At 37.0% G+C, this 59469-nt stretch overlaps 1 protein-coding gene across 1 annotated transcript; it reads right to left on the reverse strand.

Moving 5' to 3' along the window:
- Positions 1–24926: 24926 nt before the first annotated feature.
- Positions 24927–59209, reverse strand: RAB18 (RAB18, member RAS oncogene family). Its single transcript, XM_028120908.2, has 7 exons — positions 59040–59209; positions 52887–52942; positions 36329–36390; positions 31520–31592; positions 29978–30096; positions 29839–29905; positions 24927–26228 (listed from the first exon to the last, which is right to left on the reverse strand). Exons 1-7 carry the CDS (start codon positions 59186–59188, stop codon positions 26053–26055), a joined length of 702 nt encoding a protein of 233 aa, XP_027976709.1. The 5' UTR covers positions 59189–59209; the 3' UTR covers positions 24927–26052.
- Positions 59210–59469: the final 260 nt, after the last annotated feature.

A 59469-nucleotide genomic window follows, 5' to 3' on the forward strand; every position in this document is an offset into this window, starting at 1 on the left:
AATATTTGTAAAAATTGTCCTAAATTGCAAAAGACTCGTACAAATCAAGGGGAAAAATCCTTTATCTGAAGAAAGATGGACCAAAAAAAGCAATTCAAGAAGCTGACATTCAAGTCAAATAAGCATATAAATAAATGTTCAATCTCAGTAATAACAAAAATGCAAATTAATCAGGTGCTTCTTGCCATTGTGATAAAAACTAAAAAGATGATAATACCATGTGTTGGTGAGGATGTAAATAAACAGATTCTCACATACAGGAAGGTAAATTTCTATAGACTCTTTGGGGGGCAATCCAGAAGTATCTATGAACACAGAATGTGCCCACCATATTTCTTTCCCAATATATACTCATGGCCCATCATTTGAACCTAGTAAACAGAGAATTTATTTCTTTTCAAACACACATGGAACATTTACAAAATCAACCATGGATTAGGCCACAGAGGAAAATATAAAAAAAAAATGGCAAAATGAAGAAAACATTAAGTCCATGGTTTGACCTCAGTGCAATAATATCAAAAATTAATAGCAAAGTAAAGCCCCCCTTCTCTCCCACCAAAATTTTATCCCAAGTTAAACTAAACATTCTTAGGGGCACCTGGGTGGCTCAGTCACTTAAGCATCCAACACTTGATTTTGGCTCTGGTCATGATCTCAGGGTCATGGGCTCCATGGATCTCAGGATCGTCAGGCTCTGCGCCCAGTGCAGAATCTGCTTGAGATTCTCTCTCCCTCTGCCCCACCCCTGCTTGCACTCTCTCTCTTCCTCTAAAATAAATAAGTCTTTAAACTAAACATTCTTGGGGTGCCTGAGTGGTTCAGTCAGTTAAGCATCTGCCTTTGGCTCAAGTCATGATGCCAGGGTCCTGGGATCAAGCCCCACATCAGGCTCCTTGCTCAGCAGGGAGCCTGCTTCTCCCTCTCCCTCTGCCCCCCCACTTGTGCTTGCTCTCTCTCTCTCTGTCTCAAATAAATAAAATCTTAAAAAAAAATAAACATTCTTAGAATAAAAAGTTTTAAGTCTGAAAGGATAAGAAAATGTGAAATTACAAATTATTTGAAAATGAATGACACATATCAAAAACTATGGAATACAGAAATAGAACTAGTAAAAAAATATAATCTTAAATGCAAGAAACAATGAAAGATATTGACAAACCATTCAAACGAAAAGTTAAAAAAAAAACGTAAAGGGTTCTGTTCTAGCACGTAAGGAGCTTGGAGGTTACCACTCTGTCCTAACAAGTACAAAGCTAAACAAATGGAAAAATCAACAACTCTTCTTAGATATGGCAGAGAGGTAAGGTCACAGGGCAAACCACTGCCCCCAAAATTGGAAAGACAAGTAAATAGAATTGCAATGTACTGATCCAAAGACGCAAATAGATTGAAAGTAAACAGATAGAAAGGCAAGGGTGGTTATACTATTATTAGAAGATATAGACTTTAAAATGTTACAAAATACAGGGCGCCTGGGTGGCTCCGTTGGTTAAGCGACTGCCTTCGGCTCAGGTCATGATCCTGGAGTCCCGGGATCAAGTCCCACATCTGGCTCCCTGCTCAGCAGGGAGTCTGCTTCTCCCTCTGACCCTCCCCCCTCTCATGCTCTCTCTCTCAAATAAATAAATACATAAAATCTTTAAAAAAATTGTTACAAAATACAAAGGACATTGTATGTTAATAAAAGTTTCAATATAGTAAGAAGATATAATATTAAACATCTTGCATCTTAATAACAGACCATCAAAGTATATGAGGCAAAAACTGACAGAATTGGTGAGAGAAATACGCAGTTTTACAATAATAGTTGGAGACTTCAATACCACATTCTCAATAATGCATAGAACAACCAGACAGATCAGTAAGCAAACAGAAAACTTAAACAACACAATGAACCGACTAGATCTAACACACATATACAGAACAACAACAGAATACACATTGTTTTCAAGTACACATGGGACATTTTCTAGGACAGACCATAGGTTAGCCACCAGTCAAGTCTCAATAGATTTAAAAAGATAGATATCATACAACATATCTTCACCAATCACATGGGATAAAGTTAGAAATCAATAACAGAAGTAAAATTAGAAAATTCACAAATTTGTGGCAATTAAACAATGAACTCTTAAACAACTAATGAATCCAAGAAAATTAGAAAATCCTTAGAGACAAATGTAAATGAAAACACAACATACCAAAATGTATGTGACACAGTGAAAGAGTGCTAAGGGGGAATATATAGGTTATAAATGTTAACATTAAAACATACAAGAAAGATCTCAAATCAATAAACTAATTTTATAGTTTAAGGAACTAGATAAAGAAGAAAAAACTAAACACAGAGCTAGCAGAAGGAAATAAATATTGGACCAGAGATAAACAAAATAGAGAATAGAAAAACACTAGAGGAAGTCAACGTAACAAAAAGTCAGTTCTTTGAAAAAAATAAAAATTGACAAATCTTTGGCTAGATGGGCTAAGAAAAAAAGAGGGAAGACTCAAATTACTAAAATCAGAAATGAAAGTGAGGCCATCACTACTAATTCTACAGAGAGTACTATGAACGACTGTACAACAATAAAATGGATAACCTAAATAGACAAATTCCTAGAAACATAAAACTTACCAAGTCTACCTTATGAGACATAGGAAATCTGAATAGACCTAGTACTAGTAAAAAGATTGACTCAGAAATCAAAAATCTTCTGCCAAGGAAAAGCCCTGGCTTCACTGGTGAATTCTACTAATATTTAAAGAACAAATAACATCAATACTTCTCAAACTTCTCCAAAAAAGTGAAAACACTTCCAAGCTCATTCTGTAAAGCCAGCAATACTCTGATACCAAAGTCAGACAAAGACACTGTAAGAAAACTACAGACCCACATCTCTTATAAACACTGATGTGCCTATCCCCCTAAAACACTAGCAAACCAAATTCAGCAGTACAGTAAGAGGATTATACACCATAACCAAGTGGTATTTATTCTTGGGTGTAAGAATGTTCAGAATACAAAAATCAATCAATATAATACACCCCATCAACAAAATGAAAGACAAAACGACCATCTCAATTGATGCAGCAAAAGCTTTTGACAAAATTCAATACCCTTTCATGATAAGACACACACACACACACACACACACACACACACACACACACTCAACAAACGAGGAATGGAAGGAAACTATCTCAACATGATAAAAGCCATCTGTGCAAAATCCATAGTGAATATCATACTCACTGTTGAAAGGCTGAAAGCTTTTCCTCTAAGATCAAGAACAAGGCAAGGATGCCCATTTTTACCACTTCTATTTTACATAGTATTGTAAGTTCTAGTCAGACCAATCAGGCAAAAGTAAATAAGTAAGTAAGTAAATAAATAAATAAATAAATAAATAGTATTCAAATTGAAAGAAAAGTATTTCTGTTCACAGATGATATGATCTTCTATGTAGAAGATCCTAAAGATTTTACACACAAAACAAACTATTAAAACTAATAAATGAATTCAGTAAATAGCTGAATAGATATATAGAGTTAACACAAAAATAAGTTGCATTCTATATTAGCAATGAAAAATCTGAAAAGGAAATTACAAAAACTATTCCATTTTCAAACATCAAGAAAAATAAAATTCTTAGGAATTAACCAAGAAAATGAAAGACTTGTACAATCAAAACTATAAAACATTGTTGAAAGAAATTAAAGACATAAATAATGGAAATATATTCCATGTTCACAGATTATAAAACCTAATATTATTAAGATGTCAATACCACCCAAAGCAATCTACAGATTCAATGCAATCCCCATTAAAAGACCAAAGTCATTTTTTGTAGAAACAGAGAAACTTATCCTAAAATTCCTATAACAACTCAAGGGACCTCACATAGGCAAAACAATCATTTAAAAGAACAGAGCTATAGGACTCACACTTCCTGATTTCAAAGCTTACTACAAAGTTACAGTAATCAAAGCAGCCTGGTATCAGCATAAAAACAGACATATAGACAAATGAAATAGAATAGAGAGCCCCAAAATAAACCCTTGCATATATGATCAAATTATTTTTGACACAGCTGCCAAGAACATTCAATGGGGAAAAGACAGTCTTTTTTTTTTAAGATTTTATTTATTTATTTATTTATTTATTTATTTATTTATTTATTTGAGAGAGAGAGAGAGAGAGAGAAAGACTGTGCGCACAAACCGGGGGAGGAGCAGAGGGGGGAGAAGGGGGAGGGAGACTCTCAAGCAGACTCCAACTCACAATCCTGAGATCATGGGACCTGAGCCAAAACCAAGAGTCAGATGCTTAACTGAGCCATCCAGGTGCCCCAAGACAGTCTTTTTAATAAATGATGCTGGGAAAACTGTATATCCACATGCAAAAGAATAGTTAGACCCTTATCTAAGATCATATACAAAAATTAACTCAAAATGGATCAAAGACCTAAATGAAGACCTAATACTATAAAACTCTGAGGGAGGGGCGCCTGGGTGGCTCAGTCGTTGAGCGTCTGCCTTCGGCTCAGGTCATGATCCCAGGGTCCTGGGATCAAGCCCCACATCAAACTCCCTGCTCAGCAGGAAGCCTGCTTCTCCCTCTCCCCCTCCCCCTGCTTGTGTTCCCTCTCTCGTTGTGTCTCTCTCTGTCAAATAAATAAAAATCTTAAAAAAAAAAAAAACACTCTGAGGCAAAAAAATATAGGGCAAAACCTTCACAACACTGGATCTGGCAATGATTTCTTGAATATGACACCAAAGGCATGGGCAACAAAAGAAAATATATAAATTGAACTTCAGGAAAAATTTAAAAATTTATGCATCAAAAGACATTACCAATAGACTAAAAAGACAACTGGCAGAATGAGAGGAAATATTTGCAAGTCAAATATCTGGTAAGGAATTAATATCCAGAATATATTCTGGAACTCCTAAAACCCAACAATATAAAAACAAACAACTTTATTCAACAATGGGCAAAAGACTTGAATAGACATTTCTCCAAAGAAGATATACAAATAACCAACAAACATATGAAAATATGCTCAACATCACTAATCATTAGGGAATGCAAATCAAAACTAAAATGAGATGCCACTTCATACCCATTAAGATGACTACTATCCAAAAAACAGGAAATAAGTGTTGACAATGATATGGAGACATTGAAACCCTTGTGCATGGATAATGGAGAACAGCCACAGTAGAAAACAATATGGTGGTCCCTCAAAAATTAAAAATAGAATTACCATATTTTCTAGCAATTCCAGCTCTCGGTATATACCCAAAAGAATTGAAAGTAGGGTCTTTAAGAGATATTTGTATACTCATGTTAATAGCAACATTATTTACAATAACCTAAAACTTGGAAGCAACCCATGTGTTCATTGGCAAATAAGTGAATAAGTATAATGTGGTATATCCACATGATTGAATATTATTCAGACTTAACAAGGAAGGAAATTCTGCAATGTGGCAAATAAGTGAATAAGTATAATGTGGTATATCCACATGATTGAATATTATTCAGACTTAACAAGGAAGGAAATTCTGCAATGTGCTCCAACATGAATGAACCTTGAGGACATTATGCTAAGTAAAATAAGCCAGTCAAAAAAAGACAAATACTGTATGATTCAACTTATGTTAATTACTTAAAATAGTCAAAATCATGGAGACAGAAATTAGAATGGTGGTTGCAGGAATGGGGAGTTATTGTTTAATGTATTATAAGATGAAAAGTGTTATGGGGATAAATCGTGGTGATAATTTCACAACATTATGAATGTACTTAATACCACTAAACTCTATGTTTAAAAATGCTTACGATAGTAAATTTTATGTTATGTATGATTTACCACAATGAAATTGAAAAAAAATTTTTAAAAGATGCTCAATTTCCTTTATAATTAATCAAATAAAAATTGAAATAACAAAAACAAAAAAGTAGAGATCAAAACCACTGTAGTAGAAATAAATAATGCCTTTGATGTGCTCATTAGTAGACTAGACAGTAAGACTAGATTCTGAGAAAAGAATCACTGACCTTGAGGATATGTCAATAGAAACTTCCAAAACACAAAAACAGAGAGAAAAAAGAATGAAAAAAACTGGAACAGAATATTCAAGAACTGTGGGACAAATAAGCATAACATTTACATAGTGGAAATACTGTAGGAGAAGAGAAAGAAAAAGGTACAGAAGAAATATCTGAAACAATAATGACAGAAATTTTTCCCAAATTAAAGTCAGACACCACCACAGATCCAAGAAACTCAGGAACACCAGACAGAATAAATGCAAAAACAAAACAAAACAACAATAACAACAAAAGCTAACGATACGTAAGCATATCATTTTCAACCTGCAGAAAATAAAAAATACAAAATCTTGAAAGAAATCAGAGGAAAAAACCTTACCTATAAAGGAGCAAAGATAAGAATTATATCAACTTCTCACAAACCACGCAAGCAAGAAGATAATAGAGTGAAATGTTTAGAAAGTGTTGAAAGAAAAAAACACCACACAGAATTGTGTACCCTGCAAAATTATCCTTTAAAAGTGATGGGAAAATAGAAACTTTTTCAAACAAAAATCAAGAGACTCTGTTGCCAGTAGACCTGCCTTGCCAGAAATGTTAAAAGCCGTTCTTTAGAAAGAAAGAAAATATTATGGGTTAAAAACAGATCTACAGGAATGCCTGGCTGGCTCAGTCAGTAGAGCATGCCACTCTTGATCTTGGGGTCATGAGTTCAAGCCCCACGTTGAGCATAGAGCTGAAATAAGATTAACTAACTAAGATCTACATCAAGAAAGGAAGAGCATCAGGGAATGAGTAAGTGCAGGTAAAATAAGAGCTTTTATTTTTTTATTCTTATTTGTTCTAATAGAAACGTTTGTTCAAAATAATAATAGCAACAATCTATTTGATTATGTATGCGTCTGTATATACTTGTGTTTAAGTGAAATGGATGACAGCAATGACACAGGGATAAGAGCAAAGAATTAGGAATATTTTGTTTTTATAAAATACTTGTACTACTCATAAGTGGTACAGCATTATTCGAAGGTGGACTTGGATTAGTTGTAAGTGTATATTACAAACTCTAGGGCAAACACTAAAACAATTTTTTTAAAAAAAGCATAATTGGGGCACCTGGCTCAGTCAGTAGAACATGTGACTCTTGATCTCAGGGTTGTGAGTTTGAGCCCAGCATTGGGCATGGAGCTCACCTAAAAACAATAACAACATCAAAACGAGCATACTTATCATGAGGAGCACTAAGTAATGTATAGAATTGCTGAATCTCTATATTGTACACCTGAAACTAACATAACACTGTATGTTAATTAGAATGGAATTTAAAATAAAATAATCTTTTTTTTTTAAGATATTATTTATTTGACAGAGAGAGAGACAGCCAGAGAGGGAACACAAGCAGGGGAAGTGGGAGAGGGAGAAGCAGGCTTCCCGTCGAGCAGGGAGCCTGATGTGGGGCTCGATCTCAGGATCCTGGGATCATGACCTGAGCCGAAGGCAGACGCTTAATGACTGAGCCACCCAGCGCCCCTAAAATAAAATAATCTTTAAAAAAAAAGTATAATTGAAAGTTTAAGAAAGGTGAGAAAATGGAATTATATAAAATGCTCAATTAAGCCCACAAAAGGCAGAAAAAGAGCAAAAGAAAAATAAGAATAAAGAGCAAGGGCAACAAATAGAAAACAGTAACAAATATAATAAACATTAAACTATATCAATAATTGCTTTGAATGCCAGTAATCTAAATGTACCAATCAATACACAGAAATTGTCAGAGTGGATCAAAAACAAAACCCAACTATATGTTGTCTACAAGTAACCCTCTTTCAATATAAAGACAACAGGGGTGCCTGCTGACTTAGTTGGTAGAACATATGACTCTTGATCTTGGGGTTGAATTTGAGCTCCATGTTGGGTGTAGAGATTACTTAAAAATAAAATCTTTTTTTTAAAGATTTTATTTATTTATTTATTTGAGAGAGAGAGAATGAGAGAGCGAGCACATGAGATGGGGGAGGGTCAGAGGGCGAAGCAGACTCCCTGCCGAGCAGGGAGCCCGATGCGGGACTCGATCCAGGGACTCCAGGATCATGACCTGAGCCGAAGGCAGTCGCCTAACCAACTGAGCCGCCCAGGCGCCCCTAAAAATAAAATCTTTTTTTTTTAAGATTTTATTTATTTATTTGAGAGAGAGAATGAGATAGAGAGCATGAGAGGGGAGAGGGTCAGAGGGAGAAGCAGACTCCCCGCTGAGCAGGGAGCCCAATGTGGGACTCGATCCCAGGACTCCAGGATCATGACCTGAGCCGAAGGCAGTCGCTCAACCAACTGAGACACCCAGGCGCCCCTAAAAATAAAATCTTAAAAAAAGAGAGACAGGTTAAAAAGGATAGAAAAAGATATACCACACTAACACTAATCAAAAAGAAAATGGGACTAGCTATCTTAATTTCAGACAGATCAGTCTTCCCAGAGTAAGGAAAGTTATTATGGATAAATATGGGCATTAAATAATAACAAAGAAGTCAATTCGCTAAAAAGACATAACAATTCTTAATGTGTATGTACCTAACAACACAGCATTGAAATGCATAAGGCAAAAACTGATAGATTTGCAAGGAGAAATAGATGAACCCACAATTATAGTTGGAGCCTTCAACATCCCTGTATCAGAAATGGACAGATCCAGCAGGCAGAACATAACAAAAAACACAGTTGAACTCAACAGAACCATCAATCAACTGGTTATAATTGACAACAGACAACTTTACCCAACAACAAAATATAAATTCTCCTAAAACTTAAGTGGAGCATTCACCAAGATAGATTTTCTGACCCACAAAGAGACCATAACAAATTTGAGAGAATAGAATTCATATATGCTCTCAGATGACATTGGAACTAAACTAGAAATCAATAATGGGAAGGGCACCAGGGTGGCTCAGTCAGTTAAGCGTATGCCTTTGGCTCAGGTCATGATCCCGGGGTCCTGGGATCAAGCCCCACATCCTCTCTGCTCAGCAGGAAGCCCGCTTCTCCCTCTCCCTCTGCTGCTCCCCGTGCTTGTGCTCACTCATGCTCTCTGTCAAATAAATTAATAAAATCTTAAAAAAAAAAGAACTCAATAATGGGAAAATAGCTGGTGTGAGATGCTGATAGTGGGGGTGGCTGTCTATATGTATGACAGGGCCTATATGGGAATGCTGTTCTTTTACTAAATTTTGCTCTGAACCTACGAGTACTATAAAAAACAAAGTCTATTTTTTAAAAGTAGAGGGAAGAATTAATATAGAAGCAAAAAATAAAGAAACAGAAATGTTACTAATAAAAATGTAAACGTTATCAATAAAACCAACACCTTTAAAGTGGCAAGTGTGATCAAGAACATTAGTGGAATAAAGACTTCTGAAGCTTCTAAAAATGACTCTACCATTATGAACACATATTTATATCAAGCATGCCTGTCATTACTCAGACCAGAAATAGTTGTCATTTGAGCAAAGTAAGCAGAGAACGAGAGGTAGTGCCAGATTCTGATGAAGAATACAATGACAGAATTGTCTTATAATCTGAAACATTTGGGGAAGGAAGCCTATTAGAATTAAATGTATTCAATATACTGTAGTCGAAATCATCAAACAATTTAGTTTTAAAAGTTTGGTGGCAAATGAAGTGCAATTTTAAATCCTTTATTTTAACTTGAGTGTTTCCAGAAAACAGTTCCCTCCTCACAAAAAGAAGACTGATATAATCTCATCTTTAATCTCTAAAATGATTTTAAAGCAAATATAAAAGTAAATAAATCATTTTAAAGCCTTAAATTAACTGTTTTACAAAACATTGGTGGCATCCACTTTTTATCTGTGATGCCTCTATTCCATCCCCTGAAAGTTCTCTTTAAAAAGATAAATACATATCCTAGGAAGGAAGCAATCCTCTCCTCTAAAATGCGAGATCAATTATGTTTCCATTTTCTCAGTCTCCAGCCAAGTCAGCCTCTGTGGATGCTGAACTGTAATTTGGCCCTGAGGACTGTTGTGAAGTCAGCCTGTTGACTTCAGCGTTAAGTAGGCCATTTCAGAAAAGGAAGCCTCAGATCTAATAAAAAGGTGATCCATGGCTGAACTTTGCCAAAAAAAAAAAAAAGACAGCAAGAATGAGAAAGAGAGACAGAGCAAAGGACAAGAAAAGAAATCTGGCAACAACAAAAAAGCACAACCTGTAAAAATTCTCAGTTGGACAGTCTCTTAAGGGTTTGAAGGTGACCTTCACGACAGGATTTCTCAGGTAACTGAAGGACTGCTGCCACCTCATGGAGAATGGCGAGATCTCATTTAGAGATCTTGATGCTGCCGTCACACATTTATACCTTGCCTCTTCTCTTTCAATGAGCTATTTTTTAAAAAAGCAACCACCACAAACATTTCTTATAGAAAATGCCCATTCTTCTTGGTATATAACTATCCTTTAAAAATAACTGGTTCCAGGGGCACCTGGGTGGCTCAGTCAGTTCGGCGTCTGCCTTTGGCTCAGGTCATGATCCCAGGGTCCAGGGATTGAGTCCCGCATCGGGCTCCCTGTTCAGCAGGAAGTCTGCTTCTCCTTCTCCACTCCCCCTGCTTGTGCTCTCTCTAATAAATAAACAAAATCTTAAATAAATAAACAAACATACAAACGGAGGCTCAGTTGGTTACGAGTCTGACTTTGGCTCAGATCATGGTCTTGAGGTCCTGGGGTCCAGCCCCCTGCTCAGCAAGGAGTCTGCTTCTCCCTCTCCCACTCTCTCTCTGACACTCCCCTGGCTCATACTCTAATAAATAAAATCTTTTAAAAATTTTTTTTAAAATAAAAATAACTGGTTCAATTTTTGATGACCATAGTTGCATAGTATATACATATGAAAGGAATAAAATGCTGAATCTCACTTTAAGTTGTTACTTGGATTTAGATGTATCATCAGTCAAATTCTGTTCTTCAAACATGACTATGCAGAAAAATTGTCTGACATGACAGGCTACAATTTTGCCCTGCACACACACTTTACAAACCTTAATAGCTAAATTTCAAAATTTAGAGAATAGTAAAATCGAAGTTATCTTGGTGCTCCATGCCCACCCTCCCTGCAACATCCTCACTGAAAATCGACAATCTTTACTTATTTTTTGTATTCTGTCCCTCCAATTTTGGTCTTATCTCAAGCCATCTGATCCTAGCAATAGAAATGGTCAGGCTCAAGAGTTAACATACAATAATGAATTCATTTCCAAGAAACTTTCATGCTTTAGTGGCAGAGCAAAACAATGTGCCCTTTTTTGCAGGAGAACATGCTATAGTGTGGATTTTGATATAGAAAAACATGACATCAAAGTCTAAATGTAGTTTTTTTTATTGTTTATCTTGTCCCACAAGGATATAAATTCCACGAATGTAGAGAACTTGTCTGTCTTGTTCTAGGTTGTAGGCAATTAAAAATATTTCTTAAAAATTTTTTTTTAAATAAAAAAATAAAAAGTATTTCTTATATGAGTGAGAAAATTAAAACTGGTTTACACAAGAACAGCTGCTAATTTTTCCACCAGCAACTGTATCTTCCTCGCATTTCCATGTTTATCAAAACATTTCATGCTATGTGGATGGAAATTTCTCTACCCATCCAAAATATAAGATTGGCTGTCTTTTACATTCAAAAAGATCTAGAATTCAAGATAGCTTTAGAATCTATTGAATTTACTTCAACTGTTTTCAAATACTAACCTAGGAACTGTAATACCTATCCTTTATAAGTCAAGACCCATTCTTGAATAAAAGAAAAGCTTTTTGTACCCCATTTTATTGAGGTATAATTGGCAAATAAAATTATAAGATATTTAAAGCATACATCATGATGAGTTGGTATACATATACATTGTGAAGTATTCCTCATCTAGTTAATTGACACATCTAAGATATAATTTATACAAATTATATTCATCTGTGGAGAATGAAATGGGATTTCCAACAGTTGCATCTTAATCATTTGGAACTAAGTGAGTTTTCGTATCTCCATGTCCTTCCCTTTGAATGTTTTAACCAGTTCCTTTTCCCTATTAAATCGGTATATAAAAGTAAGGTTTTTTATAATTTGTTCACCTATCTTTGACCTCACCGCCTGCCCCATACTCTTTTGAGCTCATTTAGACCTGAAAACAGTTGGAAAACAAATCTGAATTCCTGTATTTTGCATGTTCAAGTTTTTCCACACTTGGAAGCAGAAATCTAAAGGTAAATTTCTGCTTTCGATTTTATCACCAAGGCTGATTTATACAGAAATTGGAATTTCCAAAATTAAATTATACTATATGCATACTCCCACACACACAAATAGGACTTCAATGTGCATTCATCATATTATTCTTTGTAACATATCTACATTATCTAGATTCTTAAAGATGGGAAAAAATGTAATGAAATAAACATATAAGAATAATATATGGTTGCAACGGTATCATCAGATTAGCCAAAATTCAAGACCCCAACTAACTAAACAAGACAAAGAGGGAGTATTATGCAATGATAAAAGATAGAATCATAAAGAATAAATACATTGTGTTTCCTTACAGACTACACACAAAGCTAAAACTTCTAGAGTTAGTTATAGGAACTTGATAAAATCATCTATCATGATAATATACGTAATACAACTCTTTTGGAATCTGACAGCTCAAGTAGACAAAATAACAACAATGCCACAGAAGATGTGAATGATACATGTTTTACTTAACAGATGCATATGTATACAACTTTGTTTTCTATAAATTATACTAAATTTCTTATATCCATGAAATATGTTTAAAAATCAATCAAAATCCCAACTCTCTTATTAGCTTTGTGACCTTGGAAGTTACTTAATCTGTTTCCATTTCCCTTTCTGTAAAATAAAAATTTTCACACCTACTCACCAGATTTTAAGTGTAAGGATTTGTTTTTCTAGTGCCCTTATAAACATCTTTAATACATGTACTTTAACATAATATATTCCATATAGTAGTGTGGTGAACACGTTTAAAGGTTTAATGATTAATACGAGTGAAAGCCAAGCACAGGAGCTGGTATCTATGAGACAGTAAATAGTAGTGTTTTTTCTTTCTGTAATTATGTTTCTTCTTGGTCTCCATCTTCCCTGACTTCAGTACTAAGTACCTTTTGGTCCTCTTCCTAGGACAGCTCTCCTCTACTTAGAAAAACTTCAGATGCCCCAAACTGAACCACCCCAGCATACTGCATCATTGCAGCCTGCCAGATGAGCTAACTGCTCTTGCCCTTGGCTGCTCTGGCCTATCCAACTGCAAGTTTAAAATAGTACTGATAAGGGCACCTGGGTGGCTCAGTTGGTTAAGCGACTGCCTTCGGCTCAGGTCCTGATCCCGGAGTCCTGGGATCGAGTCCTGCATCGGGCTCCCTGCTCAGTGGGGAGTCTGCTTCTCCCTCTGACCCTCCCCCATCTTGTGCTCTCTCTCTCTCAAATAAATAAAAAAATAAAATAAAATAAAATAAAATAGTACTGATAAAATATAAACCAAGCAGAAAAAAAGAAATCAAATTCTTGGCCATCGAGAAAACCCTAATGAATTCCAAAAAGTAGAGAGATTTTATGTTCCACATTTTCTAACCATAATTGAATTGTAAACTAGAAGTTTACAAGAAGGTGAAAAAATAATAACCTACAGGGAAAGAAAGAAAACAAAGGCCTTAAATATGAAATTAAGTCACATGCCTTGAAATAGCTCTTACCCAAAGACATAATTAAAACTGTTATTAGAAATAAAAAGAATACCTGATAATCAAAATAAACCATCTACAGTAGAAAAGGGCTTAAATGTTTCTATTAATTAGAGATTGCCAGTAAAATAAGTATACAACTAAAGAACAATTTTAAATATTATAATAAAACAGAATTACGAATCAAGGACAATGACAGAGCACCCACACTCCTTGACACTTCCATCCACACACAGTGTAAACAATTGTTCACAGCAGCATAGCCCGAAACTGAAAACAATTAAAATGCCTACTATAAGTTAATAGATAAACAAACTGTGCACACCCATACTATTACTACTCAGCAAGAAAAATGAAAGAACTGCTGATACCCACAACAACTTAGATGGATGAAGGACATCTGCAGAGTGAAAAAAAAGCTAATCTTAAAAGGTCACATACTACATGAGTCCATTTATATAACATTCTTGAAATGACAAAATTATATAGATGGAGAACAAAGTACTGGTTGCAAGGGGTCAGGGATGGTGGGGGAAAGGGGGCAACCGTGACATAAATGGATAGAACAAGAGAGATCTTTGTAGTGATGGAATTGTCCATATCTTGGATATGGTGGTTACACCAATTCACACAGGATAATGTAGCATAGAAATATGTACACATGCATTGCACCAATGTAGATCTCCTGGTTTTGATATTGTATTATAGTTATGTGAGATGTAACCACTGGGGGGAAACTAGGTGAAGGTGTAAGGGCCCGTCTGCACTATCTTTGCAACTACTTGCAAATCTGTAATTATTCCAAAACAAAAAGTGTAAAAAAAAAAAAAAAGGATGAAATTTTAAAATAGAAAGTAAGAATAAAATAAATTCTTGTTCTCTGAAAATACAAATAAAATAGATTAAATACTCAAGTCTGACCAAGGGGGAAAAAGGAAGTAAATAAAAATATGCAATTAGGAATAAGAAGTAAGAATAAGAAAAAAGAAATAAGGTATACCCCCAACTACAGAAGAAATTAAGAATCTTAATTAGCAATTAATTTGAAAATTTAGGGCAAAATGATCTACTATCAGTCACTTTTCTACAGAGGGTCTCCCTGGATGGCCACAGAGTTTGCGCTCCCTGAATCCATTCCCATAAAACACAATGGAACACCTAGAGGTCTACAGGACAGAGGGGAGAAGCATAATTGTATGTACGAACATACATTTTCAATTTTCTACAGACAGATGAATTCACAAGCTTTGCCCATGCCTTCATGTAACTTATAGATGCAAAAGTTATAAGTAAACATATAAGTTGAATCCAGTAGGATATTATTTAACAATACACTTCAGACAAGTAATATATATTCCAAGACTATAAGGATGGTTTTGCAACAGGAAATCTTCAACATAATTCATTATATTAAACCAAGCAACAAAATATTTACTTATATTAACAGGTGGTGAAAAGAACAATAAAAAGAATTTGAAAAAAATTCAGCTGCCATTCCAAATAAGACTGAAGTAAAATATTAAAAGAATGAAGCCGCATCAACATTCTAAAATAGACTGTTTCTTGAAGTAAAAAAAGCAAACAGTACATTAAAAGGCAAAACAGTAAAGCTATTGTCATAAAATCGGGAACAAACAAAATTATCTTTACTCACACATATAATTACGAACCTAGAAATAAAAAAACACTAAAGAGATGAGTATTAATAACAAATTTGGTAAGATGCTATTTATAAGAAATATATGCACTAATTTTTATTTATTGAGAACAATTAATTAAAAATGAAAAATATTAAAAACCCTTGATTGGGGCGCCTGAGTGGCTCAGTCGGTTAAGCATCTTCAGCTCAGGTCATGATCCCAGGGCCCTGGGATCAAGCCCTGTATCGAGCTCTCAGCTCAGCGGAGCCGGCTTCTCCCTCTACCTGCCACTCTGCCTATCTGTGCTCTCTCTCTGTCAAATAAATAAATAAAATCTTTAAAAAAATAAAAAATAAAAACCCTTGATACACTGTAGTAACAAAAAAATGATAAAATGCCCAGGAATATATTAACAAATGTAGCTAGAGGATATATACAAAGGAGATTCTAAAATTTTACTGAAGGATATTAATAACTGAAACAATGGAAAGATAAGCCATGTGTCTGGGTAGGAAGACTTTAAAATGTCAGTTTACAAATTAATACATATACTTAATGCAGCTCCTGTCAGAATTCCAAAGGATTTTATTTTGTAACAGGATATAATGATTGGCAAAATAAGTTGTTAAAAAAAGCAGTGAGGGGGAGAACTTAATTTATAAATATTCTGTAAATCTAAATGGTTGATTTTGGCACACCACTACATCGTTGGAACAGGATCAAATCTAGAAATAGATTCAACTGTGTATCTATTGATTGAAAAAACATCCATGATCCATCTAGCATCTTGGTCTCCTCACTTTGAACCATCTATTCTTCCACTCCCTCAGGTACCCATGACATGGTTATAATCTTGATTTACTCCTAAAATCTCAAACTCAAGCATTTCTCTGACATTGCCTATCTTTCCAGTTCACTTGCCTTGGTATATCTATTGCAAAATATTGACCATCCTTTGATTCTACCTTTTTTTCCCCCTAGTTAAAAGACCAATGACTGCTCTAGTTTAGGAGATACACCCAAGCACGTTTCTATGCCCTCCCAAGAGCATCTTAAAAATAAAGGAATTAACAAACAAATCTTAATAGTGAAGGCAGTGAAGAACATTGTATTTCTGTAAATCTATGCAAAATGGAGAAAAGATGGATGCCTTTAATGGATAAAAGAAAAGAAAAAGGAAGTCTATAATATCCAGGTAAAGATTGCAATAGAGGCCAGAGCCCATCTGCCTAGGAGTCCACAGAGAAAGCCCCAAGCCGCTTTGGGTATAGTGGAGGTGGGAGGAAGAAGGAAACCAGACATTATTCACAAGGGTCCCTTTTGGCAATAGGCATGTTCCATATCTTTATTGTGATAGTGATTATACAAGTGTATATATCTATTAAAACTCATCAAAACATGATCCTAAAATACTTTCCATATTATGTAAAATATACTTCAATAAAGATTTTTTAAATTGACTTAGGACCTTATCATCCAAAGAAATGAAACACAGTTACTCACTGTCCATTCATGGGCCACCGGTTAAACAAGCTGTGTAATCCACAACAGAGGACTTGCAACCATTAAAAAAAAAAAAAAAAGAATGAGAAAGAGCTCCATGGACCAATGATATGTGGAATGATTTCTTCAGGTTACATTGTTAAGTAAAAAAGGAAGACTCAAAAGAGTGTATATAGTATGCTACCCTTTCTGTAAGAAATGGGGGAAAAAAGAATATTGCATAATTTTTGCAAAAAGAGATACAGAGGAATAAACCAGAACTTAGTGATAATGACTACATATGGGGAGGGCATGAGATCAGGATGGCATCTGTAGGAATGGGAAAAATCAAATAAAAGGGATGAAAAAGTAAGCCCTAAAATTGAGTACAAGTAGGAGCAAAGGAACTCATATAGATAACAAACCTAATAAACCATAGAGAAAAAGTATTCAAGTAATGTGAACACTTGATTGTATGTCCATGGTGAAATTACACCTAAGGACAAAAAGAAAGCTAATGAAGCTCTCTCTCTTAGCCGTTTGTGATTGGTAGTTCTATTGGTATTGTAACTACAATCATTTTGTAAGAGTGATTTAATCGTATTTCTATTACTATAAAGTGAGCTGTGCAAGAGTTAAGTGTAAACAGACAAGTTTATAAATGTACATGGTTATGTTATCTGGTACAAGATTTATTAGTGTTGCATTACAGAAAACTTGGATGTCAGTTGCGTTTAACCTAAAATAGGTGGTATGAGTGTGACATGTGGGAATATTTAACTAGCTTAAAATTCCTAGTGAGGAAAATATGGCTGAAGGAACATGAATCTAAAAAGAACAAATGTCTTGTGGCAGGAGGCTGTACTATTTCCTGACTCAACAAGCTGAATGCTTGGAGCTCCTGTAGTGTGTGTAGACTTCAGAGCCCCAAGACACATGCGATGGATGTCGTGTAGCCTGAGGTGAGGCCTGCTGTCAATAGAAGGCCTGGATAGGCCTTGGCAATAGAAGGAACTTGGCAGTATTCTGAACAGGTACCTTATCTGAATTTATCTACTCTACCTAGAAATCATTATAGTATTTATTTCCAGTTCACGGTTCTAGACTACCTTTTTGCCTGTTTAAAAGACCATGGCAGGGGCACCTGGGTACCTCAGTCAGTTAGGCATCTGCCTTTGGCTCATCAGGTCATGATCCCAGGGCCCTGGGATCAAGCCCCGCATCGGGCTCTCCACTCAGTGGTAAGTCTGCTTCTCCCTCCCCCTCTGTGATCTCACTTACTTTTGCCCTCTCAAATAAATAAAATCTTTTTTTAAAAAAGGACCATAGAGAGATAAAATGCATGCAAAACAAAAAAGGAAAATACACACAAACGAGAAACTGTAGCTTTAGAAAAATAATTTTTAAATGAGTATGTCCAATTTTGTTCCAGAAAATCTTTAAGCCTCAAAAGAAAAAAAAATGTATTGTTTTCTCTCTGGGAATTATAAAAATTGATTTAAGAAACAATAGAAAAGCTGAGGCAGCTAAAAACCAGGATATGCTAATAGTAACAGCTAACACTTACTGAAGCACACTGTGTCAGGCTTTACACTCTCTTATGCATTTAATGCTCACAACCTGACAAAGTTGTGGAGACTATTATCCCATTTTCTTTCTTTCTTTTTTTTTTTGTCAGAGAGAGCCCACACATGCTAGGGAGGGGCAAAGGGAGAGAGAATCCCAAGCAGACTCCACACCCAGTGCAGAGCTCAATGTGGGGTTCGATCTCACAACCCTAAGATCATGACCTGAGCAGAAATCAAGAGTCAGATGCTTAACCAGCTGAGCCACCCAGGTGCCCCATCCCATTTTCAGTATGAAAAAACTGAGACCCAAAAAGGTTAAGTAACTGGCCCAAGATCATACCACAGTAAAATAACTGAGCTGGAATATGAGCATACTCTGATGCCAAGTGGCCACACTCTTAGCCAGTATGCTGTACTGACTTTTAGGAAACCTGCAATGAACAAACAATCCCCCTTTTCAAAACTGAGTATTTCAGCATGTAAGAAAAAGAATCTTCCCAATTTTATGAATCTCACAAGACACAAAGTAATCAACAACAGAATAGACCAGTTTCGCTATTAAGACATTAGAAAAGAGTCAGAAACCGGTGGATGCCAGGGACAGCATGGCCAATGGAAGGTATCTAAGAGGTACTGGGGCCTGGAGACAGCACGGGAGTGGCCTCCACAGAAGGCTGGGGGACGCAGGCCTTAACAGCCGGTGTGAAATGGGAGGGTTCCTCTAACCACTTTGTCAGGGCAAAGTATCAAAAGATGCCTGCAGCTTCCTCGAAATAATATACTTTTTAAAATAAATTAATTTGTTTTTTTACCTAAAAAACATAGACGCTCTAGTTTAAACCAAAGTATCAAGCTGATTTGGCACCTGGATAGACCGAAAAGCAACTACATAGATTCTGAAATGAGAAAAACCAATTCTATTCACACTAATGAAAACAGGATTCCTGAGAATAACTTTTAATAAAGTTCAGGACCTATGCAAAGAAACCTATCCATTTTTAAAACGGTAAAAAAATCTGGACAGAAAGATATCCTATGTTTCCTAATGGCAAGTAAAAACATGTGATTCCAATTAGATTCCCAGTTTTATTTATTTTTTTTTAAAGATTTTATTTATTTATTTGAGAGAGAGAGAGAGAATGAGAGATAGAGAGCATGAGAGGGAACAGGGTCAGAGAGAGAAGCAGACTCCCTGCTGAGCACGGAGCCCAACGTGGGACTCGATCCCGGGACTCCAGGATCATGACCTGAGCTGAAGGCAGTCGCTTAACCAACTGAGCCACCCAGGTGCCCAGATTCCCAGTTTTAAAACACTGATGAAAATGACTAAATTTTTGGTTTAAAATGTTTTAATTATGCAATATTTCAAACAAATCCAAAGGAGAAATCGCTAACTGGGAGAAGACTTAATGGTAAAGGATTAGTATCCATATCATATTTTAGGAAAAACTCATTAAAAAAAAGGAACTATAAAAAGGAAAAATGGGCAAAGAATAAAGTGATCTTTAAGAATCGTAAGTAAAAAACAAATTGAAAAAGAGTGAGAAAGGACTCACCAGCCAAAAAACATATTATAGAGCCACTAACATCAAAACTATTATTCACCAGGCCCCTGGACAGTCTGATGAAAGCTGCAAAGCCCTTCTAAGAATGTTTTTTAAAGCATAAAAACAATATACACAGGATTAAAGAAAACCAATTGAAACTGGTTTACATTACACACAACTGAAATACATTACCTTCCAAGGTTAAGAGACTCTAAAATAGAAGATCAAAGAAGATGCCAGTACTTAGCGGAATTTAATCTGGGACAAAAGTGGTATTTCAGCTCAGTGGGGGAAAAAATGTATTTAATGTGTAGTGCAGGCACACTGGATATCCATACGGAGAAGAATAAGATGGCTCCCTATCTTGTGACATAAGCAAAAGTAATTCCAAGTTATTAGTGGTTCAGAAAGAAAAAAAGAAAACAATGATCTCAGAAGAGGCTAAGGAGACTGCATGTACAACCTGAGAGTTGCAGAACACAGAAAGTATAAAATATTAAAAAAATAACTTGTATGAAAAACCACAGCATCATCAGAGTGAAAAAACAAACACAGGTCAGAAAAAAATGCTTAAAACATACACATATGGGTTAATATCTGTACTACACAAAGAGCTTATATAAGATAAAACCACAAAAACTGACAGAAAAACTGGCAAAGAATATGAATCATTTCAAAAAAGAGCAACTCCAAATGGCCCACAAACACAAAAAAATGCTCTACAGAAAATGTGAACTAAAATAAGTTACACCTTGCAAATGAGTTAACAAAAATTAAAATTTGAGAACACTTCCTGCGGCTGATGGGGAATGCTGGTGGATATGTTCATTATTACACATTTTTGGAAAGCCATCTATGAAATATATCAAAACTAAAAAATACACATTTTTTTGACCCATGGATCCAACTCTTAGATACATATCCCACAGAAACAAAAAGATCTCCGTACAGAATATTTATTGCAGTACCATCTGCAAAAGCAAAAAATGGAAAACAATGTGAGTGCCCGTCACTATAGAAATAGTTAAACTGTGGTAATCCATACCCCATACCATGGAATATTAATACTACACAATCACTAAAACAGATGTTAGATGCATGGCTTAGAGGGATTTTCACAATCTATTGTCAGGTAAGAAAGGAAACAGGATGATCCCATTTGTTGTATGACAATGTATATATACATATTGCATATGATTTTGGAGGTGACTATGGAAGCATGGAGAAATGCAAAAGGAGATACATGCCAGGTTGTAACACTGATTATTTCAGGGAGGAGAGTGGTAAGAGCTGAGTATTCATGTGACAAAAAACATAAGACCCTAAAAGCCAAGAGGTCCCTTAAAATCACATGAATTCAACTCATTTACATGTATAAGTCTATAAAGAAATATATGAAAGTAACCTCACTAACATATTAAGAGTAATGGCTTTTCAAGTGATTTCCTTTTTTCTTCCCTATGCAAATAAATATCAACATACTGAACTCAATGCACAAAGAACCCTTACAAAATAAGAACATATATACTCATGTAGCATACATTTGGTTGCAAGAAAAAAGAAAATCCAACTCTGGCTTAAACAAAAATGGAATTTATTGGCTCACATCAGTAAAAAGTCCGTAAGTGGGGCTGATTTCAGGTCCAACTTGATCCAAATGTTCCAGATTGCATCAGGGCTCCAACTTAGACTCCCTCTCATTTTTTTTGGTACAGACCCAAGGCTGGCTCCTTTGTATTAGAAAAACTAGTTGCAGCAAGTTCAGAACATATCTCCAAGAAGGTGTCTTCTTTCAGCCTTCCTAAGTAAGCCTCACCAAACATCTTGTATCTAAGCAGCCTGAGCTGGGTCAGGTGACTATCCTTGAACCATTTATTTTGGGGGCTGGGGGAAGAGGAAGAGTTAGTAGCAATGGTTATAGGTAACCAGGCCAACCCTACGAAGAGCTGGGGGTGTGACAATCCCATCTAAACCACATATGTGAAGGGAGGAAGTTGGTTATCCAAAGAAAATGCGGGTGGAAGTGAATGCTGTATGGGCAACCACAACATACCTGAGCAAGGAATTAAAGAAAACAATACAAATATCCAATAAAATATTAAAAATGCCAATCTCACTAGTAATCAAAGAAATACAAATAAAATTACATAATCTGTCACTTACCAGGTTAATTAAAAAAAGTATTATGTGTGAGAGATGTGGGGGTGCAGGACTGAGAACAGATGCACACACAACTGGAAATGTATGTGTTAACACACCACCTCTAAGAGGCACTTAAGCAAACTTTATACCATAATCAGAAACAACATGGATTTCTAAATATGAAACAAAAAGCTAACAACAAATAGTAAAATTTAAAGCCCCAAGAGAAATTGACTCCTTTTTTTTTTTTTTTTTTTTGTTCAAACTGGTAAAATGCTCCCATTTTGGAGGGGAAAAAATCAGAAATCCCTCGGTAAATCTGCATTTATATTCCTTAGCTCCAAGTCTTGACTTAGGCTGTTTCTTTCTATTCACTTCTTTCAACATTCTTAGACAAAACCCAAGATGGAGTCTCTAGTTAATTACCCAAGGAATAGCTGGGCTCAGAACTAGGGTAATGTCTTCCAGAAACTGATTAAAGGCTTTTTCCCAGGGCTCCTGGGTGGCTCAGTCATTAAGCGTCTGCCTTCGGCTCAGGTCATGATCCCAGGGTCCTGGGATCGAGCCCCGCATCGGGCTCCCTGCTCCGCGGGAAGCCTGCTTCTCCCTCTGCCACTCCCCCTGCTTGTGTTCCCTCTCTCGCTGTGTCTCTCTCTGTCAAATAAATAAATTAAATCTTTAAATAAATAAATAAATAAAATAAAGGATTCTCCCTCTACCTAAACAGACAAAAAACTTTCAAAGTATGACTAGTGAAATGGAACCCAAGATATAGAAGCATAATACTTAAATATTGAGAAGAACTACAATCCAGAGTACCTAGAGGATTATCCCAGTTCACCTGAAAATACGAAAAACTATACACTAAATTGTGTTTAAAGGTATTATGGATATGAGGTAGGTCTGTGCCATCCCACAGATAGAAAAGGTAGTGGTATAAGGATTCTTTTATGAGCTATGGGGTCAGTTCCACACTTGTACAGAATCACATATATTTCTTGAGTTTGCTAAGTACAATGAATCAAAATCAAGTTCAATTCCACTGTGTTCAATTATAAAGTCAACTCCAAGTGTGAATCTGTAGATAACGGCAATTAAGCATTTGAAACGAGAACATTCCCCCAGATTTCAATTTTGAGCAAAAGACTATTCCCAGATTTAATTCCTTTTCTCAGGTCCAGTTACAAAGTTAAGGTCCCATACATCTCCTGATTTTATATCTTTCCTAAGTCAGGGATTATCATTCCATCCAAAGAAGGAAAAGGACTAAAGAGACCAACCACTCTACTACCTTAACTTTTAGATCAAATGACTTACCTGGTTAGTTTACATCAATGGAATTTACTTTATAACCAAGAAATCTGACCTACTTCTATTACACATAACAAAAAAATGATTTAGAAAACATGAGGGAATGCCTTTAATCCTGCTGTGTTAAAACAAAAGACCTAGTAACAAAGGAGTGGTGGTTGAGACCATGCACGGACTTAATGAAAAATGCCTTCACTGGAAGCCAACTCCATCACTGATGAAGCTTTGTGATCTTTGTGGAGTTACCTAGAAAACCTATGTTTCATTATCCTCATCTTTAAAATGGGCATAATAGCTTTACCAGGCAGTCTCTTAAGGTTGCTGTGAGGTTTAATGAAATAAATAAACCAGCTCTTAGAACACCTGGTACCAAGGAAGCTTTCAATAAAAGTTGACTATCACTCTTAATATAAATTGAGTATTTATTTGTTTAGGTCTGTGTCAGTACTCCTAGAATGCAAAGCACTATATTCTAATATTTCTAATTTGCACCATCTGCAAAAGGCACTTTTAAACTACTTCAAATGATGTGGAAATGAAGAATTAACAAAATCCTCAGCTATTTAAGTGACTAATTTCAGATATCATAACTACTACACTTAGGAAAACTCCACTAGGAAATAAGCTTGCAACAAAATAGTAAAATGAAAGCCATATATTAGAAACTGAGGACCACTATATTCAGATGTTCCTCAGCCCATGAGAGTAATAGGGAAATGTAGAATACCTCCTCCACAAATGCATCTAGGGAAAGCAGGCTATATTTATTTCAAAAACTATAAAAGGTTACAATATAAATCTATCAAACAAAATTAGTTTTTAAAAGTGACTCATATGTATCCAAATTTTGATCAAATCAACACAACAATCCAATGCACAAGATTTATATAGCTCAAGGAGCAAAAAGCAGTAACAGAAATAAATGTCTTGTCAATACAGACACTACATAAATATACAAATCTACAGCTTTAAGGTAACACAAACAAATCGTAAGTACATGTGTTAGCTACCTTTCTCCAACAGCAAACGAGTAAATGTTTTATATTTAGTAAACACATATATAATGTATAAAACCTTTAATCACATGTAATGTGGTCTCACAAGTGTGAACCAAGTAGAATGTAAGGTTTTCTTATGTGAAGATGTACAGTTCAGAAAGAACCCAACCTGAAGTAAATCCACTATCACAAGTTATTGCAAAGGCGACCCAGGAAAAAATCTATCATTTGCAACTGTATACAAAGAACAAACTGCCCAGAAATTAATATCAGAAATCTTACTGAGGGGTATCATGGTGACCTGCTTGAAAGGACAAATAACTTACTTGGGGGCTTAATATAGCAGATAACAACGTTAAATTAAGTAACATACGAGTGAAAAAAATAAGCAATGTATAATAGCAAGAGGTTAGAAAACTGAATACTGTGGAAAATATTTATTAGTCTGTACAAGTTGGTTTTGATAAACTATTGGCTACGTGTTACAGTAAATTACCAAGATTTTCATTGCAACAATATTTTCCCACACACATCAAAATCTGGAAGCAATATGTCTTTCTCATATTGTCATTTAGTGTTCTATTTTTCCCAACCCTCAAAACACATATAGGTTTCTGAATATCAACTAGTCATTTAGGGAAGTCATAAGATACAGATGTTCATAAACAGGACACAAGCTACAATTGAGGTACCTGGACAAACCCCACCACCATCTATGGAAAAAGGTGTTGGTTTTTAAAGTGGTAAGGAAAGTACTACATGAGTTACATAAACACACTATTCTCGTCCTTCCAAAACCAAAATGGGGGAAAACCTTATTGTCATTCTGCCAAACACCACATAACTAAAAACGCTGCACAAAGGGTTAGAATCCAATGTACATATCACAGAGTTAAAACTCCAGTTAAGCAACTGAGCTACTCATTGAAGAAAATTTAAAAGCAAGACCAAACTTCTTAACACATCAATGCTACTTTAGAAGCATCATCAGAACAGAGATTTAATTATAAATTGGCCTGGATTGCATCCTGTAGAGAATTTTGCTTAGTACTAAAAGAGAATCTGTCAGCAAACATCCTACAAAAGCTGTGGAATCATGCTCTGTGTTATTCCTGAAAGGAAATTTGCCAGGTTTGATGATACCTGAATATCTCCCAGTGGTTCTGGGAGTTCTACATACCGATTAATTCAGTAATTGATAGAGGAGTATTTAAGCAAAGAAGAGACCAAAAGTAGACCTTGTATCAACAAAGACTAGATAGGTGGATTTTTTTAATCACATGATAAATGTAAATCATAAAATCAAATGTACTTAAAAAAGTACACCTATTTTATGTTACATAAAAAACTGTAGACTGCAAACTGTGCATGCTTACCATAACATTGTACCTGGGAAAGCCGATGAGTGGGATTTCTTGCAAATATTTACTGCCATGATACAAAACAAATATGTGCAAACTGCAAGGTCCCTAAAATAGCAGTTAAAGTTTATATACAGAAAGATGTCACTATCTGATCAAATATGCAAGAGATGGAGTTTCCCAGAGTTTATAACATAGAACAGTAACCGCCACAGGCTCCTCCTCCAGGGCCTTCTTCCCTGTGTGTCAGTTTGACTCCTTTATTCTGGTTCTCACTTTCCCACAGTCCAGGCGTCTGAATGATCTTTTCAACAAGTTCCTCAAAGGCACACTGTACACCATCACAGGTTTTTGCACTTGCCTCTAAAATTCAAGAAAAAAATGTCAGAGTCTATTCATTTCTGGTCATATTCCGATGTTTTCCTGGGAAATTATTATGGCATAAATATCAGCCGGCAGTATATGCAGAGGCAAATGAGCAGTTTCTCCCCAGAGGTTTAAAATTCGTGAATTTCCCCCAACTCTCAAAGCTGAGCTATTCAAATTCTATCCACAAGAAGAGGGGTATATAAGCCCAGGATTTTGTGATAGAATTGTACACTGTAAAGTCCTACTCAAATATTATGCCAAAGTTCCTTCTCAATTTTTCAGTTAGTTCTTAAAATCAACCCCCAAAACAGATTATTATTCCCATTTCAGAATAAGAAAATTCAGGCTCCAAGCTCAACAGTCGGGCTGTTCTGTGCCTCCAACCAAGCAGCTATAGGTGACTGGATAAATGATATACAACCATGGACACTGGTCTCCTTTGGCATTTATGCTCCCCATGAAACGCATGTGGACATTGAGCCCTGCTCACCAATCCTACCTTTCTCTAGTAATTACCTTTTTCACTATCTGAGATGACTCTCTTATTCCTTTATCATAAAACTCCTCTATCTCAGCTCATGACCTAACTTTATGCTGAGAAAAATAGAAACGATCTGACAGGAGCACTGATCATCCCACCGAGAGAGTCACCAACCTGTCTGCATTTGTGACCTTAGGCTCTGCCTTCGCTCCTGTGACAGTGGATGAACTGTCCCTGCTGCTATCTAGGAGCATCCCCTTTTCTACTTCTCGGATCCCATCCCTTCTCATTCACTGAAGAATCATGTGCCCTTACTACTGGATCACATCAGTCAGCTTTAAAAAGCCTGCCAAAATTACTGTGCATCTTACTAACCAACCAAGTAACCAACCACCCTGCCTTCCAGCCCACACACTCTTCTAGAAGCCACATGGGTTCTCTCCTCTCTTCAAAGCAAAACTGTCATCAAGCCTTACCTATGTAAGCTGTTTCTACTTCCTTATTTCACATTTTTTCTTCAGACTCTCACTGACCTTTGAACAACACCAGTGTGAACTGTGTGGTTCCACTTACACGTGGATATTTTTCAATAAACACAGGACAGTACCGTAAAGGTATTTTCTCTTCCTTATGATTTTAATAACATTTTCTTTTCTCTAGCTTTACTGTAAGAATACAGTATGTAATACACACAACATACAGAACATGTGTTAACTGACTTTATCAGTAAGACTTCAGGTCAATAGGCAATTAGCAGTTCAGTTTTGGTGGAGTCAAAAGTTATAAGCAGATTTCCGACTTGCGGCGGGGGGGGTGTCGGGACCGCTAACCCCACATGGTTCAAGGGTCAACTGTACTCTAACTAGGTTTTTGTTCTCACCACTCCGTGGAAACTTTTTTTTTTTTTTTTAAGATTTTATTTATTTATTTAACAGAGAGAGACACAACGAGAGAGGGAACACAAGCAGGGGGAGTGGGAGAGGGAGAAGCAGGCTTCCCGCCCAGCAGGGAGCCCGATGAGGGGGCTTGATTCCAGGACCCTGGGATCATGACCTGAGCCGAAGGCAGACACTTAATGACTGAGCCACCCCGGCGTCCCTGGTTGAAACTTTTCTTTTAAAAAATACCAGCATTTTCCATCTTGTCAAATCCAATGTCTTCATCCTAAATGCCAGAGACTCAGAGTTACCCGATTGCTCTCTTTCCTTAACCTCAATATCCAGAGCCCTGGGATCGAGCCCCGCATCGGGCTCTCTGCTTGGCAGGAAGCCTGCTTCTCCCTCTCCCCCTGCTTGAGCTCTTTCTCTGTCAAATGAAAAAAATAAAATCTTTAAAAAAAATACCCAATCTATCAGCAGAGCCTGTCACCTTTACCATCCAAATATCTCCTAGATCTGCCAACCTTCCGGAAGCCACCCACAACCACTCCCATAGTCAAAGGCACCAGCATTATTCAACTGGGCCATGACAAGCCTCTTGCTTCTGCTTCTCATGGACCATTTTCTGTACTGTACAAACAGGTCTTTTTAAAAGAGTATCAGATCACAGCACTACTCCCCTGCTTTCCACACTTAGAATAAAACCCATTTGCTTACCATACCCTACAAGGCCCAACATGACCTTTTAAATTTCACCTCCCACCGTCACCACCTTTGCCCCCAACATACACTATGCTCCCAGCCAAGCTTTCTTCCTATCCCTTAAACACATTAAACTCGTTCCTACCTCAGGAAATATTTGCTGTTCTGTCAGCCTGAGATGTTCTCCCTCTAGATCTTCCAATGGCACTACCTCAAAGAACTTCCCCTAATTACCTCCCATCGCCATCATACTCTCTCTCCTTCATAGCACTACTTACTTATTTAAGTCTGTTTCCTCTACTAGAATGTAAGCTTCATGAGGGCAGGGACTTTGTCCATTTTGTTCATCTGTTTGTTATAGTCTCAGTGTTCAGTAAACGTTTACTGAACTAATGTATCAAAATGAAGGACACCCAGCAAGTAAACAGAAAAGGTAGTACTCAATTCCTTTCTAAAATTGCCTATTACCTTCCTCTTACAGCACCCTGCTTCTATCTATAGATGATGTTCTTTTATTTCCATTTCCTAATTCCTAAAAGATCCTAACAGCAGAATAGTTAAACCAGTAATTCCTAAAGCTGGCTTCACATCAGAATCAACTAGGATGGTTTTAGAAACTGTCTTCCAGGCCCAGTTTCAGACCTGTGACAAGTCCCAGGGAACCTGTAACATTAAAAAAGCTCCACAGTGATAGATCTTGTCCACTTTTCTAGACAGGGGGTCAACAAACGTTTCCTGTAAAGGGCCAGATGGTAAATATCTTAGGCTTTGAATGCCATATGGTTTCTACTGTAACCACTGAACTCTGCCATGAAGCCCAAAAGCAGCTACACACAGCATGTCGATGACTGCACAGGTAAGGTTGTGTACCAACACAAATGGTGGAACCACATTTGGCCCCATGCTGTAGTCTGCCAAACCCTATTTTACCATGCTTCTCAAGTATTAATGTACATTCAAATCACATGAAGATTTTGTTAAAATACAGATTCCAGGGACGCCTGGGTGGCTCAGTCAGTTAAGCGTCTGCCTTCGGCTCAGGTCATGGTCCCAGGGTCCTGGGATCCAGTGCTGCATCGGGCTCCCTGCTCGGTGGGAAGCATGCTTCTCCCTCTGCCTGCCGCTCCCCTTGCTTGTGCTCTGTCTGACAGGTAAAAAATTAAAATCTTAAAAAAAAAAAAAATGCAGATTCTAATTCAGAAAAGCTGGGTTGGGACTGAAATGAAGCATTTCTAACAAACTCCCAGGTGGTACCACTGCTGCCAGCACAAGGACCAGCAAGGTACAACACACACTGGGTGCCCGGCTTTGCCGAATGCTGCTGTATCCTGACAGGAATGATCTCTGTCCTATACAATTTCACATAATGAGATCCGATTCTTTTTTTTTTACAGAAAGAAAAATGAACCGGGCTCTACAGTTAGCACAAGAAAATGATGAACTAAGTACATACATTTTACTGTTCATAAAGAGAAAAATGTAGCAAAAACTCCATTTTAAAATTCCTCATTACTAATGAAAGGATAAATGTTCACACACCTACCTATAAATAACATGGAATGCTTTCGTGCAAATTTCAGGCCTTCGTTTCTATCGACTTCACGATTTTCCTAAAAGGTAAATATAAAGATTAAGAAAAGCTACCAAAATACAGTCAAAATGCCAAGTGTCTGACTTCTTACCTTATCAATTTTATTTCCAACTAGCATGTTTACTATGTCATTTCTCGTGCAGTATGTTTCCAATTCATTTAACCAATTATCCAATTTAACAAAGGTATCTCTTCTTGTGACATCATAAACTGAAATAAAAAGGGTCACTTATTAAATAAGCATTAAAAATAAGAAGCAATGGCATTATATTTCTGATATTTCACTACAAGCTAATATTTCTATATAGGCAAGTCTGTTTCTAAGCCTTCAAATGCTTAACAATCAGTATCTACTCAGCCAGATGGAAGAAACAAGTGTATTAAAAAATAATAATAAACATATACATACACACACTTCAATTTCATTAAGACACACCGTGAGAGAAATGAAATTATATCCTGTGTGATAACTGAAAATTAATTTAAGCAAAACAACAGCTGTTCCCGTTCTTAACAATAAAAGACATCCAAAAACTAAAACATTCAGATCCAAATCTGTGGCAAAATACCAAACTTTTTTCCATGGATTCAAAGATCTATGACCCTGTTAATTTGTTTCTTACAAGGACCAGAATTTGCAACTTTGAAAAAGTATGTAAACTTAACGGATAAGATCCTGATTGTCTCCCTGTTATCACTTTCATCTTCCATCCCACTGCATTAAAATATATTAAGGGCTTATTAATATAAAGACCTTATTAATTTAAAGTGTTTTCTAGGGGCCCCTGGGTGGCTCAGTTGGTTAAGCAACTGCCTTCGGGGCAGGTCATGGTCCCAGGTCCTGGGATCGAGCCCCACCTCTGACTCCCTGCTCAGCGGGGAGCCTGCTTCTCCCTTCCCTCTGCTGCTCCCCGGCCTGTGCTCTCCTGCTCTGTCAAATAAATAAATAAAATCTTTAAAAAAAAAAAAAAGGTTTTCTAAACTTAAAGATGCTAAACCAAAATAAGAGTTGCCGTTAAATTAATGAAATGAACCTAAAACCTCACTATTTATGACATAATATAAAAAGACAATTTTCCCTAAAATTGACCAATATTTATTTTTAAAAGTTTCCCAGGAATATTAGTAAGAAGTACTTTTCAACAACTTACAATGAGAATCCACATTTGGTTTTTAAATTCTGTATGATTATGAATCAACGATGTTAAGTGCCTTGTTAGACTTTTTAGGACTCATAAAACAGATTCAACTAAGCAACTAGCATGCTTCTTCCTTTATAAACGCACAGCAAATGTTAATGCACTGCTGACTGAAGATCAGTTTCTGGTAACACTCTTCAGACAGACCAATTACATGTGGATTAATCCTCAATTATGTCTTCATCAACATGTGCTTTTAAACCAAATAAATTAATCTGATCTTTCTCTTTTAATTGCTAGACAAAGGACTGAAAAGAAATTTTGAAAGTTTAAATATTCATTAGTATTAAATGAAGCTAATATAACTTCAAGTTATATAAATACATACCTGAAGAAAAATAAAAACTCACTGACCTTCACAGATAAGGAAAATCAGAAATTGCGATAATAAAACAACAATATTTTTAAAGCAGTATCATAAAGTAAAACCTTACCTAATATCACACCCTGTGCACCTCTATAATAGCTGGGAGTTAATGTTCTGAACCTCTCTTGACCAGCAGTATCCTAAAGGTGACAAACAATTATTACTAAATTTAAAAAGTATAAATAGTATTAAGAGTAGAAAGTTAAACAGCATTATTAAAAATATCCATGTGCAAGCTCATTTAAAACTTGAAATTTAAATTAGATGTGTTCTCTTACTGAAAAGTGTTACATAAAATAAAATTAATAAATACTGATTCATCTCCAGAAAAATGCATCTAAGTAAAGGGGTAGCTCTTTAAGATTTTTATCACACATGAAACCCATTTCCTTGAAAGCCATGGTTCTCAACTTCAGAAGCACAGTGAAATTTCCTGGGAAATGAAAAATTCCAATGCCTGGGTCCAACCCCCACTGGTTCTGGTTTAATTGGTCTATGGTAAGACAGAAGTTTTCAAAGCCTTCCCGGGTGATTCTAATGTAGAATCAAGGTTGAGAACCACTTATTTTTTTTTAAAAGAGAATTATAGGAGTATCTTATTTTAGGTAAGCAATGGTTAGGTTGGACTCTTAAAAGTATTTTCTCTGTATCTTCTTTTAGGAAAATGCATAAAACCAAAACACTTGCTATCACATGTTTCTGACACATACTGGGGGGAGGAAAATAAGACGTACACCAGCTAGGAAGTGCAAGTTTCATGAGGAAAGAGACCTCATCTGCTTAATCATCGGTTTAACCCCAGTGCCTAGAGCAATTCTTGCCACAGGACAGTTGCTCAACTTTCCTTGGAAACCAACCAACCAACCAACCCAAACTAATTAACAAGTCTGTACTTCCAGACCTGGTTCCTTCTGTCTTCTTTCTACCATCCTTGGACTGTGGCTTCAAGATACCTAAGATTATGCAAAGCAGCAGTTGACAAATGGCTCCCTCCGCCCACCACCTGTTTTATTAAATAAAGTTTTACTGGAACACAGCCAGGCCCGTTCGATTAGGCACTGCCACATGGCCTGCCTTAGGATTAGACTAAATATTTACTGCCCTCTAAGAAAAAGTTTCCAGTCTGCCAATATCAAATAACCTGAAGAAAAGTGAAGACATATGTCAAACATCACCTTAGCTGCCAGTCTCATGGTTATAAATCCGAGTTTAGCTATGGGGCAAGCAGAAGCTCCTTCAGATAGAAAACATGTTCATAACCTCTAAGAGGTTTATAAGATTGCAGAGGCATTTTAAACCAGCAGTGATGGGCTCCAGCTACTTACTTTCCTACTTACCTACTTTCTGTCCCTGGCCAAAATAGAGACTGCTTTAATATAAGAGCAATAGGTAGAGAATATATGAGTAATTTATGGCCCCAGAAGAGAAACTTAAGAGAAAAATAACTTTCAAAGTAAACCACTTTGCAAATCTACTACTCCTCCCCAGCTACGCTTACATAAATGCAGAATGTCCTTGCTTCCAGATTCTCACCACTACAGAAACTGCCCCCAGCCCTGCCATCTTGAAGTGAAAAAATTAACAAAATTAAACTTTCTAAACAGATAAATTTATGATAAAAGTGATTTCTCTTTACAAAAATTCCCTTTGTTTCAAAGTTTCTTACAAAACCTCTGATATTTAAAATTATTCAATTTCCATATTGACTCAACTTTTCAAAAAAACAATAATATAAATTAAAGGTGCATCAAGTGAAGTGTACTTACTATCTAAAGCAGATTATAATTTGGATAATTTGATATAGGTTAGGGCAAGGACCAAGCAAGAAATATTTTAGTCACAAGACTTTTTGTTATAACAGAAAAATTCTGTTTTCATATCAAAACCATATCCACACTATAATAAATTAATTTCCAGAAACAGTGGAAAGCATTTGAACATGAATTTTGTTTCCCTTGATATTCACTGAGATCAACTTAGTAACTGCTCTGATGAGACACAACATAAACATCAGAACTGTGGAGTGCCTTGGGCATCCGACTCCTGATTTCAGCCCAAGTCCTGATCTCAGGGGCCTGGGATAGAGCCCCATGTGGGGCTCTGCGCTCAGCGGGGAGTCTGCTTAAGGATTCCCTCTCTCCCTCTGCCCCTCCCCCTAAAATAAATAAATAAATCTTTTAAAACTCAGAACTCTTGATTCTAGTTAAAATACCCATAAAGCCCAGTGTTTTAAAAATAAAGACCAGAGCAGGGCGCCTGGGTGGTTCAGTTGGTTACGCATATGACTTCAGCTCAGATCATGATCTCAGGGTCCTGGGACTGAGCCCCACTGTCAGGCTCCATGCTCAGTGTCGAGTCTGTTTCTCCACCTTTACCCCTCCCCCTGCTCAGGTTCTCTTGCTCTTTCTCATAAATAAAATCTTAAAAACAAAAAAAAAGACTAGACCAAAAAAAAAATATGTTTAATGTTAAAATACGACATGACCGACACTTTACACACAAATATTTAAATTAGTCCAGCTATTTAGAGCCTTGATTTTTTTGGATCCACTTATAAAAATGTTTAAGTAGGTATGATAATTTGAGCAAAGCACCCTGTGTCACAATATTGGATCAGAATATATTACACCTATAAAATTTATAGGCTTACATAGTCAAAAGTTAAGATTTTTGCTTGTTTTTGTTTTCAAGATAGGAATTTGCAATAACTCTAATAGCATCCTTGTAAGATAAGAAAAGCAGAGCTTATCATCTGTGGTTTTCTTCTCTGATGGGAGAGGAGAAAAGAGATTATTAAAGATTAGAAATGGACAAAGGACAAGGAAGGATCTGGAAAGACTAAATATTAAAATGTGGGAGTGGAAGTGAGGGCAGGATATAGAGAAAAATAGCTTTAGAGGTGCCAAGTAGGCCGTGATGTGTGTGCGGCATTTTTGGGAGCAGTGAGGACAGGGCTGTACTTGATTATTCTACTTGACTGATCCTAGGAGAAGCATCGAAGCAGGAGAGGAACTGATTTACATATATATATATATAAAACCACAGAAGAATTAGAGGAAACAATGGACTCATGTATTTCTATTTATGAGTGAGGAGGCCTTCCTAAATATGACGTAACACCCAAATTCATGAAAAAAAAAAAAAACTGGTCTGACCACAAAAATACTAAAACCTTGGTATGGCAAGAACATCTCTCCCCACACCATCCATACCCCGTACACACACTCACTCATTTGAAGGCAAGTGACAAACAGGAAAAAAATATTTGCAGCACATGACAGAGTTAGTATTACAAACACACACACACACTCACACACAAGAACATTAACATTTGGGGCACCTGAGTGGCTGAGTCAGTTGAGCTTCTGACTCTTGATTTAAGCTCAGGTCATGAGGGTCTCAGGGTTCTGAGATTGAACCTCTTATTTAAAAAAATATTTATACGCCTATGATAAAGATGTCACTTCAGTAATACCTGCCAACCTTTTTATTATACAGGCACTAAAAAGTAAATTTAAAAAAACCTCTTGCATAAAAGAAAGATCTCACGGAAACCACCAAGCCTTAGATCCTATTCTAACACGTATATCTCACAAAACAGTAACAAGGGCAGAAAGAAGTGATAAATTCAACCATGAAAAGTATATGGAAAATCAGGCTCCCACTTTTGTACAGGAAGAAGCTAGCATTCTTAAACTGTTCGATATATTTTATTATGGCCTAGTCCAACATTTTCCAAATTGTTTTCTGTTAGACATTACTATTCTTATTAATATCATAATTATATTTTGGGGAGGGGGCCAATAGGCTACAAATCATGTAAAGTATTGTATGTTAGAAGAAAATTAACAGAAAAACATGAGACACACTTACACAGTTATTTGTTATTTGGGATAAAATGTGTATTAGAAATAATATGCCATTCGGAGAATGCCAGGAAAATGAATCAGATGATACAATACATAAACACTTGCTGTTTCAATCTGTAACTGATGCCCAAACATTTACTATGTCATCACCATGTTGAAGTACATCTCAATGTGATGACTGCTAAACAGTTCCAACTATCACATGTAACAAAAACATATTTATATATTTAATTATCATAGTATATGTGGGAATCCAATATATAAGAGCATAGTTTTATAAATTATATATGTATACATATATAAATATGTAATGTAATCTATTGGCAATCATTTAGATATAGAGAGAGAAGTAGGTAGCTAGGTAGACAGGAGTGGGAGAGAGACGGGCAGACAGAGACAGACACTAAGCATCTTGGACGTCTTTGACAGTTATTGCTATTTTATTTGGTCAGCACTATCATGAAAAGGTCTTAGGAAAGCAACATGTATCAGAATGTTTGGGTTCACAGGCAAATGAAAGGACAGTAAGTAAAGACTACGCACTGAGAGTAGAAAATAAATCCAAAGTTGGCAAACTCAAATTTCAGGAATATACGAACAGACTAACATGAAAAATACTTTTTTTCCTGAGCATCACTTCATCCCCTTCTCCCCAACAACTGCCTTCAGTGTTAGCTGAGTATACACTGTCTTCTTAAAACTTTAAAGAAACGTATTCAGTAACAATAATCCTTTCTGGCAGATAAGATGATTTTTCTATACTTTATTCTGCTTTTAAGTATTCTCAAGGGATTATATATTTTAAAATTTTGAGTAAGTGAAACAAGTCTCTGCCTCATTACCCAATATAAGACATAGCCATTTATTGTTTATCCATTACCCAACAAATTGTCCAAAAGTTATTTGATACAAATTGTTTCCCTCTAGAACTCTACACACATCAACTTCTGCTTCTTTAAAAAATACAAGTTGAATATTTATACAAAATACATTTTTAAAACTCTTACCCAGATTGCAAGTTTAGCCTTATTGCCATCCACTGAAATTGTTTTCACCTTAAAGTCAACACCTTGAAAAAAATGAAAATGTTGATAAGCATCCCAGTAAAATAATACTTTTAAAATCAATTTCCAAGAAAATAAGAACATAGAAAAGCCACTTTATCAAATACCCAAATTCACACCCTAAATTCTTGGAGTTATGGATGTGAAAATTAAAAAGTGTCACTATCACTTCAGCAGCTTAGGATTTAGTCAGGATAAATGAAAACCAAATGCTTGCAGAATTCAAACACTTACCTACCTGTACTTGCTTGAAAAAAATAAAAATTTTCATGGAAAAATAAACTTCAATGTAAGATGATTCATGATGCACATTAAAAGCCAAGCGCTGGAATTCACGGTGCTCATGTAGAGAAGACTATCTATGGCTGATTCTGGATCAGAGCAATTTTCTAAGGGGCTCCAAATGCATCGACACTCCATCATTAAGAGCTCTGTCCAGAGCCAGCCAATTCCCTGACTCAGATTCTGACTGTAAGCAGCTTGGTAAAAACATAAAAGGTCCACTTACTCCTTCTCTTATGAATTCTTTGTTTGTTTTTATCCTAAAAAACAGTATTCGTTCTATATAACTTTATCAATGATCCCTTGCTACTGCACAACTGCAAAAGAATTTACACACAAAAAAAATCTGTGCCCAATCCTCTAAGAATCTTCTTCATAAGTGAAAGGAGGAGCGCTTAAAGTGCTATGAAAATCTTCTGTAAGTACTAATTCATGTAAAGAGAAGAGCTCCATAAGAAGACACGTACTAATTTATTATGTAAAGAGTAGAGCTCCATAAGAAGACACGTAAGGTTTTACTACAGAGCTCCCCCCCCCCCCCCGCTCCAAAAAAACTTCTCCCTTTCCAGGAACAGGAGTTGACACATACCATCTGGCTTAAATGCATAGTAACTGCCCACATGTCTTTAAAGAGTATCAAAATTAATGTGCAGTCTACCCCATTGGCCAGAGGCAAAACATTAGCTCAAGAAGCCTGGAAAGAAACTTTCAAAAGCTCTTATTAGCTTGTCACAATTAATTCAGAACAGTCACAAGTAAGATGAACAGCACCCTCATATACTAAATGCTTATGACAACACCTGTAACCATTATGGAAATACATGAGTAATTCTTGGATAATTTCTGGTGATCCACTACAAACACAAATTAGGTAATAAAAATGCACTTTACCAGGTCTTTCTGTATGCCAAAGATTAAAAAAAAAAAAAGTTTGTGTTTTGGGCTGGAGTGATAAAGGAGCTGATAAAACCATACCTAGAATCAGGGGCAATTATGACAGTGCTAATAACATAGTCCCAGGAAAATTTAAGTTAATGTTTCTTCGCAGCTAAACAAACAAAAATCTCCTATTAAATAATCTTGTATTCACCAGGTCTAGATGAATAAATATTATGCCACACCATTTATATAAAAGGATGAAGGGCGCCTGGATGGCTCAGTCAGGTAAGCATCTGCCTTTGGTTCAGGTCATGATGCCAGGGTCCAGGGATGGAGTCCCACATCGGGCTCCCTGCTCCGCGGGGAGCCTGCTTCTCCCTCTGCCTCTGCCTCTCTCTGTCTCTCATGAATAAAATAAAAGTAAAATCTTTTTTTAAAAAGTATGAAATTATTTACATTTTATTCATAATACTTTAAAAACAAAACAAAGCCTGAGAAAATTCAGATGAGGGAAATGGTTCTGACTTGGTGGAGGTACTAAATTAAGGCCAATGTAGACATTACATAGAAAAAACATGTCATACACACTCTCCAGTTGAATTCTCATACGTTTTTCACAGCATAAAGAACTTTTTTTTTCCTAATTACTCCAGACAACATGCTCAAGGGCAGACTGACTTTTTGCTAGCTACCCAAGAAAAGAAACTCACTGTTCCCAAAATGTTTGTTTACCTCCCTCTCCCAATCTTCTTCTTCTCTTTTACAATTTCCTGTTTTTCATGTTTCCTGACAGTTTAATGACGGTCTCTGTCATGTGTATCATTAAGTTACTCTTCTGAGATATTAGATCTGAAAGTGACAGAGAACATCCTCAGGTAACAATGCCCACTGGCATCCTACCACCAAAGTCAATACACACAGGTAGCCTGAAAGGGCACCGCATCTGGATCCAGACCCTGCAAGTCCCCATTTCATCTTTCCCTGGTCCCTCTGGTGAATCTCCTATGCAGACACTGAGTTCTTTAGCTTTCACCTGCTCAAACGGCTTCTTCACCAAGTCTGGTTCTTCTGTTTTGCCAGTGGCTCTTAACTTGCTTTTATAAAAAGGTGGCCACAGTAGGAATCTTTTCAATAAATCTGACTTTTCCAACTTCTTACTAGATTTGATTAATCTATCTTTTCAACCTCCTCATGTGGATGACAAGGAGCTCTTAACAGTGTGAAGCTGAACATCTTAGAAAAAAACACTCCTGTGTATCTCCTCTACTCTCCTACAACACTGAACACTTCTGTGACCAGATACTCTCTGACTGTCCAGGGATGGCCATCAGTGTCCTACAGCTCAATTCAGTCTGATACAGTCAGATCCCACAGGGTAAGGGACAACTAATAAGAAGTCCTATAAGACTGCTGCACTCCCATTTCAGATGCCATCCCAAATCCAGGTTGTTACCTGTGCTTCCGACCACCCGGCTATTAATCAAAGGTTCCCACAATCTCCTCCCTTGATTGCTTTAATTTGTGGCTCACAGAACTCAGGAAGAGTTGCTCACTAGAGTATCATCTTATTATAAAAGGATATAACCCAGGAACAGCCAGATGGAGGAGACAAATAAGGAAAAGTATGGGGGGAAGGGGCACAAAGCTCCCATGCCCTCTCCAAGCATGCCATCCTCCCAGAACTTCCATGTGTTTGCCAAAACCGAACTCTCAGAACCAGTAAATTCAGCATTTTTATGACGGTTTCATTACTCAGGCATGATTGATTAAATCACTGTCCTTCAGTGAATGGACAGAATCTCCCGTCCCTCTTCCCTCTCCCCTCTCCTGAGGTAGGAGAGAGTAGGACTGAAAATCCCAACCCTCTAATCACATGCGTGGTTCTCCAGGCAGCCAGCCTCCACCCTTAGAGGCTTTCCAGAAGTCAAAGTGCTAACATAAAGTCGGGTACGGTTGGAAGGGGCTAGTTATGAAAAGCAGAAGACGTCGTCACTGCTTTGATCAGTTAAGAAAGTCAAAGGGTTTTAAAAACTCTCTGCCACGAACCAAATATGTATTTCTTATAAATCACAATATCCACAGAAGAACTGTCATTTTGGCTTTTTCTTGTTGTTCGTTTGGGCTTGCACTTTTAATACAATATTTAATTCAGTTTTTTTAAAGTAATCTTTTTTTAGGCATATCTGCTATTTTGTGAGGGGTAGTTCAGTTAAAACTAGACATTATGGTCAATAAAACCTTTAAAACAAGCAGTGAATGGAACCTGAAAGTTTACCAAAGATATTATCAACTGTATCATAAAGAGATACTTGTCAGTGAGAAACCAGAACATATCAATGGAATCATCTGCCATGTCAGAAGTAAAGGGCAATCAACAGAAACTGAATGAGAACAAAGATGCTAGAATTAGCAAAAAGGAAATTAAAAACTATTTTAAATGTATAGCACATGTTTAAAAAGTAGACATGAGATTAAAAAGACCCAAATCAAACATCTAGAGATAAAGTGACAATGTCTGAGACGTAAAATACATGGGATGAGATTAACAAAAATTAGACATCACAGAAGAAAACGTAAGTGAGTATGAAGACACAATGGGCCCCTGGGTGGCTCAGTCAGCTTAATAGCCGCCTTCGGCTCAGGTCATGGTCCTGGGGTCCTGGGATAGAGCCCCTGTCAGGCTCCCAGCTCAGTGGGGGAGCCTGCTTCTCCCTCTCTCTCTGCCCCGCCGCCCAGCTTGTACTCTCTCTCACTCTCAAATAAATAAATAAAATCCTTAAAAATAGATAAAAATAAGTAAGTAAAATCAATGAAACAAAACATTGGTTCTATAAGGAAAAATCAAGAAACTGATAAATTCTAGCCAAAGTGATCAAGAGAAACAAAGACAAAAATTACCATTATAAAGAATGAGAAAGATCACATCACTACAGATTATACAGAGGTGAAAAGGTAACTGAGGAAATGTTATAAACAAGTTCATGCCAAAAAACTTGACAATTCAGATGAAATGTCAATTTCCATCAAAGATTAAAAACTATCAGAAGTGACTCAAAAAGAAACAGACCACAAACAAAATACCTAAAGAATTTAAACAAAAGGAAATCAAAACATGTCACTGTAAGAAATCAACTAAACCCAAAGGCAGCAGTAATGGAGGAAATAAGCGACAAAAACTCTCTGAGACACACAGAAACACAGAAAACAAACAGCAAAATGTCAGTAGTAAATCCTCCCTTACCAGTAATTATATGAAAGGCGGTGTTGGCGGAATATATATAAAAATAGTACCCAAGTATATAAATAAATCTATAAAAAAGATCCAAGCGTACATGCTGTCTCTTAAGAGACTCATACACCAAAGGACAGATCCCAGTATCTATGAAGCAACCATTCACATAACTGAAGGGACAAATACAGTATTAGTTGGAGATCTTAATGCACCACTTTCAATAATGGATCAAACAACCAGAGAGAGAACAGAGAAATAGGGCAGCGGAACAACAGCACAGACCAGTGAGGCCCCGGAGAACATGCTACCCAACGACTTCAGAACACAGTTCTCTCAAGCGCCTATGAAACATTCTCCAGGACAGACCATATGTTGTCTACAAAACAAGTATGAATAAGTTTTAAAAGACTAAACTCATCTGAAGTATTTTTTATCATAACCTAATGAAACTAGAAATCGGTGACAGAAAGAAAACTGGAGAATTCACAAACATGTGCAAATTAAATCACACCCTTTTAAACAACAACTAATAGGCCAAAGAAGAAATCACAAGAAAATTAGAGAATACTTTGAGACAAATGAAAACACAATACGCCGAAATTTGAGATGTAGCAAAAGCAGAGCTGAGGGAAATTTACAGCTATAAACACATTATAAGAGAAGAAATATCTCAACTCAATAACCTAATTTTACACCTTAGGGGACTAGAAAAGAGCAAACTAAGGGCTATAAAAGGAAGGAAATAATGACGATCAGAACCAAATTAAAGGACAAAGCAAATTGATACACAATAGAGAAAAATCCATGCCCAAGGCCTGGTTTCTTTTCTTTTCTTTTCTCTCTTTCTCTCTCTCTTTCTTTCTTTCTTTTTAAAGATCGACAAAACTGACAAGCTTTTAACTAGACTAAGGAAAAAGAGAAGATTCCCATTACAAAAGTCAGATATGAAAGTGGGGACATTACCACTAATTTTACAGACAAAAAAATGATTATATACACCAACAAGCTGGATAACCTAGATGAAATGAACAAATTCCTGAAAACACACAATTGACAAAATCGACTTATCAAGAAAAAGAAAATCTGGGGCCCCTGGGTGGCTCAGTCGGTTAAGCGTCTGCCTTCGGCTCAGGTCATGATCCCAGAGTTCCAGGATAGAGCCCCACGTCGGTCTCCCTGCTCAGCGGGGTGTCTGCTTCTCTCTCTACCCCTCACCCTGCTTGTGCTCACTCTCTCTCACTCTGCCTCTCTCTCAAATAAAAAAAATTAAAAAAAAAGAAAATCTGAAGAGACCGTAAGTAATCAAAATCATCCCAACAAAGAAAAGCCCAGGACCAGATAGCTTCATTGGTAAATTCCACCAAACATTTAAAGAGTTAACACCAACCCTCCTCACTTTTCAAAAAACGGAAGAGAAGGCAACACTTCCAAGCTCATTCTAGGAGGCTAGCACTATTCTGATCCCAGAGCCAGACAAAGATGCTACAAATAAAGAAAACTATAGACCAATATCCCAGAGGAATACTGATGCAAAAATCCCCAGCAAAATACTAGCAAACGTAATTCAGCAGCCTCTTAAAAGGATTATACACCATGATAAAGTGAGTTTTACCTCCATAATACAAGATTGGTGGAATATGAGCAAATCACTCAAAATAATATATCCCATTAAAGAATGAATGGGGGGGAAAACACATGATCATCTCAATTCATGCAGAAAAAGTATTTGACAAAACTCAGCATCCTTTTATGATAAACAAACACTCAACAAACTAGGAACAGAAGAAAATCTGATGTTTCCTCGAAAAGCTGAAAATACAATTACCGTATTAGGCAGCAATTCCACTCTTATGTATATACCCAAAAGCAGTGGCAGCAGAAACCCCAACAGATACTTGCACAACAATGTTGACAGTAGTATTACAATAGAAGGCTGAAGCAACTCAAGTGCTCAGATGAACAGATAAACAAAATGTGGTTTATACATATCACGGAACATTATTAAGTCATAAAATAGAATGAAATTCTGAGATATGCTACAACATGTATGAACCTTGATCACATTAAGCTAAGTGAAATGAGCTACTCACAAAAGGGCAAATACTGTTATGATTCCACCTATGAGGTATCTAAAACAGGCAAATTGATAAAAACAGAAGATAGAAGAAAGGTTACGATAGGCTCAGGGGAAAGCTATTGTTTAATTGGTACAGTGTTCCTGTTTGAGGTGATGAAAAAGTTCTGAAAACGGATAGTGGTGATGGTTGCAAAACAATGCAAATGTACTTATTGCCACTGAGCTGTAAACTTAAAAATGGTTAAATGGTAAATTTTATGTTTATTTTACCACAATTTAAAAATAAATAGATAACTGGAGAGTCCTGCATCTATTAAAGAAATTGAATCTATGGTTAAAAACCTTTCCATGAAAACAATTCCAGGCCCAGAGTGAATTCTACTGAACATTTAAATAATAATCCATTCTAAACAAATTCCTCCAGGAACATGAAGAAGAGTGAACACTTTCTTAGTCACTCTATGAGTTATACAGTACGCTGATACCAAAACCAAAGACATTATAATTAAAAGCTATAAATATCCTTCATGATTACATATGAAAATCCTCAACAAAATTTTATCATAACTAACACAAATATGTATAAGAGAACAACACATCACAACCAAGTGGGGTTATCCTAAACAATGAAAAAAATCAATGGGGAAACTAATGATGTAATGTATGGTGATTAACATAATAAAAAAATTTAAAGCAAAAAAAAATCAATGGGGACTTTATTATATGATCATCAACAAATGCAGGAAATGCACTTAACAAAATCCAACATGCATTCCTGACAAAACCTCTCAGCAAATTAGAAATAGAAGGGAAATTCCTCAACCTGATAAAGGGCATCTGTGAAAAACATACAGCTAACATCACACTTAATGGTAAAAAACTGAGTATTTTTTCCCTTCATACCAGGAACAAAAGATGGATATCAGCCCTCTTCACTTTTTTTAAGATTTCTTTTTTTTTTTAAGCCAGGGCAATAAGACAAGAAATAAAAAGAACCCAGACTGGAAAGAAAAAATGTAGAAATTCAATGGAATCTACAGGATTTAAAAAAAAAAAAAAAAAAAAAGCTCCCAGAACTAATTAGCAAGTTTAGCAAGGTTGGAGGATACAAACTAAACGTTTAAAAAATCCATTGTATTTCTACATATCAGCAATGAACAAAGGATCTTCTCTTTAAATAACATTTTTTAATAAAAATCTATTAAATATTTAGGGCTAAATCTGACCAAATATGTAAAAGACATGTGAAAGAAATTTTGAAGGACCTAAATGGAGACACATAATTTGTTCTGTGATCGTTAAGACTCAATATTGTTAAAAGGTCAATTCTCCCCAAATTCATCTATATAGAGTCAATGCAACCCCTATAAAAATCCTAGCAGGCTTTTATTTTTAAATCAACAAACGGATTCTAAAATTCACTGAGAAATACAAAAACTTTAGAGCCAAAATAATTTTGAAAAAAGTAACAAAATTGGTAGACTAACAATATATGACTTCCAGGCCTACTATAAAGCTATAGAAATCAAGAGTGCCTGGGTGGCTCAGTTGGTTAAGCGACTGCCTTCAGCTCAGGTCATGATCCTGGAGTCCTTGGATGGAGTCCAGCATCCGGCTCCCTGCTCAGCAGGGAGTCCATTTCTCCCTCTGACCCTCCCCCCTCTCATTTGCTCTCTCTCTCTCAAATAAATAAAATCTTAAAAAAAAAAAAAAAGCTATAGAAATCAAGACAGTGAAGCATCCTGACATAGACCAACAGATTAGTGGGCTAGAAGAGAGTCCAGAAATAGACTCACCATATATAAACAACTAAGTTTTTACAAAGGTGCAAGAGCTATGCACTACAGAAAGGACAGTCTTTTCAACAAATAGTTTTAGAATATATAAGAGAAAAAAAAAGAAAGGAAAAGAACAGAACTTTGATTCATATGCTTCATACTGTATCCAAAAATTAATTCAGAATGAATCACAGACCTAATGTAACACATGAAACCATACAACTTCTAGAGGAAAACATGAAGAAAAATCACTGCAACCCTCTGTCAAGCAAAAGATGTAACACTGAAACTACCATTAATATGAAAAAATTGATACACCGGATTTCATCAAAATAAAAAACTTCTGCTTTTAGAAATAAACTGTTAAGAGAATGACAAAAGGAGCCACAGTCTAAGAAAATATCAGCAAAGCATATATCATGTAATAAGGGGTTCATATGCAGAATATATAAAGAACTCTCAAAATTCAACAATAAGAAAAAACAAAAAATGAACATAAGATTTACATACTTCACACACACACACTCAAAATACAGCTCAACAGACAGCAAATAAGAACTTTAAAGACACTCAACATCACTGGTCATTAGACAATGCAAATTAAACCACAATGAGACTACCAACACATACATACCTATTAGAATGGTTAATATTTTAAAGTCTGATCGTGCTAAGTATAACAGGTGAGGATGTGGAAACAGGAACTTCTATATACTGTTAGTGGAAATGTAAAATGATACAATCACTTTATTAAAACATGGATGGAATATTTTCCAAACTTAAACATGCATTTACCATATGATCCAGCAATCCTATTACTGGGTATTTACTCTAAAGAAATAAAAATTAATATTCATATAAAATCCTGTACCTAAATGTTTATACAGGTCTATTCATAACCACCAAGAACTGGAAACAATCCAATGTCCTGTAATAAGTGGATGGATAAATCAACTCTGAAACATCCACACAATGGAATACAACCCAGCAGTAACAAGAAACAAACTACTGGCATGCAAGAGCTTGGATACAGCTCAAAGGCATTATGCTAAGTGAAAAAAACATCTGAAAACTTTACATGATATATTCCATTTATAGGACATTCTCAAAAAGATAAAATTATAGTGATGAAGACTGACCAGTGGCTGCCAGAGGCTAGAGGCAGGGGAAAAGTATGACTAAAAAGACACTAGTTTTTTAGAAGGATGGAACTGCTTAATATCCTTACTGTGGTAATATTTAAATGACTGCATACATTTGTCTAATACATGTTAAAATTCAAAAAACTGTATACCAAAATGAGGGCAATTTTACTGTTTGGTAATTAAAAAAAAAACCACACTATCTACTCATATGCTAGGGATATAACAGATCAAAAATATTTTCTAAAAGAATAAATTACCAGAGAACATGTAGTATAAAATTTCTGGTTCTTTCTGATTTACGATTTACTTTGCTACTAAGTCCAAGACCGATTTTGTAAAACTGTTCCATGGGCTTTTGAAGTAATGAGTTCTTCCCTCAAAAGATTTATTGATCGGGGTGCCTCAATGGCCCAGTCGGTTAAGCGACGAACTCTTGGTTTCGGCTCAGGTCATGATCTCAGAGTCATGGGATTCGAGCCTTGCGTTAGACTCCGCACTCAGCACAGAGTCTGCTTAAGACTCTCTCTCCCTCTCCCTCTGCCCCTCCCACCCCCCTACCCCGCCCCACCCCCGGGATCTCTCTCAATTAAATAAATAAATCTTACCCCCCCCAAAAAATTTGTTGATTGAGGGGCACCTGGCTGGCTCTGTCAGTAGAGCATGCAACTCCTGATCTTGGGATGGCAAGTTCAAGCTCCATGGTGGGTGCAGGGATTATTTAAAATCTTAAAAAAAAAAAAAAATTGTTGATTGTGTTCTTCTATTTCCCTATGGTCTCATTTGTGATTTTTGGATCTATTTAATTATGAAAGAGATATAACAAATCTTCTAATATAACTGTATTTTCATCAAATTCTCTTGTGTTTTGAACAGGTTTTGCTCTTATATATACCACCTACTTGTTATGACTGTTACAGCTACTTTGTTAATTAATTGGGCCTTTCATTATTACATACCATCTTATTTCATTATATCCAGTGCATTAACCTTAAATTCTACTTTAAATTACATTATATTACCACCTCTGCTTTTATACTGTTTGCATTTGCCTGGCCCATCCCTTTATTTTCAACCTTTCGTTATTTGTTTTTAAGTACTCCTCAATTCCATCTGACAATATGAGTTAGTAGAATTGGACCTATTCACATTTAATTAATGGATGTATTTTAATTCTGTTACTTCCTTCTTATGTTTAACATTTTTGACATTCTGTTCAAATCTGTGTTTGATTTAATCTTTTTATTTCTGTATTACTATGTTGTGATTAAAAGAATACCAAGTTAGAAGTTAGGAGGCTGGGCTTAGTCTCAGCTCTCTTACTGAGGTCTAGCTAGGCAGGAGCTTCACCTCTTTAAGTCAGTCTCCCCCTTCCCATCAGGAATATAAAAATTCCTGCTTTACCTGCTAGTTATTTTGAGGGGAAGGAGGGTGAAGAACATCGGGGTAAGGGGACATCAAGAGGGATACTATAAAAGCTTTAAGGATCCAATAGAGAAATAATTATGAGGACCTAGATCCCCAAATCTGAGTGTGCAAACTTTAAAAGTATCAACAATAAAATGTTACCTCTGCTACCTCAGAGGATAGAGTAAATATGTCTTAGGAGTTGAGAAGGAGGGGAAGCTGGGGGTGAGAAAAGATGTACAAAACCTTATGAAAATGAAAGTCTCAGAGATGAAGAATAACCTGGGAAGCCAGGGCTTGTTGTGATGACTACTTAAAGGGAGACAAACAGTATGATGGTTTTATGGCAGAAAGTAACAGCAAGATAAAAAATGTTTGGAGAGGAAAGAGGGCTGTGGAGAAAGGTCTTGTCAGAAGCGGGCTGAATTCCAAGACTCCCAACTTGGCTTCTGCTGATGGACATGGGGCTGGCAGAGGGTTGGATGGTCTTATTCCAAACCAGTATCATTAATCAATAAATAAGAAATTAAATGACAACAAAACAGCTTGGAAATTAAGAAACACATTCCTAAATCAAAAATTTCAAACGTTCAAAGATAGCGAAACTGAAAATTCAACTATCCAGAGAGCAAGGAAAAGGAAACACACCCTACCAAAACCTATGGGGCACAACGAACTTGTTCTTAGAGGACATCTTTATTAAGGAGTAAGGACTAAAAAGAAGGGAACTTAATACTACTCTTAAAAAACTAACAAAATAAACTAAAAGAAAAGTAGGAAGGAGAGAAGGAAAAAAATGAAGCAATTTCTCAAACAAATAAATATATTCCTCAGGATGCCAGAGTGGCTCAGTGGGTGAAGTGTCCAACTCTTGATTTCAACTCAGGTCATTGTATCAGGGTTGAGAGATAAAGCCCTGTGTCAGGCTCTGCACTGAGCATGGAGCCTGCCTGAGATTCTCTCCTGCTCCCTCTGCTCCTCCCCCCACTCGCACATGCGGGCGCTCTCTCTCTCTGGAATAAATAAATAAAATTTTTTTAAAAAAAGCAGAGAACTCGTTTTAAATTTTAATTTAAAAAAATAAATTTTCTAATTTTTTATTTGAAAAAAGTTTTACTCAAAGCACTCTTTACACTCAAAGGTCACCTAAAACAAGGTAAATTAAAAAATAAAAAACTTTTAAAAAGTAAAAAATAAAAACTTTAACATGAAGCAAATTTTGCCTATTTAATCAGATTATATAAAATTAGTGTAACTAATTTCTCCAAGGATCTAACCTTCATTCTTAAATTTCAATCAGTTCTATCTATGCAGCTGATTAAGTACCATCATAAGGCCTTGCCATAAGCAGAAAAAGAAAACTGATGCCTTTTGTTTTTCCAAACACCCCCTTGCAGCAAACAAACAAAACACCCAGTCAAAATATTCTTAAAATTGTGTGTGTATATTTACTGTTGTCAGAAATATTAAATATTTGTTGTCTCATTCTGAGATTCAAATATACATATGCTGCATCTCCTTTTCTGATTTCCACATCACTTTTTAATTTTTATTTATTTATTTATTTGACAGAGAGAGACAGCGAGAGAGGGAACACAAGCAGGGAGAGCGGGAGAGGGAGAAGCAGACTTCCCACGGAGCAGGGATCCCGATGCAGGGCTCGATCCCAGGACCCTGGGATCATGACCTGAGCCAAAGGCAGACGCTTAACAACTGAGCCACCCAGGCGCCCCTCCGCATCATTTTTTCTAATGTGTTTTAAACATTTTTATTCATTTTGGTAAATTCTACCCACTTTTTTCTTTTCTAGCTTCTATCGTCCTTTATTTTGTTTTCCACAGTCTCTACTGTCCCTTGTGATCCTTCTAATTTCGCCCTTCTTTCAGTGATGGTTTTATTTTCTTAACCTTATTTTTCTTTCTGCTCAATTAGCTTACATTGCATTTTCTCATGCAGTCACGCTATCTCTTCCTGACCTCTTTTATCACTGCTTTGTGCTCTCAGTGGTAAATATTTCCAAAAAGTGTTTTAAATTCATAACAAAACAGCTGGGCATGATTTTCATCTACTTTACAGAAGTATTTTTTCTGTTGAGTATTCATCTGTCCTTTGTTCTTCTGCTACTTTCTTCCTTTTTGATTCTTGAGTGGTAGCAGTAGTGTTTAGCTGAAATCCTTTTGATAATTCATCTTTAACGGAGGTGAGGTTTTTTTGGACAAGCTATCTGTAAGAGATTCATGCAGAAGGCTATCGTGGTTCCAGTTCTTGACCAGCAAAACTTTGTCTTGATTCAAGGTTTTATATGAGAATCATTTAGGTTTTTTGTTTGTTTGTTTACTTTTCAACAGCCAATGGAGATAGGCAGCCTTGAGGTTTTCACAATGCAAAGACATCTCTTCCCCTACTGCTACAGAGACAAATGTAAAAATGCCTTGTTTGTATGATTCTTTGTTTGGCTTCATCTCCCCAACTTCTTAGTATCAAACCTAGGTGCAGGGAAACTCCTGCCATTAGCTTAAAAAAATCCATTTTGCTTTTGCAAACAAGGGATTAGGCTTTGCATCTCAGGGTGGGCCGCTCAGGTTCAGGAAGCTTCCCTTGCTGGCTCCAAGCTCTGCAGCTGTGGCATCCTCAGTCTACTTCTTCCCACATACAGTCTGCTTACACTCACTGCTCTTGGCAGCCATTCCACCTATTTCGTGGCCTGGGGTTTTTAGCTTTCTTCTAGTTTAGTGGAATATGGGGTCTGTGTTTTAGTTTTTCCCTCTCTTTGTTGTCATTCTGGCTAACTACCAGAAAGCAAAAGAAGAAAACCCGACTTTATTGTACCGTCCTCAGGTTCAAAATCCAACAATTACGTTAAAAGAATATTTTATAGGGCGCCTGGGTGGCTCAGTTGGTTAGGCGACTGCCTTCGGCTCAGGTCATGATCCTGGAGTCCCGGGATCGAGTCCCGCGTCGGGCTCCCTGCTCAGCGGGGAGTCTGCTTCTCCCTCTGACCTTCCTCTCTCTCATGCTCTCTACCACTCTCTCTCTCTCTCAATAAATAAATAAATAAATAAATCTTTAAAAAAAAAAAAGAATATTTTATACAAGATAGAAACTTGAGTGTCTCACTATATTACTAAAAAGATAAAGGTGTGCTTTCCTTACTATCCTACCGGTAAAATACTAATTTTCCACAAAACACTAATTATTACAAGGTCATTAGCAACTGAACTAATTGTTTCGTTTTAAAAGTTCATGTGTATATTAGTTATAACCTAAAGCAGAAAATAATCTGATACCTAAATGGAAAAAATACTTTACAAGACCCAGAGCCCATTTGGGGAACAAATTATTTACATCGTCAGTATGCCACAATCTTAGTATTTATTTTTAAAGTAGACAAAGCCTTTCTAATAATGAGGACAATATATAATTTGTCATTGTCCAACTCTCCAGATTCCATTTGGGCTTGAAATGAAGACAAATAGCTTTATATTATATATTGGTCATTCCCTTAGTAAAATTTTAACTCCAGACAAATTCATTTTCCTTCCAGTTACTACTCTTCTACCCCTTGCTATCCATTGCTAGGCATGTACTGAGTGAAATGAAGTTTTACTACTAATTTTTTTAAAGAACAAATAATATATCGAAGCCAAATTAAAATGGATTTTAAATTACTAGTGTTTTAAATGACTCTTTTTCACACACATAAATGTAAATCTGTAAATGTTAATATGCCACACAAATGTTAAGTAATGCCTGGTATAATTTATTAAACATTTAGAGGCACAATGAATTCATATTGAATTCCTTGCACAATTATAAATAAGAAATGTAGATGGAATTTGAAAAATCACTGTCTGACAACCACCAAAGTTAGAATGATAGGATGACACTTTAAAGAAATTTGGCGGGGCGACTGGGTGGCTCAGTCGTTAAGCGTCTGCCTTTGGCTCAGGTCGTGATCCCAGGGGCCTGGGATCGAGGCTCGCATCGGGCTCCCTGCTCTGCGGGAAGCCTGCTTCTCCCTCTCCCTCTCCCGCTCCCCCTGCTTGTGTTCCCTCTCTCCCTGTGTCTCTGTCAAATAAATAAATAAAATCTTAAAAAAAATAAAGAAATTTGGCAATATATCACCCTAAGTAACCAAAGTTCCATCACCAATAATGGTACAAATATATGGTACAAAATACACACCATGCTCTGAGAAGCACTTTGTGGAATTCCTGCCAAAAATGCATAACCTGAATCTAACCATTAGGACACATTAGACAGATGCAACTGAAGGATATTCTATACTATAACTGACCTGGTATGTACTCTTCAAAAATGTCAAGGCCATGAAAGACAAAGAACTGCCCAGATTAAGACACTGAAGAGAAATGAGAACTAAACTCAGTTGTGATCCTGGACTGCATCCTGGACCAGAAACAATTTTTTTTCTTTCGTTAAATAAGACATTAGGGGGACAATTAATGAAATCTATCTGTATACAGTAGAACTGTATCCACGTTCATTCAGGAAATACACATTAAAGTATTTAGAGGTTAATCTTGTCTGCAATTTTACCATCAACTCAAAAAACAACAAGAACAGTGTGTGTGTGTGTGTGTGTGTGTGTGTGTGTGTGTGTGTGTGTGTGTGTGTGTGTGTAGAGAGAGAGCGTGATAAAGCGTATGTGATAAATACTAACATTTGGGGACATACAAGAATTCTTGTACTATTTTTACAACTTTTCTCTAAGTATGAAATTATTTAACATTTGAAAAAAAGAAGGAAAAAAAACAAATCACACACACAAAAAATGAAAACAAAGCCAGTTAAGAGAAACTATTTTCCCTAATAATAATGCTAGGATCATATTTACTACATTCTACTCAACAGATCATGAAATTTTAGAGCTGTAAGGAAAACAGATTATCTCTCACCAAAACTCCTCCATTTATAGGTGAAAACAGTGAAGTTAAAGGACTTCCTCAAGATCTAGACAACTGGTTCAAGGCAGAGTCAAGACTACTATCCTGCTCTGACTCAGCTCTTTCACAATGCAAGCTGTCTCTTGATACCTTTATATCGTCATCTACTCCCTAAACATGTGATACACACGCTAAATAGCTCAATCTTCTCATATATTCTAGTAAGCTAATGTGGCAAACCACTTTTAGGCAAACTCAATTTCATTTTAAAGAGGCAGTTAGGAATTACTGCTCCTAGTAATCTTTAATAACTAATATCAATAAACATGTGAGTTCAGAATATATGCAGGATACTGTAGCAAATGCTAAAAATGCAAAATTAACACACTCTACTATTTAGGTGACTGTTAGGTCCATGATGATAGACACCAAGTCTATATTATTCATCATTATAACCCCACCCTTAGGAGAGTGCCTGACATACGATAAATATTCAGATAATTGTATGCTGCTAAATAAAAGACAATCCATAGTACAAGAAAGAAATGTATGTAGAGATAATCATAATATCCACAGTGTTAACCAAGTGCCATGAAACAACAAGTACGTTATTTTTGCTTGGTGAGATCTACGAAGGCTTCGGAAATTTAATGAAGCCAAAGTTAAGCCTTGAAAGAAAAAGAATTCAACAGACATGGAAACAATGGGGTGGTAGATGGAGGGTAGAAGGAACTAGATAAAACAGACTGAAGGCAAGAAAATACGTCGCATTTCTATTGAATTTTTAAACATAGGCTTACCTATCGTTGCTGCAAGTTCTGGATCAAAAGTATCATCTGTGAACCTCAAGAGCAGGCTAAAAGAGATGTTAAAAAGACAGATTAGAAATTCGTCTTTTTTCCTAACCATTTGGCAAATGTTCATGATTATTAGATTTCATCACAAAGTAGACACAGATAATGGGCGCCTGAGTGGCTCAGTCGTGATCCCAGAGTGCTGGGATCGAGCCCCATCTCGGGCTCCCTGCTAGGCAGGGAGTCTGCTTCTCCCCCTGCCCCTCACCCTGTGCTCGTTCTCTCGCTCTCTCACTCTCTCTCTCAAATAAAATCTAAAAAAAGAGAGCCCACTTTAAAAAAAAAACTTAGACACAGATAAGAATAGCTGATGTAGGTCTGCTCCCACAAATACTGCTCCACTGCAGGTATATAGAGAGGAATTAAATTATTGGAAAGGCAATAAAAGAATCCCAAGAGCAAAGCAGTTTACTTAATATATTCCCCATGCTCCCCTACACAATTCCCAAGTGTGAAAAGATTTGGGTTTGGGTTTGGTTTTGGTAACTGTAAAGGTATGTCCTTGTGAGAAAATACTATCAGCAACATGTCATACTGTGACGTGGACAAAAGGGGGGAAGTAAGTCTCTTGGAAAGCAACAAATTAATTTTTTGTTTAAATCTGATGTGTACTACACTCTGAATTCAAGTAAAACAGAAAGCTGTGAAAATCTATCATTTCGTAACAAGCAGTAAGTAGTAGGACTACTACCTAAGCTGGAAGAAAACATAGAGTAAAAAGTGAAGGTAGATCACACGATAGCCAGAATAGGTATACTCTAGCAAATGCTAGGTAGGGTGTATGAAATCAAGTAGGCAATAGGGAGTTACTGAAAGCTTTTTTAAAAAAGAATGGCAAGATTTGCAACGACGTGGATGGAACTGGAGGGTGTTATGCTGAGTCAAATAAGTCAATCAGAGAAAGACATGTATCATATGACCTCACTGATATGAGGAATTCTTAATCTCAGGAAACAAACTGAGGGTTGCTGGAGTGGTGGGGGGTGGGAGGGATGGGGTGGCTGGGTGACAGACACTGGGGAGGGTATGTGCTATGGTGAGCGCTGTGAATTGTGCAAGACTGTTGAATCACAGATCTGTACTTCTGAAACAAATAATACAACATATGTTAAGAAAAAAGAAAAAGAAGAAGATAGCAGGAGGGGAAGAATGAAGGGGAGTAAGTCGGAGGGGGAGACAAACCATGAGAGACGATGGACTCTGAAAAACAAACTGAGGGTTCTAGAGGGGAGGAGGGTGGGGGGATGGGTTAGCCTGGTGATGGGTATTAAAGAGGGCACGTTCTGCGTGGAGCACTGGGTGTTATGCACAAACAATGAATCATGGAACCCTACATCAAAAACTAATGATGTAATGTATGGTGATTAACATAACAATAAAAAATTAAAAAAAAAAAGAATGGCAAGGACTGCTCTACATTTTGAAAAGTTAATGCCAGCAAAAAAATGCAAGAAAATTAACCGAAGACAACTGCCATGGTTATGGTGAGAGATAAGGAGGACTAAACCTAAGAAATAGTAAAGAAACTAGAAAGAGATGAAATAATAGCAAAAGATACCATATGAGTAGGAATTTAAGAAACAAGGCAGAGGATCATAGGGGAAGAGAGGAAAAAATGAAACAAGAAACCAGAGAGGGAGACAAACGATAAGAGACTGTTAATCACAGGAAACAAACTGAGTGAAGGCTGCTGATGGAAGTGGGGTAGGGGATGGGATGACTGGGTGATGGACACTGGGGAAGGTATGTGTTGTAATGAGCACTGGGTGTTATAGAAGACTGATGAATCACAGACCTGTACCCCTGAAACAAATAATACATTATATATTAATTGAATTTGAATTTTAAAAAAAAGACACCATATGAATAATCTAAGATTTTATATCTCCCAGAATTATTTATTTACTATAAAGTGGAAGTGTCAAGTATTAGAAGCTCTTCAAAAATATAATCTAATCTTTTGTTAAAGCCCTAGATTTATAAAATTAATCAATCTTCCTTCACATTATCTCCTACAATAGGACAAGACTGTTCTATCGACCTGTATGCATTAATAAAATCAAGGAAGGGCGCCTGGGTGGCTCAGTTGTTAAGCAGCTGCCTTCAGCTCAGGTCATGATCCCAGGGTCCTGGGATGGAGCCCCACATCGGGCTCCCTGCTTGGCGAGAAGCCTGCTTCTCCCTCTCCCACTCCCCCTGCTTATGCTCCCTCTCTCGCTGTGTCTCTCTCTGTCAAATAAATAAAATCTTTTAAGAATAAATCAATAAATCAATAAATAAAATCAAGGAAATAGCTATCAGATGTCTGAAATGCAAAAAAAAATTTACAAATATTTCTGTAGGTTGTAATTACTGATGCTAGAGATTGTTTTTCCCAGAGTATACTGCAACACACAATGGCCTTTTGGTATTCAAAATCTGGCGTCATTAACTGTATTTGAAGGATTAACTCTCCCTTTCTTGGTTTTGCTTTCTTGTGTTTACCATGAAACCAGCACCACAAAAGTGAAATAAACAGATTTTCCACTTACCACTGTACCCTCCTGACTATAACTTTGCTTATTCCAACGTGAGTCAGGTGACAGCACTAACAAGAATCTTAAAAGACTGCACTTGTAAAAATTTTCTTCTCTCCCCAACAGTAGGTTTTTAAATTAATAAAAGTAAAAATTTCACTAAAAATTTAGTTACTCATATTTTAAGAATGGAAAAGATATGTATCCATACTTGGTCACCACAGTAAACATTATTACATAAAAGAAACTTGTAGAGGAGTAGTGTCAGTAGTAATAATAATACCAGAATAATACAAATAATAACAATGGTATTGGCTATTATTTATTGAACATCAACAATGTGCCAGACACTTGAGCCAGCGGTTCTTCTTACATAATTGCTAATCCTTACGATAATCCTTGTCATTAAAGGTACTTTGTCAGGAAAGCCAGGGAGCTGATACGGTACAAAGCAACAAATTTTAATACTGGCTCTGAATATAAGCAGATCTTAAGCCAGGGGTACACTGTCAGCTGGAAACGTATTCTAAACTCTATGTTATGCTTTTTTTCTAGGCAGAGAGACGTTTAGACTTTTAAAGACTAAGACTTTTTAAAGACTCCACAACCAGAAAATAATTAAGAACCAATGCTCTAAAGGATGTATATTTAAGCATTCATATTTTCAAAGTCAAAGGAACAAAATACTCTCCATGCAGAGCTGTAGATGGAAGGAGTAACTACCACCACATCATTTGGAGGAAACCAAATTTAAATAAACAGTGTGATCATAAATAGTCTGCATTTCTTAATTTACAAATGAAATTGGCTAAAAAGGATGAGGACACAGAGACACAGGAGGGACAGCAATTTAGGTTACAGAAGACCTCTGTAATCCCTCCCAGTTTCTGAAACACTTTGCTACTTCTTTACTTGACCATGGCTAGCCACAGAATCAAAGCATCTTATACATTTAACATTAGATAGGGTTTGAGGGATTTCTATTCCAACCCCATTTTTCAAGTAAGAAATGAAGACCTAGAGTGTTCAACTATCACACACAAGGTCACAAAAGTGGCAGCACCAGTTTCATTATCCTGATCTCCTGGCTGCTACCACACATGCTCATCACACTCCAACAGTCTGAAATAAACTGGAAAAATAACCCACTAATTTGAATTACTTAAGACGTCCTTTGTTGTGCAAAAATACAAGTGGTATTTCGCTTCCATTACCTCTAGATCTGTAAAGAAACAAACCTATTGGTCAGAACAACCCTTAAGATTATATCCATGACAAATGTTTTTGTACTAACTCAGCTTAAAAAGAATAGGCTTCTATCTTAGTAGAGTCATTTATTCTGATCGCACCCAGAAAGAATAAGTGTTCAAGGTTGTTTTCCATAGCAAAGAACATGCACCAATAATGTACAGCTAGCTAGAAAAACAAGCCAACTTTCTCCCTAAACACAATCCTTTCTTGAAAGAGGTAGTTAAAGGTGTTAAAATTTTGCAGTGAGCAGCTGAAAGTTCACCATTAGTACTGAGAGAAGTTTGGAGCAGATCAGATCCAAACAAGTTTGTCTGAAGGGAGGGAACTAAGGAAACCAATAAATCCACCTAACTGATTTTACACTAGAGGAAGAACCTCAATTACATAAACACTAGTTAACCTTACAGAAAATTTAACACAGCTTTAACTGGTCATCCATCCAATACCTTTAGGAAAATGCTGCCAACCAAACTTGTATTGGGCTGAACCACATGAAATGACATTCAACCATTCCTGACTTCAAAATCAGCAATTTCATATGCCTTAACCTAAGTGAGGGTCACATCTCAAAAAAAAAAAAAAAAGACCACAAGGCTGTAGAAGTCCTATTAAGACAATGTTCAATATATTAACTTTTTAACCCTCAAATATAATAGTGAGAATGAAAAGTACTTTATTCAGTCCTTTATTTTTTTTAAGATTTTATTTGTTTCTTAGAGAGAGCGAGCGAGCGAGCTCAAGCCAGGGGAGGGGCAGAGAAGCAGACTCCCCGCTGAGGAGCCCAACGCAGGGCCAATCTCAGGCCTCTGCGTTCACGGAACTCCAGGATCACGGACTGAGCAGAAGGCAGATGCTTAACCAACTAAGCCACCCAGGCGCCCTATTCAGTCCTTTATTTTTTTTTATTTTTTTTTTAAAGATTTTATTTATTTACTTGAGAGACAATGAGAGATAGAGAGCACGAGGGGGGAGAGGGTCAAAGGGAGAAGCAGACTCCCCGCTGAGCAGGGAGCCCGATGCGGGACTCGATCCCGGGACTCCAGGATCATGACCTGAGCTGAAGGCCGTCGCTTAACCAACTGAGCCACCCAGGCGCCCCCCTATTCAGTCCTTTAAATAATGCATACGTACACACACATCCACGCTCCCCATACTATTTTGCTAGCCCACAGTGTTTCATTAATTTATTCCTTGTTATGTACAAATCCCTCACTCCAATAGAGTACACTAAATGAGAAAAATTAGAAAATATATTGTCATACTTTAAAAATATATAAAATTGCAAAACGTATTACAGAATAAAATTTCAAATCCTCAAGCATCTAAAAAAGTATAACTTGATGAAGTGATCTGGAGATAAGTTTATCAGCAGGTACAGCTAAAATATGAAATTACTTAGAGCTCCCGAAATTGGAATATTGTTTAAAAATCAAGACAGCCTAGAATATAACCTAGTGATAGTGATAATAATAATCAGATGGCAAGAATAACTTGACCTGGAGAACTTTGTTCTTAGGCTTGGATGAAACCACAACCCGCTTGCAACACCCACTGAGCGTCCCTGTTCTTACCTGGTAACTCAACTCGAACCACTGTCAACTACTATTTTCCCTCAAGAAAAAGTCAAGAAAGAAAACACAAAATGCTAATTTGCTCTTTCACCTCTATACGATGTGGCAGAATGCGAAGGAACAATTACACTTTATTCTCAAGGAATAAAGTCCACAGCTTAAACTCTAGCATCTCATACTAAAGTGAATTACTCAAGTAGTCAGAAGACCAAAGAGTTCTTTCACAGCTGACTCAGAAGAAAACAGAGAAGCGGCAACGGGGTGCACCAAAATAGGCCAGGAATGTGACCCAAGGCGTCAGGAAACTTCCTGTGTGGAACACGACGTATTCAGAGAAAGCCTGACAGAAAAACCAAAGTGCTAAAGTTACAACTCGCAGGGTGACAGTGAGCCCGAACCCCAGGGGCCGAGTCCGGGCTTCGCTCTCGGCCAGACCCGGGCCCAAAGCCGCCCGCCACGCCCTAGGCTCCTCGGCAGCAACCGCGCTCGCCGAGCGGCGGCCCTCAGAATTGTTTTTTATTTGGTAGGACAGAAAGGGAATCCTATCCAGACAAGGCGGGCCTGCCAGGGACCCACAACAAGGCGGGGCGGGGGCTGCAAAACCCTGCGGCGGAGAGACCGGGGAGAACGAGCGCAGCCCGCCCCCAGCCCGGCCCGCACCGGCCGCCGCCTTTACCCTTCCCGACGCGGCCCAGCAGACAGCGGCCACGGAGGCAGAAAGAGCCCCGCCGCCCTCGTCACCGCCCGCAGACCCGTCTCACCTGGACTTGCCCACGCCACTCTCACCGATGATGAGGATCTTCAGGGTGGTCAGCACGTCCTCGTCCATCCTGACCCCACTCCGGTCTGAGCCCAGCTGGCCACCCCAGTCCGGTTCTCCACCCTTCACCGAAGAGAGGTGCCCGCGCATGCGCAGCGCTGCGCCTCTGCCACCTTCCTTTCTCCCCGGGTGTTTAGGTTGCAGAAGCCCTGGTCGCCCCAGTTCCGCCTTGAGGAAGCTCTGCGTCTGCGCAAACTCCGAGTCCCAGGCGTCTTTCCGGAGAACCGATTCATCCCCTGCGCAAGCGCAGATGGGAAGAACCGGGTGTAATTTCCCCAGCTTCTGTAGGCTGTTACTCCTCCCGTGTCCTAACCTACCCCTCCTTCAGTGGTGTGCTTGGGAAAGGGCTGAGTTGGCAGAGCATAACGCTC

The sequence above is a fragment of the Eumetopias jubatus genome, unplaced genomic scaffold (assembly GCF_037043125.1).
Source record: "Eumetopias jubatus isolate StellerSeaLion01/CBP00866 unplaced genomic scaffold, mEumJub1_p1.0 scaffold_8, whole genome shotgun sequence".
Classification (NCBI taxonomy): domain Eukaryota; kingdom Metazoa; phylum Chordata; class Mammalia; order Carnivora; family Otariidae; genus Eumetopias; species Eumetopias jubatus.

Coding starts and splice junctions, on each gene's coding strand:
- RAB18 (XM_028120908.2), bottom strand. CDS start 59,188: ATGCGCGGGCACCTCTCTTCGGTGAAGGGTGGAGAACCGGACTGGGGT. Junction 52,943..59,039: donor AGTGGCGTGGGCAAGTCCAG/GTGAGACGGGTC, acceptor CATCTCTTTTAG/CCTGCTCTTGAGGTTCACAG. Junction 30,097..31,519: donor TGCACAGGGTGTGATATTAG/GTAAGGTTTTAC, acceptor TTTTTATTTCAG/TTTATGATGTCACAAGAAGA.